Source organism: Mya arenaria, chromosome 12 (assembly GCF_026914265.1).
Source record: "Mya arenaria isolate MELC-2E11 chromosome 12, ASM2691426v1".
In the NCBI taxonomy this organism is placed as follows: Eukaryota; Metazoa; Mollusca; class Bivalvia; order Myida; family Myidae; genus Mya; species Mya arenaria.
In genome coordinates, this window is record NC_069133.1 from 69,198,968 (window position 1) to 69,271,056 (window position 72,089).

The 72,089-nt window shown below is 34.2% G+C and overlaps 3 protein-coding genes and 1 long non-coding RNA gene across 4 annotated transcripts in view; 3 read left to right on the top strand and 1 right to left on the bottom strand.

Annotated features, from left to right (window-relative positions):
* Positions 1–16,486: 16,486 nt before the first annotated feature.
* Positions 16,487–18,253, bottom strand: LOC128211852 (uncharacterized). The gene is made up of 2 exons (XR_008257350.1): positions 17,860–18,253; positions 16,487–17,652 (listed from the first exon to the last, which is right to left on the bottom strand). It is a non-coding gene; the product is annotated as an uncharacterized LOC128211852 (long non-coding RNA).
* Positions 18,254–22,156: 3,903 nt separating this feature from the next.
* LOC128210932 (meiotic recombination protein REC8 homolog) lies at positions 22,157–25,768 on the top strand. Its single transcript, XM_052915277.1, has 4 exons — positions 22,157–22,212; positions 22,955–23,023; positions 24,626–24,765; positions 25,630–25,768. Exons 1-4 carry the CDS (start codon positions 22,157–22,159, stop codon positions 25,740–25,742), a joined length of 378 nt encoding a protein of 125 aa, XP_052771237.1. The 3' UTR covers positions 25,743–25,768.
* Positions 25,769–26,387: 619 nt separating this feature from the next.
* Positions 26,388–41,030, top strand: LOC128210933 (uncharacterized). The gene is made up of 15 exons (XM_052915278.1): positions 26,388–26,395; positions 26,660–26,768; positions 27,130–27,241; positions 27,501–27,622; positions 28,111–28,262; positions 28,955–29,099; positions 29,675–29,830; positions 33,163–33,223; positions 34,230–34,399; positions 35,078–35,204; positions 36,140–36,216; positions 36,745–36,827; positions 37,065–37,259; positions 37,658–37,773; positions 40,169–41,030. Exons 1-15 carry the CDS (start codon positions 26,388–26,390, stop codon positions 40,243–40,245), a joined length of 1,710 nt encoding a protein of 569 aa, XP_052771238.1. The 3' UTR covers positions 40,246–41,030.
* A 10,917-nt stretch (positions 41,031–51,947) lies between these two features.
* Positions 51,948–72,089, top strand: part of LOC128210934 (cytochrome P450 26A1-like) — a 23,020-nt gene continuing 2,878 nt past the window's right edge. Inside the window, exons 1-5 of the mRNA XM_052915279.1 lie at positions 51,948–52,049; positions 54,662–54,901; positions 55,074–55,328; positions 55,508–55,930; positions 56,216–56,527. Of these exons, the coding sequence (XP_052771239.1) occupies positions 51,948–52,049; positions 54,662–54,901; positions 55,074–55,328; positions 55,508–55,930; positions 56,216–56,527 (1,332 nt within the window). The remainder of the gene's footprint in view (positions 52,050–54,661; positions 54,902–55,073; positions 55,329–55,507; positions 55,931–56,215; positions 56,528–72,089) is intronic.

A 72,089-nucleotide genomic window follows, 5' to 3' on the forward strand; every position in this document is an offset into this window, starting at 1 on the left:
GGAAAAGATTTAAACACGACCAAAACCAGCGTCAAGTATTCGAGAATAAATGATGTCGAACAAGATGAAAGTGATAGCAACCTCATATATGTCTTTATTTCAACATATAACCATCGAAACATGCTAAAAACAATTGGAGGTGACGTCTTGATTGTAACAGCCAAACAAACGAAAGGGAACGGAAGATCGAGCAGTCACGTGGTTGATTTCAACAATGGAAGCTACACGGCGTCTCTTCGTATATGGTGGAGTGGATCAACAGAAATAAGTGTGAGGGTAGCATCTTTTATTGAGAATTATTGTCTTCGTGACAAAGCAGTTGAAAAATTTGGTAATCAGGTGTTCACCATGGAAAATGGATGGGGAATCAGAGGTCTGTTTGTGACGTCACAGGGCGAACGTGAATATACACCTTGTGGGCCAACCGCTTATATGTATGGTTACGACAAACTTTGCAATTTTACATTGATAAATGATGGAATGTCCTGGTATTGTGGCAAACCAAAGAGACATGGTATTTATTGTGAGGATATATATTCCTTTGGAACTGGGGTTTTTAAAACAGGTGACGCCAAAGCTTCTGAGAAGGTTTTATTGCCGACTGTTTCATATTTCAATGACCAAGTGTCGATTAACCACACACTCATGGAAACAAATTCCAAAGGGAATATATCATGTTCCGAAAGGTCCTCGTCTCAGTCTTGGACAGAAATAGACGCGTATCCTAGTGGGTACTGGTTGGAAGGTCAGTGGCACTTTGTAAAGTGTTTTTCATCGTGCGTGCCTACAATCAAAAGCTACCGCGAGTGCTTAAAGAATAAAACCGTATACTTCTTTGGAGATTCTACTATAAGAAATTACTTTGAATTCTTTGCTAGATCTATTTTAGAAAACGATTTCAGTAAGAAAAGTCTTCGTGATGGTCTAGGTAAAGGAAGAACGTATCATTCAAGAACAACTTATAGTAACTTTGGTATAACAACAGCCTATTTGAAACATGAAATGCCTTTTCATAATCCAGATTTCCCTCCGAACGGAATTACATCATTTCCATCAGAACTCAAAAAACTGTCAAACAGTGATATTCCAGATGACAAATTAATCATTGTTGTAGGTTACCACACTCACTTTCAAGCATATCCTATTAATGTTTACAAACAGCGAATTCATGAACTTGCAAAGGCCTTGGAACAGTTAATCAAGAGGAAACCTAAAGTTAAACTATTTTACAAAGGGCCGCACGTCTGTCACGATGACACAAGGTGGTTTGATAATAGGTTGAGCTTAATTTATCAAGATATCGTAAAGGAAACATTTCAACATCTTTGGGACAACGTAACGTATTTGGACACGTGGTCTGTAACGGCTACACATGGAAATAGCAATCTCCATCCATCTCATGAAATATTTGATAGTCAGATACAACAACTTATGGCGTTTGTTTGTTGACTGGGAAGGTTTAAAACATGGGTCCAAAAATGGCAGTTTGATTAAGGGGAGACAATTATCGCTTTTAAAAGCGAAGCCTACTTTTTGTGTTACCTAATTTAATTTCCTCGAATATCATTCTTTTCATATTTCAAGTTTAATCATTCATAAGAGATATATGATATAAGGTGCATATTGAATTAGAAATAACGTATAGAATAACACTCGTCTGTTTGATTTTGTTTGTCTTTGCGTAATATACTCATGATGTTTTGATATATTAGTATTTGTTATATTTTTTATATTAATGAACTCGTTTTTATTGAAATGTCATATTTAGCAATACTATTCGTTTCTTGCTATTTATTTAACAGTTATTCATCTATTTGTATATGTCTACGATGACAAACCGTAATGGTTTAAGTCGAATAAACTCTGTTCTGTTCTGTTCATTTACAAGAACTTTCCCACATACAATGCGTAAATAAACATGATATAACATGAATAAAGGTCAATCAGTTAATCAACTGATAAAGGAATGTTGTTGTTTTAATTAATATTTGTTTAGATAACAAGCAAATATTAACTAACTGAGCCAGAGTGAAATGAACAATGATATTTTTATAACAGTAAAAACAATTTATATTAATGGATAGTTTGCTAGTTGTTTATGAAAAAATAGAAAATTTAAAATGCGAAGCTTGCATTTTGAATTATATAATTTAACTTCTAGCGTTCATTTGTTTCATAATTATTTAACTTAATGACATATATCAAAATGATCGAATGTAGAATGAGCCAAGAAACAAAGAATCAATCTAAGAATCAATCTAAGAATCAATCAATCAATCAATCAATCAATTAACTAATTAATAGACCAATGAATCGACCATTGATTCGATCAATCGATCGGTGTAATATGATGTTGGAATTGCACATGCCCTTTAAAGATGCACTTTCCCAAATAAGATTTACTTATATTAATACAATTGTTTTAATATGCCGAAAAGGACGAATAAATGTCGAAAACAATGGTTCGTATGAAGGAAACCGAATTAAAATTGAAAGAAATACGCATACAACACGGTATTTCTACGTAATGAGACTATAGAAAATCACAGTTTATCTTTTAGCATTCACCAATCATTTAATATTTTTGCGCTTTCTGCTATAAAATACACGGCTTTAATATTGTTATCATTACAGAAAAGACTATTTCCTAATGTCACTATTAAGTGATCAATAAACTGTCAGTATGCCCGGATATCCTTAAATGAATTAATTTGATATGTTTTAAATGAACCTATATTAAGTATGAAACCTTTCTCACAGATGTTCAAATTATCTTAATCAGAAATGCGAAGGAAACAACAGAATCAAGCTTAGTATCCAAATCCTAACGATAATTCTGTTAAAATGCACACTGTACAAGGCCAAACAGACGTACACAGTCACAATACAACACATACAAATCGCAAATAAATTAACATTTAAATATCTTTATTAATAAATGTTTGAGTTATCGCCTTTGAACAGTTTTAAACTGTGAAACAGGAGTTACCTGGGGGACTTCAACCTAATTTATGCGTAAAACCAAGCACACTGACAGTCAATGCTTAAAAGCGATATTGTTGTTATTTCGACACCGTTGGTAGTTTTGTTTGTCACTATCTGTTTGAATGTTTGGCGTTAACCGTTGATCCTTGTCATTAAACAAGAGTACGGTTTTGATCCTTGTCATTAAACAAGGGTATGGTTTTGATCATTGTCATTAAACAAGGGTATGGTTTTGATCCTTGTCATTAAACAAGAGTGCGGTTTTGATCCTTGCCATTAAACAAGGGTATGGTTTTGATCATTGTCATTAAACAAGAGTACGGTTTTGATCCTTGTCATTAAACAAGGGTATGGTTTTGATCCTTGTCATTAAACAAGGGATGGTTTTGATCCTTGTCATTAAACAAGAGTGCGGTTTTGACCATTCATCATCGCCTTAAAACAAAGTCAGCAAGGTGGAAATGTCGGTCGTTGATACTTGCCCTTAAACAAATATAGAACAAGGACCCACAATCTTAAGGTAATCTTTTTTAAAATGAGGTTGTCTGTGCTTTATATTACAGTTTGTAAAAGGTATTGTGAAACAGTCATTCGTTACGTCAGTTTTCCACTTGTTTAAAAATCAACAGGTGCGAAAAATAGAAAAAAAGTGACCATCGGGTCATAATATATCGACTCCCAGGTTATAATGTTACGATTCCTCTACACAAAGTAAAATGAGTCCTAACGATACTTTGCGACCCTCACAGAACAATGACATCACTTTATCAAGTTTTGATCAAGGGTACGTATCTTCTCTTGATTTTAAAAATATTTCTTAAAGTTTATATCTTCACGTCTTAGTTTACTGTGAAAATACTATGGTCAAACACATGCATTCACAAATACTATGAAACCAACTTTTTTATGAAACCAACTATTACTTGGCTCTTAGAACTAGTGTGCTTATATATAATATATAAAAATTAATTTTACCGACAGGTAGAGATACATGTATTAGGTTAATTGAATGGTTATCAGCGTTAAATCCCAAGTATGATCAATAAAAATAGCTATTAACCCTGTCTGTTATGTCCAAATGACAAATATAAAAACATGACACGTGTTGTTAAAGTTTAAGAAAGAAAGATAAATACAGCACACACCGTTAACAGTGATTTCAGTAATTCGTCAGAGGGTTACTGAACTTAATTGGTCAGCGAAAGCAAAGCGAAAGTCTATGTAGGAATTGCGGTAATTAAACGGAAATAAAACCTCAAACTTATCCCAAAAGTAATCAGAAAACTTAACTTTAACGAAGGCATCGGAATAAAACAGATAGTGACTTTTCCAAGTTACGTTGCAATCATATACAGTCACAGTACGTAGCCACAGTTATTATTTTCAAACCCTGTCAGACTGATATTAAAGAAGTCCTAAATTGCGGGACTCCAGACTCCACAAAATGCTTTTTCACTAGTTTGTTTATGTTATTTTTTTTTATAGAATGCAATAACAAAAGAAACACATTAATGGATTATCAAAACATTTAATTTGATCCAAAAAACTATATGTATAAATATGAAATAATTTATGATAATACACGTATACTGTTAATTAATTTATTAATTTTACCGACAGGTAGAGATACATGTATTAGGTTAATTGAATGGTTATCAGCGTTAAATCCCAAGTATGATCAATAAAAATAGCTATTAACCCTGTCTGTTATGTCCAAATGACAAATATAAAAACATGACACGTGTTGTTAAAGTTTAAGAAAGAAAGATAAATACAGCACACACCGTTAACAGTGATTTCAGTAATTCGTCAGAGGGTTACTGAACTTAATTGGTCAGCGAAAGCAAAGCGAAAGTCTATGTAGGAATTGCGGTAATTAAACGGAAATAAAACCTCAAACTTATCCCAAAAGTAATCAGAAAACTTAACTTTAACGAAGGCATCGGAATAAAACAGATAGTGACTTTTCCAAGTTACGTTGCAATCATATACAGTCACAGTACGTAGCCACAGTTATTATTTTCAAACCCTGTCAGACTGATATTAAAGAAGTCCTAAATTGCGGGACTCCAGACTCCACAAAATGCTTTTTCACTAGTTTGTTTATGTTATTTTTTTTTATAGAATGCAATAACAAAAGAAACACATTAATGGATTATCAAAACATTTAATTTGATCCAAAAAACTATATGTATAAATATGAAATAATTTATGATAATACACGTATACTGTTGAGCATTCTAAAATAGGATAGGTCAATTAGAAAGGAATGAGCGTCTTAATAAAATATAATGTTATAGAAACGCTGTTTTTTCATTAGTATTTCATTTATTAGTTAAGTAAATTGATAGAAAAATGCAATATCGTCCATATATCGTTCTCAAATTATCTAGTTATTTAAATATACATGCATTGGTGTTCTTTTATTTAAAGAAAACAAAATACATTACAAAATTCAAATTCAATAACAATTTTGAGCTCACAAACAACGTTCGGCTGAAAGGTCATTATAAACGGACTCCATTTCCCTCGCAAGGTCGCCGTTACACCTTGCAAACTGATCACTTCTACATGATATAGCAGCAGAACGGATTGAACAATAGACTTCCTTGCTGAGTCCAAGTCTCAAACCCATCTCAACACCCTGGTTCAGTCCATACATTCCCCCCAACTGACAGGGAATTGAACGACTTCGTACAGTTTCAAGGACACACATGTAATTTTGTTTGATAAGTTCCTTACTGTTACAATAAGTCTTCATTGCCGATCCAAATTTGCTCATATCTATGTACTCAGCAATCTGTTTGTCAATAGCATTGAATTTGAACATTGTTAAAATATTGACGCAAGACACATATGTGTCAAGTTTGTCATTTTCACAAAAAAAGTCCAAACTTCTGTCATGGTATTCTTTAGCTTTAGTTTTATTTATTATGTTGTGCACCGAGATATCCGCTGGAGGGAATAGTGCTAATAGCTCACTCTGATAGACAAGGTCCGCACACAGGAAAACAGCAGCGTTCTGTATACTTGGCTGTGATGAGTTTTCTGCCACTGGTACTGATGATGAAACCACTGGTGTCGGTGATGGTGCTGTTGTTGTCGTTGACGATGTCGTTGATGTGACTGGGTTAGCGCGTGTGCACACTGACACGGCCGCCATTGTGGCCAAAACGATGTATCCGAACATAGTTTGATTGACTAACTGTCAAGAAAGAAAACACATTGAGTATTTGCTTTGAACCATATTTGAACAAAATGTTGAAAATATTCTTGACAGAGTATACATATAGATACAGATAAAATAAAAGGAACGAACGAGCGAAAACACTATTTCTTCGTCATAATCTTTATTAAAAGATTAGAGAAAATAAAGACATTTTATTTACATACCGGAATTTCGATACAATTGGTATTTAACGTATAATCGCCTCTAAACGTTGATATCGTTGAATTGCCTGTAGTTCTTCTTTCCTTTACTACGGTTGCTCTTAGAAGGTCTCTCTCTCTATATATGTATGGATACGGGAGGACATTTCGAAATATACAGGTGTTGGTAAACAGCATGAATGGATGAACAACTGAAGTGAATCTAATAATACACGTTTGCATTTAGTTATGAAATGTTCCGGTGAATCATTTACTTAATTAATGAACTCACTTGTCTGTTTTGGTTATAATGCAGTAAGAGTATAATGTGGAGTTAAGAGTTTATTTTCATCACTGAAGGATGACAAAATATTTCAAAATATAGTAAAGGTGCAGTTTAAACCACATAAGCAAAATCACAACCACTTGATCACAGCAAAAGTATATAATGTCTACAATCATAACGTATCTTAATCATTGTATCATAATTTTCAGGGAAGAAACCGTTTTAAACATAATATGTGCATGATTTTAATGACACTATAGCATAAAAACGATAACAAACTTTTAAGAAATGAGAGTGGTATATTGGTAAATATGTCCGCATCTCACCCGAAAGGCTGTGGGTTGGTCCTCACCAGGGTAAGAGTGGTCTGGTGGAATAGAAGTCTGCCTCTCATTCGAAAGGTTGTGGGTACGAGAGATTGACCATAGTGTCAAGGACGAGTTGGGTAGATGCCCGCCTTTCACCCAAGTGGTTGCTGATACAATCCTCATTAGGTGTACGTACTCATGGCATTCAAAAAAGAAAAACAAAAAATATTTATTGCCGAAGACTTGCCGAAGATATTACCATCCAGGGGCACCGCGCAGCCATTATTGCACTGTTTAATGCACATATATGCCCATTTATTATGAAGATAAAATTTAAAAACTGATGTTTAAACTTTTTGCTACTGAGCTTGTTTCTGTATTTTTTTCATATAAATATCGAGTATTAAAAGTGTGTGTCCCAATAACGTATATTATTCGAATAGATAAGTAACGGGGCAAACATGTGCATATTCAGTCGTTGCAGTAACGTGCAGGTATGATATAGTTTTATGTATGTATGTGTGAATGCATGTGTTTGGCCATGTGTCGTAGATTTAAAAAAGGAGATGACATCGTGTTGATAATGGAATAATGTTGACAATATAATACGAGAAAACCTACAGAAACAAGCTCAGTATCCAAAAGTTTTAACATAAACCACGTTTAATTGCTCAGGGTAAACGCCAAATACATACAACACAAAACCAAAAAAACACAAACAAGAAACATGAAACAACAGCATAAAACTCAACAAACAACACAGGGCATATATACTATATAAAACTAGATTATAAGTATCTTCCATGGTCGAGAGTGTAAGATAGGTTCATTCCGACCCGAGCATAGGGTGTTTTGCGGAAACGAGGTTTACCGACCTGCGCGAGGGTCAGGATGAACCTATCTTACACGAGCGGCTGTGGTAGATGCTTTTTCTCCCAACTCAGTTAAACAAAATTAAGTAAAAAAAAAATTGCTGGAACTCTTTTGTGCTTAGTGAAAATAATTGCGTACGGATATGCAATAATTCGTGGTTGTCATGGATATATGCGCAGTGATTCAGAGTATGTAAATGGTCTGATTGGTCTTTAAATAGTTCTACGAAGAGTGAAGCATTATTTCTTGATGCTTGAAAACTGTTTTCTGGTGACATTTGAAGCGAGAAATAATTAACTCGCGTTCTAAATATTGCCACCAGACAAGGTTTCAATGATGCACTACAGACGACAGTCTTCAACAAGGGAGGTAATTACAATGTGGTGACCATTAAAAGAAGTTCCATACGGGCATTTTATCTTCGCCCGTGGGTAAGATAAGAATTTCTAGCATGGTTAAATTAATGGATCTACTTATCTGAGGTGGGAGAAATGTTTATCAAGGATTGTTAGGTACAGCTTTGGAACGGTCAGTAAAATATAATTTTACTGGGGGTTTAAACCAGTTTACGTGCACAAACCTCACTCTTATCACAAGACACTTTAAGAGTACAAACGAAATGTGGAGACAATTCTTTTTGATAGGAAGACAGATCGGAGTCGTATTATATATATTCCATTAAGGGTTGTTTCTGTGTAGATGATCTGTCTTATAAGCAGTTAAACAGACGTCCATTAAGCATTAGACCACTTAAGTCTTAAAACATCACGTAAACGTGTATAATTATGTATTAACTATTTCAGAGCGTTTGATTTTAATTAATTGATTTGTGTGAGTATTAATTTGCCTTATGACCAAAACACGTCAGCATTTCAAAGCTATATTTATACACACATTTGAATGAAGCAGGCATATATATAGATATATAGACACATTATGATTATGTGGTAAATATATACACTTGATCATTTAGATAAGCAACAGTCGCCGATAAAACCTTCTCAGAAGTTTGGAGTATATTGAGTTAAAAGGCCCAATTAAAAAAAACATATACCTCTTAATAATAAATGTCCTGTTTCTTTTTGCTGACAACAATACCTGGACAAACCATTATTTATCATTAAAATTGCAAACGTATATTCTGCCTGGTGAACTCACGGAGACCTGAAAGTATGATGCAGATCCCAACATTTTATGGGCTGCTTGTCACGCCATGGGACACAATACAACTATTAATCATGATTTGTCGATGATATTTTTAACATTTTATAAAACCTAAAAATCAACTAGGGTTATATAATTGACAATTGATTTTTGCTTTTGGGATTTGCATCATACTTTCAAGTCTCTGTAGGTGAACGGCGCTGTCAAGAAGACAAATGGTCTCAATAGAATTTCCTACCCTTGCAACACTTTGTTGATCCACCATATACGATAAATGGCTGTGTAGCGGCATTTGACAATCAATACTGTGAATGCTCTATCGCTGTCTCTTCGGCTGTTACAATCAAAACGCAAACTCCCATGATTTCAATTTGTTTTACTGGTTTTATGTTAAAATAAATAAAAGGTTACACTTCCTTTTATCCAGTCTTTCACAATCTATTTTGGGGTAAACATTACACTGGTTTTGTTTGTGTACAAGTCCTATCCATCTTAAGTGGGATACAACTGTTGAACAATACATTTTGTCCATGTGTAAGAATAACGGATGATGTATAAACTGTCTTTTTAGCATCGTTTAATGCTCTTTTATCGTTTGACAATACTTGAAAACGTAATATGTCTTAAATAGACAAGGGCCACAGAACATTCACCCGCACAACAGTTTTAGAAATAATTTGCATCGAAATAATTGCATGATAGTCTTATTACAGATCTCATTTAAGATGCGCCTGTAAAAAGGGAGGGAAAAGAAACGTGTTTATGGTAAAAGCATTCCAAGATTGTTACTTATAGCATTTTGGATATTAATGGTTAAAACATGGACTTTTCTTAGAATTTAGTATAAAACCGCTTACCAGTCCAGTAAGTATGAAAAATTACCATTTACCATGCTATAAAACTCGGAGAAGAAAGCAAAGACTTATAAATAATTAATTAATTATTCAAATTATTCTAAATGTATAAAAGACATTTCGCAATTAGTATGCTACACACTCCTAAATGTTATTTCCCCTCTGGATTTTCGCAGAATTAATTGTAGCAACACTTGAATAAGTTTCGAAATTCGTACAAACATGTTGTTGGTTAACAAAATGAGATGCCGCTTAAACTGCAATGACTTAATTGGTATGAATCATGTTAAAACGTGTGCACTTGATATGTCGAGCAATTGGTGTGTTCCCACTTTGCCAATCGATAATTTTTCCTACAGAAATTGTAGGTGGGGTTGGGTGATGTATTGTTTGTGGTAACAATAGAGTTGATAAGTGATAATTGGTGAAAATGCTAGACTGGCCCCATTTTTTATTTATTTTTTTTAAAAACAGTTTAGCCGTAATAGCATTTTGCTACCATATACAGTATCAGAATGCATAATAAATGAGTTTAAATCACAATGTCACAATGAGTGTCCATTCTTTATTTTTAAATAAACAATACTCGATACAATGGACAATTTACATTAGCATATTATTTTATTGGTATCAATATATAAGCACATAGCACATATTGAATATTTTATTCATTAAACATTTGATTTTTTATTCTATTTTAAACATTCTGAAAAACATCACAACATAATAAAACAACACTATATTCATATGTACATGTCAGTAAGGAACATATTGTCCAAGGTATTATTACTAATAGTTATACAGTTTTATACATAAAGCACATTCAATGTAATTTAACTTAGACAGCATCAACATAGGACATAGTGTCCATTTCACCCATACTCAGTTGGTCCTTAAGGCGGACGAGCCTTTCTTCAAGTTGGCAGTATACTCGCTTTCGTGGGCGATGTTTACCACCGTTAGCATGCTGACATATTTTGGCCTCATTTGCTGCCTGTTCCTTCTTGGTGATGTCTAGGAGGATGTAGATGTTGGGATGACAGTGTTTTAGTTGATTGTTAATTTTGTGGTGCCAACCCTCCACATGGTTTGTCGTACTAGGGCCTTCGTTGTTATTATTTATGTTGATATATACTATGTGAATTTGTTTTATTGTTAGAAATTGATCAATTGATAGCATTTGTTCCAACATATACTAGTATATAAAAAGCAAACTATTGGTAATTGTATTGTATTACAATGTATATTATAGTTTGATTGATTCGTGTTTTCTATTCCAGTTCATCCTTAGAAATAGATTAATTATAATATTGATTTAATATTTCACACTACATTGTATAATTGTAATTTATTGAATATGTTTATGAAACACAAAAAATTGTATAGTTTACGTGTAATAAAATTCTGTTCTGTTTCTGTTCTGTTGTTGAAGTGGTTCCAGGCTGGCTGGTCTCCTTCTACCCACTGCTCCTTGAACCTTAGCACTTGTGCTGTTAAACAATGACTTACAGCTAGTAAGCTGTTTGTCTTAGTTTTCATGTGTACATTATCAGGAATGCATTTATCAATTAAATAGGGATGATTAGTGTTGTTTGCATGTTTTTTTTGTTAATTAGCATAACTAAAAACAATGCTATGGAATGGTAATTGTTTATTATAAACATTCCAAGTTTAAAGTGGATAATTGTACAAGCTTATTAATTAAAGTTGTTGATTATTTTAGATTGATTAATGATAAAGATCATTTGGTTTATTGTATGCTACTACTGTTACAATGAACAAGTCAAAATCAACATTGTTTTTTGTTGAAACTGACATTTAAATTTTAATACAATAACATTTTACATCTGATAAGGAAGGATTAGAAGTTAATTTCAACTACAAATAAATTTGGGTGCCAGTCTAATGGTGAAAATACAGGTAAGTTGGAGGTGCGAGGACAAAATTGGTAGTTACTTTAATTGGAGGCATTAACGGTTGGCAAAGTGGGAACAAACCCAAACTATACATTACTTATATAACATCAAAAATCGATATATACAAAAGTAAGAAACTAGAAACCAATGCTAATCTTGTTTTAAAACTGAGTTAAATCAAACAAAATAAAATACTGAAAACATGAACGCGCACAAGCGTGCATACTTATGAAATGGGTGTAAAAAATCGAATATCACCCCGGTCAGACCGTAGATGAACTAGCACTCATTTCTAGCTTAACGTAAAATAACACAATAATTTAAGTTAAAAAAACAACAACAACAAAACAACAACATTACTTACACAAATAATACATCCTATAATTAAGAATATCGTTGCAGGTTTTGGCACTAAGTCTTGACAACATGTTATTTGCTAAAATAAAAGACAATGAGATATGCATATACTCGTACATGCGACACAAAGGTTTGTAGTATTACAAGATACATCTTGTCAATGAAATAATACTGCTTGTAAAACATTTCCAGAATTTGAGGCCTGTTATTTTGATGTTAAAATAATTACGTACTATATCATTTCTTCTAACATTTGTACCTGTCATGAATGCACATATGTTTGAACATGTTTTACTTTCCTTAAATTTATTTCAAATTTGTTCCAACTGATGTACTTTCCCTTAATGTATATCAAAATTGTTCGGCACAGAAAACAGAACAAAGAAAAAAGGGTTGGGAAAGGGCCTTAATTTAAAGTTTTCCATTCATGTACAATTGTCCAATCCTGGAGCGCTTGTTTCATATAAAGCAGTTATGAAAGCCTGTTAGTGGCCACCTTGTTTCACCTATGTTTTATATTGGCAGCGAAGAGTATTATATCGTACGTTGTTTTAATCATGTTCTGTTTCTTCTAGAACTGTCATATGTCTATGTTCAATTGTCATCAGCCGAGTTCGTTTGTTAAGAGGTTAATAAGGTTTGCCCGCTACAATGAGCTGGCTGAATGAAGGCTTAACCCCGCGTGTCCCTTCGCGACATAAAGTGTATTTAATTAAGTATTGCTTCTTATTTGCGATATGAACGCTCGGTCGAATATTTCGAATCCGTGAAGCGCGCTAGCGCATCTTTGAAAATTTGAAAAATCGCGTCCGGGCGTTCCTAAGTTGTAGTTGCATGCACACACGAAAAATGTCAATCCTTTATTTACATTTAATTCGTGTATTATATATGCATGGCCCATGTCTTTGTTGCGAAACTCGGTCTAGAAAGGTCACGAAATGTCGTCCGATTCATGCGGACAACCTTGCGTGACATCTGAAGACGGAGTTTTAAGTGCGATTTTTTCCAATAAGGACAGGAGCTATAAATGACGGCAATCCAAGTCAGATTGAGAATGCTATAAAATAAATTTTGAAATTTTTGTTAAAGTCCTACTGTAGCTATTAACTCAAAATTTAGTCCCTTTAGTTTTCTGGCCATTACACAAACATTTGTTCATTACAACCTTACAATTTATAATTTTGTGAAGGTCTCGAAGGTATGAGTTATTTTTATTTCATGAATGATATTCTCCTTATTCTGTATGGGCTGACTAAGTCAGAGATATTTATGTTACAGAAAAGATAGATGTAGAGGATGTATAAAATTAGTCGCTGTTTTCTAATGGGTTTGCCAAGTCAGTGGACTACAGTATAAACTTGTTTTAATAATATAAGCATAAACCGTATGGCTCAACCACTTACAGCGCCCAGGACGACTCCTAGGGGCTATTACACCGGCCTCGGCACACCTCTTTCAGATGCAAAAACAGATGGTCAGGACGAGACATATAATTTGCTCAGTCTATGACAAAATTTAAACATCTCGATATTTCATTAAGGAATAGTGTTGATAGTGAAATCTATAATTTTGTAAGGTATGGATATTACTAGACATATACGAAGTAGGTATGAAAGCAAATACATCACGTGTAGCGCTGATGTGTCGAATGTCTAGAGTTTCTTCGAATTATGAAATGTCATGTCGGATTTCGTGTTTGATCTGGTTGTGAAGAATCGTAATCCTTCACCAGTATAAGTTTAATTGTGTGTAAACGCTCGTCACAAATGGGATGCACATGAGAGTTAGGGTCAAAATGAGGTAATTTGCTAAAATATGCACATGTGTTAAATGTAAGGAAATAAAGCTCTCGATTTTTTTTATTTTCTGACCAATATATGATGTACTATCCGATATGGGTATAACGAAGAAAATTTATGATATTAATATTTACAAGTAATTATACCCTAACATGTACCGTGTACACTGCTCTAATCATTATACCCCATGAACATGAAGAATGCACATGTAAACGGCACTAGAATAGCGGTTAAGCTTTTTAAAGGTATGATTATTTTCCAAATAATGGCTGACAATTAAATCGAGTAAATATAATCAATGAAAAGTTAAGTAAATTTATTATAAATCCATATGCAATATTTATACAGGACTGATACAGGTATAAACTTACATGTTTGATTAAAATATCAACTTTTGTAAACAATTCTTGGACATGTTCACCCTTTAGCGATATGAAAGTTCACTTGTTGACTCGTTCACTTGCTGACTCATCAGCTTTTAAATCTTTTAAGCGTCGTTCAAGTGAAATGTTTCCATCTCCAGCAGATTAAAAACACATCGTAAACAATTCCATTTACTTGCACTCGAAAACAAAATATTAAAGGCCACTTAAATGTAGTTGGAATATGGAATATAACAACGGAGTAGATAACTGTTATCAGCCTGGCTTAAATCACAAACATGCCTGTCGCCATTTTTTCACGGTTATGGTTAGGTCACAAAGGTTCAGGGACCAAGTGAAGCATTACCCAAGTGAACCATTACCCAAGTCAACCATAAACCAAGAAAATCATTACGCAAGTGCACCATTACCAAAGTGCACCATTACCCAAGTAAACAATTACCTATGTGAACCATTACCCAAGTGAATCATTACCCAAGTCAACCATTACCCAAGTGAACCACTACCCATACCCAAGTGAACCATTACCCAAGTGAACCATTACCCAAGTACCATTACCCAATGACCATTATCCAAGTGAACCATTACCCAAGTGAACCATTACACAAGTGAACAATAACCCAAATGCACAATTATCCAAGTGAACCATTACCTAAGAACCACTACCCAAGTACCATAACCTAAGTGAACCATTACCCAAGTGAACAATTACCCATATGAACCATTACCCAAGTGAACCATTACCACCATTACCCAAGTGAACCATTACCCAACTGAACCATTACCCAAGTGAACCATTACCCAAGTGAACCATTACCCAAGTACCATAACCTAAGTGAACCATTACCCAAGTGAACAATTACCCATGTGAACCATTACCCAAGTGTACCATTACCCAAATGAACCATTACCCAAGTACCATTACCCAAGTGCACCATTACCCAAGTGAACCATTACCTAAGTGAACCATTATCCAAGTGAACAATTACATAAGTAAACCATTACTTAAGTGAACTTTTTCTTTACCGAAATTCGCAACGACCAGAAGTACACCGTACTTACAGGTGATGCACCTACCGTGTTATAACGATCGGATGCACACCGTACGTACCTTTGATACACATTCGAAGTTCCCAAAGACCAGAAGTATACCGTACGTACATATGATACACCTTCCACCTTTTCAAAGACCAGATGTACATCGCACGTGTGATGCACTCTCCAAGTCCCGAACGACCAGAGGTAAACCGCCGGTACATGTGATGCACTCTTCAAGTCCCGAACGACCAGATGTACACCGCACGTACATGTGATGCATTCTCCAAGTCCCGAATGACCAGAGGTAAACCACACGTATATGTGATGCACCTTCTTAGTGCTTTACGACCAAATAAACACCGTACTTACATGTGATGCACATTCCACGTACCCAACGACGAAATATACAACGCACGTACAGGTGATACACTATCCATGTTCCCAACGACCAGAGGTACAACGCACGAACATGTGATGCACCTTCTAAGTGTTCAACGCCCAAAGTTACACCGAACTTACAGGTGATGCACCTTACATGTGTTTAACGACAGAGGTACACCGTACGAACATGTGATGCACCTTTCATGTGTTTAACGAACAGAGGTGCACCGTACGTACAGGTGATGCACTTTTCATGTGTTTAAATACCAGAGGTACACCGTACGTACAGGTGATGCACCTTTCATGTTTAACGAACAGAGGTACACCGTACGTACAGGTGATGCACCTTACATGTGTTTAACGACCAGAGATACACCGTACGTACAGGTGATGCACCTTTCATGTGTTTAACGACCAGAGATACACCGTACGTACAGGTGATGCACCTTACATGTGTTTAACGACCAGAGGTACACCGTCAGGTGATGCACTTTCAAGTTCCCAACGTCCAGCCGGATACCGTATTAAATGTGATGCACATTCAAAGGAATACATCAAACCAAAGCAGTAGATGTTGACTCCTCAAAGGAACGTTTCTATCATAAACAGTCAAAGGTATTTTGTTGTTCATTTTGTTTTCAATCCAAGTCAGACTAATATTTAAGAGTGCTTAAATGCGTGACACCAGACTACACAAAACGCTTTTACACAAGTATGTTATCAAATTGATATGTCTTTTGATATAATTATAAAAGAAACACATGAAGGGATCGTCAAATTGTAGAACTTTTTATTTTTTGCAAACAAAACAGCAATACATCTATATATACGCAACATGTAATGATAATACTGTTTAATATTCGAAGATGAACAGATTACTCAAATAAACCATTCTGGATAATTTTCAATTTTGTACCCTAGTTTCGTAATGCATTGATCCTAATTTATTTGATTAATTATAAGAATGTAATATTGTTTACATTTTGCATTTAATTGATGCTATATTGTTTATATATGTATATGATATATTTTAAACCAAACCATGATTGCACCTTGAAAAATAATGAGTGTTTAAATTGATAAAATAAAACAGCATCGTCCTCATTTCGCTGTCTTATTATCTCGTTAGTTAAATTTACATGCATTGGTGGTCTTTTATTTCAAGAAAACGAAACACATTAAAACATCACAGAATTCAATAACAATTTTGAGCTCACATACAACGTTTGGCTGAAAGGTCATTATAGACGGACTCCATTTCCCTGGCAAGATCGCCATTACACCTTGCAAACTGCGCACTTCTACAAGATATAGCAGCAGAACGGATCGGACAATATACTTCCTTGCTGAGTCCAAGCCTCAAACCCATCCCAACACCCTGCATCAGTCCATACATTCCCCCCAACTGACAGGGAGCTGATCTACTCCGCACTACATCAAGAACACACCCGTAATTTTGTTTGACGAGTTCCTTGTTAATACAGTAAGTCTTCATTGCTGATCCAAATTTGCTCATATCTATGTATTCACCAATTTGTCTGTCAATAGCTTTATTTCTGAATATTGATAGAATGTTGACGCACAGCGTATAGGCGATAAATGTGTCATTTTCACAGAACAAGTCCATACTTCTGTCATGGTATTCTTTCGCTCTAGTTTCATTTATTATGTTGTGTACCGAACTATCCGCAGGGGGGAATATTGCTAATAGCTCACTCTGATAAACGAGGTCTGCACACAGGAAAACAGCAGCGTCTCGTATACTTGGCTGGGATGATTGTTCTGATTCGGGTGCAGATGATGAAACCACTGGTGTCGGCGAGGGTGCTGTTGTTGTCGTTGTTGTTGTCGATGATGTCATTGGAACAGCGCATGCGCACACAAACAAGACTGCCGTGGTTATCAAAACGGTGTTTACGTACATGACTTGATTGGATAACTGTAAAGAAAGAATAATATTCATTTTGAACAAAACGTTGAAAGTGTTAGGTATAAAGTAAAAGTAACAGCTTTAATTACACAAATCGAACGATCACGCGCAATAATTTTATAAGCAATGAAACAGCAAAAAAACTATAACAGACGGTACGAACTTTTTAATCATAACGAAAAGCTATGAGGATTAAACCTAATTTCATTTACTCACTAAAATTTTAAACAAGTGGTAATACGTGAAATCGCCTGTAAAGGTTGATATCACTGATTCGCAATCCTTGTTTCTTTAATACGGTCACAGATAGATCACCTCATATATATAGAGAGATGCGATACAGACATTTCGCAATTAATACGCACGCTGCAAACTTCTTAACGTAAACACTTAGATAAGTTTCGAAATATGAATAAACATACTGTTGATAAAGAAAATGAGAGCAGTTAAAACCACATCAACTGAAGTGGAATGAATCATGTCAAAACATCTCTGCATGTCGAACAATCAACACTTATATTTCTATTTTTGTTCCATTGGTGGGTCTGATATGTAAAATCCACTAGCGTCGGAGAGTTTACCATAACGCGTGCTAACTGTTAAACATGCTTTAATCATCTGATGTTGGGCCTGTACAATTTAATGGTGGGATCATGTGAGCATGCACAATATAAAATAATTATACGACGTGTACATACATGAGACACAATGGTTTGTAGTTAAATAGGATTGTATGATATTTATGAAGGTTGCCCGCGCCCATAGGCTGCGGTATGCCTTGACCCCGCATGACCCCTCACGACTGAACGTGCCGAAAGTGACATGAGTTAAAAGTGACTGCAATAGTCACAATCGGAACACCTCGGCCAGTATCCACCTGGAATTGACGAACGGCTATCTATTGACGAAGTCTATCTCGAAGCTTGCCGGAGATGGCCGAGTTGTTACGATTGTTGACGAAGCTATCTATTGACGAAGTCTATCTCGAAGCTTGCCGGAGATGGCCGAGTTGTTACGATTGCAATAGTCAGTTTCATTGCGACTGACCTAAGATAAATTTTGAAATTTTAGTAATAGTAAACTGGAACTATTAATTCAACTCACGATGTGGTCCTTTCAGTAAACTCACTATAAAAAGTTCAGTAATATATTTTCCGGCCATGGTTAACATTTTTTTATGTGCGTGAAGTTAGTAGCACAGCAGCAAAGAAGCGAGCTGCTAGCACCAACAGCCGCAAAACCAGTAAGCTGCTATGCTGCAGTGCTTGCTGCTTCCTGCTATAATTATTCTCAATCAAATAGTAGCACAATACTGTATATGTATTGTACCCTCGTATAATATTTAAGTATATAGGTAATGAAGTACAAAAAGGTGTTGGTAAAATCGACTCAAAATAGTTGCTTTAAAGGCACTTTTGGGCCAAGCTGACCAATAGAATTCGACTAAGGGGACCATAACGAAAGGAATAGGGTTGAACTTATACACCAGCCTACAATGTGAGCTATTTAGATCGCTGGAGCTTTCGTCCTGAGTAGCCGAAAATAGAGCTCTAAAATATGAATTTGTTGCTGTAAAATACTTTTGGACTAAGCTGACCCGAAACTCCGACTAAGAGGACCATAACGAAAATTAAAGGGTTGAATTATGCCACGAGGCCTAGAATATGAGCTATCTAAAATAGAAGGAGCTTTTTTTCCTGAGTAGCCGAAAATAGAGCAGGAACATAAGTTGCTGCTGTTAACGGACTTTTAGGTTCGAGCTGACCCGAGAATACGAATAAGGGGACACTAGTAGAAATCAAATAAGGCAAAATCACAGGGTCTCTGGTTTGGCAAATGCAAAAGCAATGGTATCAACAGTGTGCATTATATTAAGTTTACCTCAAACAACTTAAACACTTGGTGTATATTTTAGAAATGATAAAGATAATTGTATGGATTTAAGCGGAATGAAAAACAAGAGAAATGTAAACAGTTGATTAATAATTATATTTTAAGAATACTTAACTGTTCGCAAGATAACGGTTACAAAATCGGGAAACATTTTAACGCCAGATTCATTCCATGAGTTTTTAGTTTTCCTTGGAGTTGTAAAAGAAATAAAATTAAACGCACAACGATTATTGGAAACAAATTTTAAGGTGGTTTCGAGATGCTCAATTTTGAAAAATCATTTTAAGACAATAAAATTAAAATGGAGTAACTATCTTCTGTTCGTGAAGTTAGCACCGCTGTACCATATCACCGCGGTGCTATTACCCAGGTCACGCTGCTGGCACCGTGTCACCGGAAAGTGACCGAAACATATTTACCAGTGATAAAATACTTTGTTTTATTGCTCGATGGTTCCAAGCAATCATGGTATGAAGGGATAATCAATTGTGATACCATATGCACATATAAACTCATTAAGGAACAATTTGAAATTGAACTTTATCTAGCTAGATGTTTTACCAAAGAAATTAAGAATGTCTTTGCCTTATAGCTAAGATTGTCATCGCATAAACTTCATATAGAAACCAGTCGATATGGCCGAATAGAAAGAGCTCAACGTTATTGTACTGTTTGTAACTGTAATGATTAAAAAAAACGAATATAATTTTATCATAGTATGTATATAACAACCTCAGGACATTTTTCATTAAATCATATTACATTTATATTAGAAATCCAAGTTTGTACTAGTGTATCGAACTAATATTATCAAAAACGTAAGCTTACTGAGTAGCCTATGTAAATTTATGAAGCAGGCATTTATGTCAAGAAATTCTTATATAAATAACATTGTTTAGATATTTCAAGTATTATGCCATTTGTAAATAGCCTCCATCAATATTTCATCTCTCTAATATTTGTTTATTATATCTCACAACTTGATTTCGATATGCATCTCTTTTTTCTTTCCTTTTTTGATACCTTCTTGTATGTTTTTAAAATAAAAAAAAACTTACTTACTCCTCCTGCTGTCCATGTATTAATTCCATGCATCGTTGTGACCATACACATGATTGTGAGTTATTTTATTACATAAATGTTATTCTCTACATCAAGACATCAATGTTTCAGAAAAGTAGGGTTTTCCTATTGGGTTAGCCGAGTCCGTGAAATATAGACTTTTTGATAATATAAGCATACATCTTTTTACGTGATAAACCAAATAGGGAAGGTCAATTCTTATGAGAATGCTCGTCGTCAATAATACACTTGGAAAAAATATCGTTGCTCAAGCTCAACCACTTCTAGCGGACAAGACTGCTCCCAGGGGCTAAGCTAATACACTGGCTTTGGCATACCTTTTTCAGATGGAAAAATGGATGGTCAGGACGAGAAATACATTTTTCAGCATAAAACAAGTCAGTTACGGATTATTGTTGATAGTTTAATGTATGCTTTTGTAAGGTATGGACATTACTAGACTGATACAAAATAGATCCGAAAACAAATGCATCATGTGTCAACCATGTTTTTTTTTTCGAATTATGAAATGTTAGGTCGGACTTCGTGTTAACATTTAATGTGAATATTCGTGACTCTTGAAGTATAGCCATCGCTAATATATTTCTTTTTTCGTTTAAAAACACTCGTGATTAATAATGTGAAAGAACAGTACATAAGACATTCATCTATTTGTCTTAGTGGCGGCTTCTAGCAAGTGGACACATTATGCAATATCTATAGATGTATGTGAATATGTATGTATATAGATAAGTAATGAAATTATTGACTCCATTTTAAGTAAATCAAGTATTATAGATTAATAATAAAGTACAAAATTTAAGCATTCTTCTGTACCTAAAATGTATTGATGACCAGTGTGCATGTACTTGAGGTTAATAATTTACCCGTAAAATGACCATCTAACAGTACAAATTATATTGTCGCCGTCATTCCGTGTGCACAATAAGGGGATGGAAGTGTGTTTTTTTAAACCCCGCATGGATATATTGATCGAGAAATGAATATAAGACGTCATATAAATATAGCCGGTATATCAGAATCATTAACGGATGCAAGGGGTGGGGTGGGTGGGGATGACTTAAATCGTCCAAATTAACATTTTAAGTTAATATCGGAGAAAACAGTACTAAACCACACTCAAAATGCATTATTTCGGTCTAGGAATTGTTAATAATTATTTGAGGAGTACCCCCCCCCCCGCCATCATTTTGAATTACGGTTCTGAGTGAGGGAAGGGTTGTGCCCGTCAGTAACGCCCCCACTACTGTCAATAACTCAATAACTGGATCCGCCCCTGAGAATGGTCTAGCCTGAGCACCTTAAACATCAAGTGAATACATTTTTTATACAAATGTTTGAATAAAAGTTGATTTAATTTTCAAAATAAGTATAATTGTATTTTTTCCACCCGCTGTCGACATCACATTAAAATTGTGCGATTTGACCATTACATTTCTTTTAGGTAAATTCTTTCTTTCGGTCTTTTTCGCGTGGCTTTAAAAAGAAAAAGTTTCCGATTTTATATTTTGGGCGGGATTTTTAAAAAAAAAATAAAATGTTTTACAGCCGAGACATTCTTCAGAAAAAGGGTGGACAGTTTGGAAAGATATGGTACTTAAAATCGAATTGTGCATCATTAGATTTTTTTTCTTTAATTTAAGTTTTGAGTGCGCATGCAATGTGAATTTTAAGTTATTTTAATGATTTCCATTGTGTTATATTTGTTTTTGGTTTATAGAGGTACGTCAAATATTGCTTGATTTTAATATTTTAGCTTAATCTTGGCTCCTTATTCCTTAGACTCTTAGAGCACTTGTGTTGCAAGAAGTACATGAATGTAAAGCCCCTTAAAGTTGTGTAAAAGTGCAAAGTGCTGTATTTAATTCAAATTTGATGGGACAATGAACCCTTCAAAATAAAGCCCTTCCTTAAAAGCTTAGCTGGGACAAGTTAAAGTCCCAGCTGAATAATTCAAGTATAACCAGTCTACCCAATCACTAATTGGGCAAGCAAGTAAAAGCAATGGTGGAAAATAAGAAAAATCTAAATCCAACATACATGGACGTGCAGCTTTTTCAGTAAACTGTTAAAAAATGGTGACATAGAACACAATTTATTGAAGTTGGTTTATAACTGTCAGATCAGATTACTCGCATCAACATATTTTGTTTCTACTTCAAGTTAATTTGTTTCTTCGTTTTAAATACTTTTTGACCTGTACTTTCGATACTGGTAAAAACAAATAAGGAGTTAGATATTATGATGGTGTTTTGAAGACTGACAAGAGAAACAACCTGCAGGGGTAACCCGGTTTAAATTTTTATTGAAATGTAAAACATTATTCCACTTAAAGGCTAGCTGCAACCAAAGTGTCTAAACTAACCAGAAGAGAAGTGGCAGGCATCAATGTAAAGAAAAGCTGGTAAGTTTCTAGTCTATAAAGCCCAATTGATTATCAAGGCTGAACTACATGGCAGCATAAAAAATGTTTTACCCTTCTGAACCTCCATTCTCCATATTACTTATAAAGCAGTTATGTATCATACTTGGATCTATCTATTGCTGTGGACTTATTTTTCTTAAATGATTTTATAAGAATATTGTACAAAGTTTTCTATCAACATAATTGAGAGAATGCACTTGTAAAAATAATAAAATAAGGTGTTTTTAATCTTTATCTGTGATTATGTTGTAAGTTAGAAATGTCTTAATTATGTTTTCAATATTGTTTTCAATATACCAGGTATTTTTTGTCATACCTTTGATGTTCATTATTGTTGTGCAAAAACTTGACCAAAACACAAACAACATACAAATTTAAAAAAGCAGTGAATATCAAGTAGGAGCTGGTCAGTTACTTAACTATTTGAGATGGTCTAATGAAACTTAATGAGAACCTTGGAAGTAAACAGAATTTACAATGCATAAGTACATAAGATAAAGAAAAATGGAATGTTCATAAAGAAAAATGGTCCTATTTCTTAAGCAACCATTTGGTAAAGATATACTCCTCTTACAGGTTATAAATACATAACAAATAATTGACACAGTATCTCTTGTTTTCAAAGTACTTTACCATGTTTTTATATTGTTTTTTTTGTTTTTGACATCTACTCAGAAAATTTACCACTTTTGAATATTTAAATCAAGGCCATGCCAAATTTAGGGTCAGTTTTGTGAAAATATTGAATATATACAGGATCCAGCATTTCCCATTTTCATATTTTTTGAAAAGGCCTAATTTTCTGTCTTTTTGTTATAAAACTATTATTTGTACATTTTTTGTGTGAATAGATTTCGCTATTTTTTTCACCAATTACCTCTTGAGTCTGAAGTCATATAACTTGGAGTATTGATGTTATTATTCCCAGATACTTGTCAGTTGAATTATTTCTGTCTTGAAATGGCCTGTTAGCTATAAATCTTTCAAAAACTTCAAGCTGTTTTTCATGAATGGGTTTCATCACATATTTGATCAAGAGAATACGACATTCAAAAGTGTTTTTTTAAGATAGAAATTGTTGTAAAATGATCTTAAAGCTGCACTCTCACAGATTGACTGATTTGACAACTTTTTCAATTTTATCTCAGAATCAGCTTATTTTTGCATCAGTGTTTTCAATCAGTCATTTAGAAACATACAATAGAACAACTGTGAGTGTCTCATCATCATCTCAACTGGCTCAATTTTAGCCATAAGACATCAATTTTAAGTGAAACTATTAAAAACTGCAATCTGATCTTTTATCAGCAATCTTATATCACCAGTTTCAGACATTTATGCAAAATTTGGCTCATTCAAAGACAAAAAATAAAAAAGTTGTCAAAAACTGTCAATCTGTGAGAGTGCAGCTTTAAACTGATTAATTCCTTTTTTCTTGCCACTTGTCACCAAAAGAATATAATTTCTCCCATAAAAGTTCCTATTTCATTCCCACTTTTCCATGTTACAGTTGGAGAGCCTGAACATACATGTGTATATATGTCAAAACTTATATTAAAAACAGACTATTTGACATTGCAGCCATGACATTGTACAGTACATCAGGAGAAGAGTTCGACAGGGCACATCTGGGAAGAGATTAGATTTTTCTCTGTACTTGTCAGCTCAGCTCATGTACGGTGTTGTGCTGGTTCATCAAAAGCATGCAGAATTTCTACTTGGTATGAAAAGATCCAGAAACTAGGTCTTAACAATTTTTGTAGATTGTAATTAAAATTATTAGGAAAATTTACTTAACAAAAGTTCATACTTAATTTTCTAATAAAATATGGGTAGACATAACTTCAATAATTGTATTAAGGTATGTTATGTGCCTTTTGACAAAAATTGTCACTAAGTGGTGCATTAAAAATTGAAGTAAATACATGACTGAATCAAGCTCGAGCTAACTGTAGTAATTAATATGTTTAATGTTTGTATGTTAGGGCATTTGAGTGTCTTTTAAAACTATGAACACAATAATAGTATTCAGCTTTATTCTACAATCACAATCATTTTGATCAAACTCCATTTGGCAATAAACAGTGGTCTAAATCCAACTGCTTGAAGATAAAAACCAAGAAAAATTGTCTTCGGCTGGTAAAAAAAATCATTCTTTCAATGAGAAGTATAATTTATGAATGAAATAATAATTTAACAAAAAAGATTTTGACCGTTTGTTAAGACATTTTCTGTTACTGGGAAAATATCAGGTTGTATCAGCCTGGTACTATAGAGTCTGTCTTGCTTACTTTGAGTACTTGCAGTCATCGAAATTAGACTTTCATATGAAAAATTCTTATACTATTGTTTGGCATCGTTTTTTTCAACAAGCCCTGCAAAATAAAATTCATAATTTGAGCAAGCCCGGAATACATTTTACCACTAGTACAGGGCTTGTGGACTTGTGTTAATTTTCATCACTGTACTTGACAAAATTATGAATGTAGAAGTTAAGGCTAATGTCTCAAAATCTGAATTTCTGAAACTGATTTTGAAGACCTTCATTCGAGAATCAGAATGCTAGAGTTTTACATATATTTCAGGTGATGTCACAACCACCTTTATCAGAGTAAGAGGCCATGCTGCCAAGCAAGTACAAGAAATCAACCTTGCAGAACCAAAGTTAGACAAAGTTCAAATTACAACAACAAAATGAGTTACAGTCTCCTACCGCTAGTTTTGTTTAGTTTTTTAGCAATGTTTAATCACATTATTCAAGTTTTATTTGTACAGATTTATAAAATATCTACAATAATTTCTGTCTGTGTCTGTTAATACAAATTCAATTTTAAGTGATAATTGAGAGGTTAGCTTAAAAGGAATTTAAAAGCACACGCTATTTTAAGCATTATCTGTTTTTGTCAGAGCCAGGGTTTTGTTGATGGTGCAATTGTTGTGCATTGTGATCGCCCTGTGTCTGTCGCCAACGTCAATCGTCTGTCGTCAACAATTTGACTGTTAACACTCTAGAGGTCACCCTTCCCTCTTTTGGTGGCACCCGTATGCCCTTATGGAGACCAGCATGTTCACCCACTTGCCTTCATAGAATTAAATGCTGAATACTGTCAAATATCTCATTGTTTTGATTAAAACATATCATAACGTTTTAAATACATACAAATTTTACATGTTTGGCAGTTGAAGCCTAATATTACTTCAAAATACACACAATTCCTAACAGTTTCTGTCAATTTTTTAATGTTCAAGCTCTTCAGAGCTACAATGTGCGCTTTCCCTCCATAGCACCCTGAACCTTTTTAGCATCACCCGGTCCTATTTAAAACCTCGCTAAACCCTGACAATGCATATGTAAATCAAGCCTTAATTAACTGGCTTAAATAATTGTTCAAATTTTCGACCCTTAAAAAAGATGAGCATAAGGCATTCAAGCTGCGCTGCTATATTTTGCCTGTGGACTAATTGATACCTTATAAATTGACCTGAAGGAATCTCTGATTTCAAAACATTTTGTACTCTGTATTTTGCAATAAACACACAAATTCATCTTGGCTATGTAAAACCTAGGGTTGTGAGCCTGTGGTATTTTCTACTGATTGTGTTTGTACTAAACAGTGCAGATCTGGTGACCATTCCGGAGGTTCTGAGTCTAGAGGAAGATAGGTTTGACCAGGGCCTCACAGCTGCTGAAATAGACGCCCTTCTTGCTGTCCCTGTCAAAGATGTAATTTTAAGTTTGTTGTAACAGCACAATGGTTTATTAAAGGACCATCATTATTGTGATTTCAAAATAATAAACTGTAATTGTGCAGTTTGTTGAAATTGCAGAACTATTTCATGCAATTGTCATGTAAAATGTAAAGTATTCATTCTGCTTTATCTTCACCAATTGTATTGTTACTGAATCTAAGCTTCAGAAAATAACTTAAAATTGTATTCTACATACATATATTCTCATTGGTTTCAATAAGCATGAAAAGTTCAAGACATTACAGATTTACAGACAAGAAAAACACTGTGATTTAGTAATGTGTTAAACGATAACATATAAAAACCATAAAATTAAAGATCAGTTATAATTTTAGACTGACTTCTGGAAGCTTGACAGTTCTGTGGAAATTGTACCAGGCACTCCACCATCAGCAGATCCAAAGCGCACTAAACCTACAAGAAAACGCAAGCACAAGGATGAAATAAGTAAAGCTGTGCCAAATAGCTCTTGAATGATACTGGCAAGAACTAAACCAAAAAAATTGTGAATTTCCCAAGGATTATGGTTATTGCTCTTCAGTTTAATATCTCGGTTTTCCACTCACCAGTATCATGTCTTGAATATATGATTCAGAATAGCTTTCATTTCTTTGGGCATTGTTTACAGATATAAAATTAATGGAACAATCTTGATTATTCAGTAATCATTCACTTACATTTGTTTTGGCAACTCAATTGTTTACAGGGGATGATATGGTTGGCAGTCAGGGGGTGGGGGAGGGACCCCAAGTGTCCAGCATTGAGGACATTACCATGAAGGAGGTGCCCTCCTTTGTAACAGACCCTCTTCTCTCCCCACAAAGACAGGTAAAAACAAGTCTTGAATACTTAACAGTTTTAAGCCATTATGAAAAGAAATCCTTGAAACCTTAAGTGTTCATTTAATTTGAACTTAAACAAGGATATTTCACTTCATTAGTTTGTCTGTTTTTCAAAGATTAAAAACAAGGTATTGTCATCGTCTTGCACTAGGTTATATCATGGCTGTTGGCTGTTTCCTTTGAAGTAATATTTAATGTTGATCATAACTGCGAGTGTGTAGGTATTCAAATATTACACTTTTAAACCTTCCATTCCTTAAAGGGTCCATCTGTTAACATTTTACATGTAAACGAGAATACTTCTTTAGGAGTAACTTTCAAAATTTTCACAGAAGACTTGGTACTAATGGCAGTCCCACCACTCTTGCTAACAATGTGTCTTGCTTCACTGAGCTAAAATGGAAAATGGCATTTTTGCATAGGCTATTGTGTCCTTTGAATTCTTACAATAATTTCAGTACATTAACTTGTCAGATACCAGAAGAGCAGGACCTGCCCATGATGACAGGTGAAGACCTTGCCCAGCTGTTGGGTGTCCCGGAGGAGCCCCTCCCCCCAGGGCCAGACCAGATGCCCACGAGCACCCCTGCACATGGCGGTCCTCATCCCAGGACTAACATTGAGAGGTATGTGTACCTTACCAGACCATCCCCTAGCTACTGGTGCCACTGGACAGGAGGAGACCATTCTCAGCTTCTGGTGTCACTGGACAGGTCTGAAAAGCCTTTCCCCCCAAGGGCAGGAACATATACCGACCAGCATCCCAACACATGGGGGGCCCAACCCCTAGACTAACAGTGCTATATGTATCTTTCTAGATCATCCCCAGAAACTAAGTGCCACTGGACAGGAAGAACCCCTTGCCCAAGGGACAAAATAGATACCCACTAAGAACCCGGCACACTCCATTATTAAGCGTTAAAAGCACCCCTAAGGAAGGGCTTTTATCTCTATGTTTATGTATGCTCATAATTTGTTACTTGTTGGGTAAAGATGGAAATACCCGGTACTATATAATCAGATGATTTTTGTGGATCAATTCAATGAGGTCGAAAAATTTGAATGTTAATTTTTGTTTACTAATGCGACAAGTTTTTGCCGTTGTGTTGTAATAGCAAGCCGCACTAACCAATTGTATGAGGTCAGCGGTCCATATTACGCTTTTGGCGAGGTCCGGGCCGGCCAAAAATATAATATGGACCGCTGACATCATAAAACTGGATTTTCATCAAAATACGGTGATATACAGACCGATCAAATTTATATATACAAAGAAGGGACAAATTTATGTGAGGTATAATATATCAAAATATTTCAGCCCGATTCTGTCACAGACTTTAGCCAACCTTACCCCAGAGCGTGTTATAGTTCCTGGAATTCCTGAGGTCCCGGAGATGAGAAATGCTCCTCCTTCACCTGGTGTCACACAGTTAGGCAGCCCGCAACAAAATCAAGTCAGGCCGGTAAACAGGGAAAATATATTTTATGAATTATTACCTAATGTACGCATAGATGTTATATGAACCATTTGGTTTAATGTGTTTATTCAGTGCAGGGGTTGGGGGTGGGATGATCCTTACCAGTCAAATTTGGAAGTTTGTGGATCATAAAATTGAGAAAAAACCTTAAAGCTGTCACTGGTGAATTAATTAATGCCTTTTTTCAATGCCTGTAGGAGAAAAAAAACCTCTTACCCTGTCAATTTGTTTATCAAATTTGTCTCCCTTCTTCTATTGGGATTTTTTTTCCTTTAAATTTTGAAGAAAAATAAAATGATCATGGCTCAAGCTAATAATTCAAGCATTTACATACACTTGGGTCAGTCTACTCACTGTTTTGTGAAGAAATTCTTTTTTATACAGATTTCAGACTAAATCAATGATTAATTGTTATCTGTTATTTAGAGGTTTACAGGGTAGTTCCTAATTATAACCATTATTTAAGCACATATTAAAGTAGTTTTAAAATTGAATCCAAATGTCCTGAAATCAACTACATCTTCATATTGTAATAGCTAAATTTAAACATTTTCTTACAGCGTGAATCATTACAGCTAGAACTAGCTCCTGTCACCCCTAGTCCAGGCAGTAAAAGACGCCGCAAACAGCTTACATTTGCCGATACAGAGACACAAATCTCCCGAGCCAAGATGAGAGAAAACATGGAAACCACCTCTAACATTATAGAACCATTCGTAAGCTCTAACTAGAGGTGCAACGATTCACTTAAAGCTCGATTCGATTCTGATATCAAACATGTCAATTCGATTATTTTTCGATTTGATCCATGTTTTACATGTACTTATTGCTGTATTTGATATTAATTTATATCGTATATTTAAAGCATATTTAAGCATTGCAATGATGAAAAACTAGGACGGTGTTTCATCAAGAACAAATTTTAATTAACAGCAGCACACACTCAAAACAGAAACAATCTATTGATACATGAAAAACAAAACATGATTTGTTATTCATTTAGATTTAATTCACAAATAGTTTCTGTTATCAGTGTGTGCTGTTTTTTCACTTTCTTTAAGTTTGAACACATAGATGGCCTGATTCCTTTTCAAATGCTGCATGAGCTTAGTCGAGCTGCCAGATTTTGGATAACTAACGTCATCAAAATAAATTTTAAATGTTGCTTTTTGTACCATTCCCTCGCGGGCCCAAAATGTGCCCACTCTCTTGATTTTAGTATTTTAGGTGCATCTTTCAATGAGGGCGGCGCCATGTGACTAGGCTAGTAAGAATGAAACTCTATTACTGATTGAAGCCAGATTAACTATTAACCAATTGCACGCCATGTAACAAAAGTCTGTTTAGAATGCAGATACCATTATGTGTCACTTTGTACATGCATAATATTATTTAACATGAAGATCGATTTGAATTATGGGGTTTCTGTATTGAATCGAATGGGCGAGTTAAAAACTGGTTTTCGATGCATCAGAGCGAAACATTGTACCTTTAGCTCTAACATTATAGAACCATTTGTAAGCTCTAACATTATAGAACCATTTGTAAGCTCTAACATTTAAGAACCATTTGTAAGCTCTAACATAGGACCATTTGTAAGCTCTAACATTATAGAACCATTTGTAAGCCCTAACATTATAAAACCATTTGTAAGCCCAAACATTATTGAACCATTTGTAAGCTCTAACATTATAGAACCATTTGTAAGCTCTAACATTATAGAACCATTTGTAAGCTCTAACATTATAGAACCATTTGTAAGCTCTAACATTATAGAACCATTTGTAAGCTCTAACATTATAGAACCATTTGTAAGCCCTAACATTATAAAACCATTTGTAAGCCCAAACATTATTGAACCATTTGTAAGCCCTCACATTATAAAACCATTTGTAAGCTCTAACATTATAGAACCTTTGTAAGCCCTAACATTATAGAACCATTTGTAAGCTCTAACATTATAGAACCATTTGTAAGCTCTAACATTTAAGAACCATTTGTAAGCCCTAACATTAAAGAACCATTTGTAAGCTCTAACATTTAAGAACCATTTGTAAGCTCTAACATTATAGGACCATTTGTAAGCCCTAACATTATAGAACCATTTATAAGCCCTAACACTATAGAACCATTTGTAAGCCCTAACATTATATAACCATTTGTAAGCTCTAACATTATAGAACCATTTGTAAGCCCTAACACTATAGAACCATTTGTAAGCCCTCACATTTATGATAGAACCATTTGTAAGAACCATTTGTAAGCTCTAACATTATAGAACCATTTGTAAGCCCTAACATTATAGAACCATTTGTAAGCCCTAACATTATAGAACCATTTGTAAGCTCTAACATTATAGAACCATTTGTAAGCCCTAACATTATAGAACCATTTGTAAGCTCTAACATTATAGAACCATTTGTAAGCCCTAACATTATAGAACCATTTGTAAGCTCTAACATTATAGAACCATTTGTAAGCCCTAATGTTATTGAACCATGTATATAAGCTCTAACATTATAGAACCATTTGTAAGCTCTAACATTATAGGACCATTTGTAAGCTCTAACATTATAGAACCATTTGTAAGCCCTAACATTATAGGACCATTTGTAAGCTCTAACATTATAGAACCATTTGTAAGCCCTAACATTATAGAACCATTTGTAAGCTCTAACATTATAGAACCATTTGTAAGCTCTAACATTATAGAACCATTTGTAAGCTCTAACATTATAGAACCATTTGTAAGCCCTAACATTATAGAACCATTTGTAAGCTCTAACATTATAGAACCATTTGTAAGCCCTAACATTATAGAACCATTTGTAAGCCCTAACATTATAGGACCATTTGTAAGCTCTAACATTATAGAACCATTTGTAAGCCCTAACATTATAGAACCATTTGTAAGCCCTAACATTATAGAACCATTTGTAAGCCCTAACATTATAGAACCATTTGTAAGCCCTAATGTTATTGAACCATGTATATAAGCTCTAACATTATAGAACCATTTGTAAGCTCTAACATTATAGAACCATTTGTAAGCTCTAACATTATAGAACCATTTGTAAGCCCTAACATTATAGAACCATTTGTAAGCTCTAACATTATAGAACCATTTGTAAGCCCTAACATTATAGAACCATTTGTAAGCCCTAACATTATAGAACCATTTGTAAGCCCTAACATTATAGAACCATTTGTAAGCCCTAACATTATAGAACCATTTGTAAGCCCTAATGTTATTGAACCATGTATATAAGCTCTAACATTATAGAACCAGTTGTTTTGTCAGAGCTTATGAGTTGTAAGAACTAATATTGTAAAGCCATTCATAAGCTCTGACAAAACAGAACCAATTATAAGCTCTCAAATTATAGAACCATTTGTAGGTAAGCTCTAATACAGAACCATTTGTAAGCTCTCACATTATAAAATCATTTGTTAGCTCTAACATCATAGAGCCATCTGTAAGCTCTAACATTATAGAACCATACATGAGCTGTCTTGAAGTGTTTACACTTGACTTGAAATTCTTTTTGTTTGAAATTATATACTTGAAAAATACTCAAAAGAAAATTCATCCAATTACACATGAACACATCCATACTTATTTGTTTCTCTATTTGTCAAAGAAAAGCATCAAGGAGTTATCCAAACTAAAATAATGTTGAAGCTATTCATATGATGAAACATAGTGTTACAAGTGACATAACACATAATATGTAGCAAAGTAAAAACTGTTGAGTTGTGCCCCTTTATTAACAACTTACTTTTATATAAAGTATTGTTTTCTTTAGAGGATTGTTTAAATAATTATTATGTGCCTTCTACAAAGCATGTATGTGTATATTACATTGTAAAGATTTGTAAATATTGTGTTTGTCCTCAGGGGCTGTATGGGTTTTTGGATATGATTTAATAAACCATCTTTTTCTTATTAACTAATAAAAGTGAATGATCCTATGCGCCGTCCTCTTGCGGCACATTTGTAAGATAGTTACAGTTTAATTAGTAGTCGATGGAATCCTTTTTGTTCAAGGTGTTGAAGGATTTCAAAGGAACAGATGCAAATGAGCTGCTGGCCAAATCTGCAGATAAAGGTATGGTGCTCACATTTCTAGCAGTGGACAAACTGTTTTGTTAGATATACTTAATGGGTGGCTGTATGATTATGCCATTGGTCGATTATATAATACATTTGTACAACTAATTACTTATAAAAAGCTATTTCACTTTAAAATAGCATTTTGGTATGCTGCAAATTACAAACACCCCATAGATATTATCATTGGCATATCTTCATCATCAACATGGCCACAGGCAAGTTCTGAAGCATCACGAGTCAGTTCCTAACTTAATTAATTTCCTTAAGTAAAGCATCTCACTTATCATATGATAACTAATGAACTTTATGTTATAGATCTGAAGTATTTGCAATACCTTTAATGAAAATTCACATTTTTATGTAAATTGGACTTTTCCTTAAAGCTGCACTCTTGTTTTTTGTCTTGGAAAGAGCATTTTTTGCATAAATATCTGCAAACCAATGATAAAAGATTGCGGACAAAAAATCAGATCATAGATTTTCATATTTCCGTTTGAAAATTAATGTTTTATGGCTTAAACTGTTACTAACGGTTTAAGAAAAATGCACAAAACATCAATTTTTGAACTTAAATATAAAAATCTGCGATCTAATTTTTGTCAGCATTCTTATATAACTGGTTTCCATGGATTTTCGCAAAAATTGGCTCGTTAAAGACAAAAAAATTTTTTTTAAAAGTTGTCAAAACGTTCAATCTGTGAGAGTGCAGCTTAAAATCAGTTATTTGGAAGTGTAGTATATTGACTGAAGAAATGACTTCTAGATGTTTCATGAATGCTGGCCCAGGTCTTTCCACTTGCTAATTTTGTTTCATTGTTTTGGGAATGGATATCTTCTGTTAACTGCCCGTCACTGTTTTGTTTATTTTTTCAAGCATTAAATACAAGTTATTACGTTAAGTATAAATTGACATCATTTTGGGCTTGATTCCCAGGTGTTTTGTTACTGCTGGTGTAAGAAATAATATTTGAAAGTAATGAGAAAATTGGTCCACTTCTCAGCCCTTCACAAAGAGCCATGGCTGTCAATGTGGAAAAAGATGGCTGTGTTTCGACGCAACATCCCGGAGAATCTGTTGTCTCATGCTGTGACCCCCCCACATGAGATCCCCGAAATCCAACTTGAGATTGAACAAATGCAGCAGGCAGGGATACCCCAGGAAACACTACAGGTACTGATTACAGTAAATAGATACTTCAAGACAATTATATTTCGGAGCTTGGTAGTCAGTTATACTGCAAGTTCAGGCAAAGAATGACATTAAATTTAAAAAAAGAACATGCTGAATCCAAATTCGTGACCTATTTTAAGTATTTTCAAAAGTTTCTGAAACTTCAAGCTCTCTTACAAGTAGTTTTGAGTATGCAATAATCTTTTATTTACATACTTCTCATGATATTATCCATGCATTGGACACCTTGATTCAGTTAGATTCCTAAAATTTGTAAGTGGGTTGTCCAATGGACACCAGTGCAAAAACTGTATGTGTCTTACACAGCATACTTGAGACTTTTACTTCTAATTCATACAGCTAGGAGAAATGATACTTCATAAACTCTTTTGTTCAGTATTTTACAGGCTAGTATTAACTTTTCCTCAAATGTTCTATATTAAACCAAAGAAGTCACAAGACACAATGAGAAATTCAAAAGACTTAAATATAGTATTTTTTTACCAATATCAAAACAGATCTTTTTATGACAAAGACTAGTTTCTATGATCTACTCTAGTATCTGATTCATTTGACTTCATTGACTTCATAATCAGAGGGACCATGTCTCTATAGTCACAGACAAGTCATCTGACTGCATGTGATGATTATTATATAATATATAGTCTTTCTTGACAGCCGCCTGAGCAGCACTCCCTGGTTGAAGGCTTGTCACTTGTTGATGAGAACAGTCGACTGTTGAGAGTGGATGAGACAAGCTTACTGCAGGCGCAGCTATCTCCAGTCATGGCCCCACCTCCACATGGTAAAATTGTGTCTCATTTTGTCACTTACATGTAATGTTTCAATGTGCACTGTTTTTAGTTTGTCTTTTTGTTGTCGTTGTTTGATGGTTTTTTTCATAAAAAAGAATTAAAGGTAGATACATTGATAGTAGATGTCTTTGACAGAGGCAGTGTGGTCATAAACTCTTAACTCTCTGCCATTACTAAAAAAAATGTCTTTTTCACTCGAAAAGCAGCAACAGAAAACCGTTAACATCCTTTTGAGGCATTTGTATTAGAATATCTTTCTATTGAAATGAGATTATGTGTGCTGTGCATGTATGAATCAGTATGCTAGTGCTTCCAGTCTTTGCCTAATTTTTTTTCAGTACTTGTCCATTCGGCAAGTGATTAAAGAAAACCACTTGCCCAGAAGCAGTTTTACTTGCCCAAATTAATTTAAAAAACAACAACAATAAAAATCAAATTGTAGTGTTCATTTATTCACTCAAGGATAACAGCAAATTGAAAACAAGGTCTTGAGTCATCTCTCAGTCATCATCTTCATCATAAGCCTCAAAGTACTTTAAATTCAGACGCTTAGACGCGGAATACTGTGACGTCACCAATTCATGCGTAAATATATGAACGTTCATGCAGGATTAGTGAATTGTTGCTGAAGAAATTATTAAAACGGAGGAATTTCGGAAAAATGCCCTTGCCGGTTCGGGCAACCACCTGGTTATTTTGACTTGTCCGAAACAGTATTTACTTGTCCCGGGCTTCGGGCAACCCAGTTACGACGAAGACTGTGCTTCTGGTGGATCCATGTTGATGATAAAACCTGAATAGGTTTTCTTGTCTATTTCTAGTGCCAAAAGTGAATGTTATTTAGTTATGATAAAGTTAACTTTATTGCTCATTAGTTCTTATTAGATCTTTCCATGGATATTGTAAGGCATTCTTATTCTTGCAGAGCCAAAACGTGGCAGGAAACGATCAAGTGTTGACAAGTCCATTGAGGAAATGAGAAAGATCGCATCATTGTCCGAGGTAGTTTCGTTAAATTGGTTCATGTTATTACACATCTGATACATGGCATTTCATATTGTTCAGCATTGCAAAAAAGGTAAAATTAAAAATAGAGGGATTGATTAAAACCGTTCATGTTATGAGTAGTAGATCTATTTCTTATCATGCAATCATTTACCATCAATTCTCATCATCATGATTTCCAGTGACAATTGCTTGCCAGAAGTTACTACACAGGTATAATTTTGCGTTTTGGGCAAGTTCATTGTAAACAGAAGTTTTTAAAAAGGTGCACAATATTGGTTGATGCATAAAAAATTATATTTTTTTCATGCATTATCATCTTTAACAAATCATAAACCAAATGAGTTAAACTGATGATTTATATAATGCGCTTTATAAAAATATAAATAATTTTTGCATCAGCCTATATTGTGCACCTTTAAGGATGACTCTGTTTGATAATCAAATTTAAAAAACAACAACTTTGTATGTAAGTATAACTTAGTAATGTAATTTTTCTCATATTACACTTCACCTTTTTGCCAGTCTGGGGCGAGGATAGGAGACATTTCCCTGACAGACATGGAAAAGTCCACACAGGAAGGAGAGCGGACAAGGACCTCCACAAAGTGAGTGTATTGTGAACAATCACAAGTAATTCTCATTTTATTGCTTTCTAAGTTATTTTTTTACTCATGACTCCCAAAGCACTCTTTGTGATTTTTCCCTAATGTGCACTTGAATGTCCAGACAATTCTTGAGAAAAGTTGATGCCTAGATCACTGAGTTGAGTCACCTCAGTTGGATACAGTTTGTCTCCTCGATCTGTCCTAGTACTAAATATGCTCCAATATTCTTGTCCCCAGGCGTAGGACACTCTCCACTTCCCAGCCGATTTTTGAGGATGTTCCCACCCAAACCCCCTCTGTCAGTTCTTTCCACACATCTTCGACGGGCAGTCGGGTGCTGTTTGATGTCGTTGAAGAGCCACTGTTTCCTTTCATTGCGGTGCCCATACGGGAGGAGGTTGCAGATACGGGCTTCCTGATGGACATGATCAGGTAAACTGAGTTGTTAATCACAGACCATCAGAAAATATTAAATCTTATACACATCTTGTCATTCTGTTGTTTTCTCAGCCTTGATTTTGAAACATCAGATATTTTTAATCATTTTGATGCCTGCATTGAGGATGATGGAATAGTTTCTTTATCCAGCATAATTTCCGACTTGAAAATAGTGTAACATTTTATACAACATTGTAACGCACAATAAATGAGTTCAAAATAATGCATGACCTTCTACATGTAAGTGACGTAACAACAAAAATCTTTACCCTACTTTTATAACCCAGATGCATGCACACATATTCTCATCTTTTATTCATGGTTTTGATAATGGTGAAACTCTATGGTGATTTGTCTATCTTAATCTTAATCCATGCATGTGCCTCTGACAGCTCCATAGAGCAACAACTTGGTGTGGAGCAAGAGGACTACACAACGTTTGCTGACATCTGTCCGCCAGAAGAGGTGGACAGGAAAACTGCAGCCACCAAATTCCATGGCCTCCTTGGTAAGTGGTTTTATGCTCACTGAATGGTAAACATATTTTAATAGTATATCGTTTTATTTGCTGCTTAAATAAGTAAATTGTAACCTTGTATGTCCTTGGTAAATGACTGTTTCAAAAATAAAAAAAACTATGGGGTTCTTGAAAATTGCCATTTTAGAGCTTAGTCCTTAATTTGTTTAACTCAATTTTGCGAAACTTGCATACTTTTTAAAATGAATAGCCTTTTGAAAAAGTAACCAACACTTAAAGCACACTGATTCATTGGCGGATAACTGTTTCAGTTTAAAGCGATAGATTTCACCGAGTGAGCACCAAAAGAAATATTCAACGAGTGGCTTTATATTTTGTGTTCACGAGGGGATATAAATTGCAATCTTACACTGACATAAACAAAATATAATTAATATTATATAGAAAAAAACACGTGAGTTTTCAAGCAATTGACGTCATACTGGAAATGAAATTTAATAACTATGTCATTGCATTTTATCTGGCATGTTACTTTTTAAACAATGAAACTGGTTAAATATGAGAAAACAGTAAAATTATATTCCAATAAACTTGCTGTTTCAAACAGTGCGTTTATTGTGATATAATCAAATGTATATTTCAATATACATATCGCTGGAAAGCATGAAATAAAATGAAATTATATTTTTATAAAAACATTGATGTTAAAACATCTCCATAGCAAGTAAAAAAATATATTTTAGAAATATATCACTAACAACTGTACAAAACTGAATTTGAGATGTACAGATTTTGCTATTGGCACATATATTCCATGCAGTCTGTCAAACTGTGCATAAAACCTGGGACCAATAATAATCTTACTCCCAGCTAATACAGATCACTTTCTTACTTGGTCTGTAAGGGCATCTTCTTCAGTAAACTGTCTCCACTTCCGGGTTTGTATCTCAGTAACTTTGTCTTAGTATATTGATGATATGTCAAAGCGGTTGGGTCGCCAAAGCTTATCGAGATTTGTTTTAAATGTAAGCAATGTTGTGCTATTAACCAGTTCTCCTGGTAAATTATTCCAAGTAGAAACTGTTCTTATTCCAAATGCATTCATTCTTCTTCCTTTCTTGGCTTGTCTCTGATTCAGTTTTAGATTATGTCCTCTGGTCCCAACATTTTCAGCAAATGTGAAGAAATTATTTATATCAATGTTGTCAATATTGTGCACTATTTTGTAAACCTGGATTATATCATATCTTTTACGTCGGTATTCGAGAGTTGTAAGATTTAATTCACACAAACGTTCCTCATACGTCAACCCTTTTAGCTCAGGAACAAGTCTTGTAGCTATGCGTTGGACATTCTCTATGATCTGCTTACACTTCTTTGTTGTAGGGTAATAAACTAAATTTCCATAATCCAAATGTGATCTTATCAGTGCCTTGTACAGAGTTAAGAATAGGTCCTTGTTCATGTACGTAAACTTTCTTCTAACTAAACCAATTATACTATTTGCTTTGTTAGCTATATTGTTTATGTGTTGATCAAAGTTCAAATTTGATGTGAATAATATTCCCAAGTCTCTCTCTTGATTATCTCTAGTCAGTTCGTGAGTCTCACCATTTGTATCACTCATTGTATAAGTATTTATCAATTTTTCATTACCATATGTCACTACTTTACACTTATCTATGTTGAATTTAAGCAGCCACTTGCTACTCCACTCACACAAATTGTCAATGTCATTTTGAAGTTGGTCTTGATCCTCTTTAGATCTTATCTCACTATAAACCTTGCAATCATCTGCAAAAAGCTTACACAGTCCTCTTAAAACTTCTGGTTTATCATTAACGAAGATAATAAACAATATCGGACCTAAAATAGATCCTTGTGGAATACCAGATAGTACTTTACTCCATTTTGAGGTACATCCATTTACATTGACACGCTGCAGTCTATTTGATAGAAAATTTCCTAGCCACTTCAATAGATTTCCTGATATACCGTAAGCTTCAACTTTCTGTAACAGTCTTCTGTGTGGTACTGAATCGAAGACTTTCTGGAAGTCTAAATATATTGTATCAACTTGAATATCATTGTCTATTGCTTCTGTCTACTCTTCAAGCACCGACAAGAGCTGCAACACTGTATTTCTATTCTTCCTAAAACCGAACTGACAGTCAGACAGCAAGTTATTATAATCCAAATGCGCAACAAGCTTTTCTCTTACAAGCCTTTCTAAAATTTTACAGATACAGGATGTCAATGAAACTGGTCTATAATTTCCAGGGATAGACTTATCTCCTTTTTTAAATATACAAGTAACGTTTGCCTTCAAAACGTTTGTTTTCAAAACATCATTCTAGTCAATGGCGAAATCTTCTTGATCTAGTTTCAAAATTGTTTAGAAACGACTATTTCATCTTTTTTACAGAGTTGTGTGCCCGTAGACGAATCAAAGCCACTCAGGATGAGAGCTATGGGGAAATCCAAATACGCCTTGCAGAATAGAAAGCAAACATATAAACAAGCTGCAATATGGGGCTATTCAAACAGCTTTGCAGGAGAGACAGTCAAAATACGCCTTACAGAATAAAAAGTCAAAATAGCCTTGCAGAAGAGAGAAAAAATACTCCTTGTAGAATTGAATGTCAGAAAACGCCTTTTAGAGTTGACACATTCCATATATGATTCTGACCATCAGCTGATATATTAGACATAGCCCCTTTATCTTCACAAGATGTTTTAGATTATACTTTTTATATTTGATAATTATTTCTCATGTATAAATGTCTTATTCTTGAAGTATTCTTTTATTTTATTATATAATATTTTTAATGAGCACCAATAAGCAATGTTGACATGGTTATACATGTGTCATTTAATTTAAACAGAGAGGAGTTCATATATATTTGTTCATTTACTGAAGTAACAGTCAGATTCTGTACCTGTACCCGGCAAGTAAGTGCCTTGCTGAAGAATTGTGTGTTAAACAGTTCATTAACAGAAACTAGATGTAACTATATTTTTAACATTGTTTTTATTGTTTGCTGTTTTAAATGTTTGAATGTTAAGTTTGTTGATTTACTCTTGTTAGTTTGTTATTTAGGCCACAATCATCAAATCTGTTGTTTGGCATTCCCCCGAGCCACATTTAGGTGGAAGCTAGGTTGGCGTGGGTTTTTTTTTACATCCAAAACCCTTTAAATCTGTATTAAAGAAAAAAAGAAGAGAAAATAACCTCTGCTAATAAAAATAATTGTGTAGGGAAACGCCAAACTATATAGTTGTTGATTGCGGCCTTATTTGTATTAAATTATATATGAAAATGTTTTAGCCTTGTTAGTATATTTTTCATACACATTGATCATGATGGCAAAACAGGTTCTAAATTTCAGGACTAATCTTGAAATCAGGGTTGAGAGCTTTTAGCTTTAACTATTGTACAGTTGTAAAAGTAGTTTTTGCTCAGACATTTGAATCAAAAGCAGTACCTTGAAAATAAATATAAATTGAAAATGCCTTTATGTGTCATTTTATAATTTTAAACTGAGTCTAACCACTTTAACCCTGCTTTGGGCATATGAATCATGGCAATTTTTTAAGATTTACAATTATCAGCTGTAAGAGCCCCTGCATAATGAATATTTAATGTTAACTTGTTTAAAATGTGTTTATAGTTAATTGTTCTGTTATGTGCCATGTTGACGTTTTACTGCTGTCAGATGCAATCCAGACTATTCATGTTTTATTTACATTTTAATGCACAATTACATCGTTATTCTACATACATAATGCATGATATGCTTTAAAAATAACACTAATGAAAATATATATGGCATTTTTCCACAATTTTGTGTTCAAGCAAATATTTATACCAATATTTGAAAACATGACCTCTACATTAAACCACTTTTTTGTATATGAGATTTGGCTCATAGAAAATAACTCATTTCAATCCCTGTTTCATAGTTTACATGATTTTCACTGTATAAATGTGAAGTGTTTTGTTGATACTGTTTACATTGTTAACACTCACTAAGCCTTGTTAATTTTTACATTTTAATATGTTCAAGTTTGTGCTTTAGCCTAGAAAAAATACTGTTATTGTGTAAGTTAGTATATTCATTTGATCATGTTTCTTCCAATGTAAATATTCACTTGATCATGTTAAGTTTCATATCTGCTTTTTCGTTGTGACTAAAATGTATTAAGCATAGAAAGAGTGTTAAAGTATTAATTGATATACACATTTTATCATCATTATACATGTGCAATTTTATAGTTATTTTTGTTGAATAAAATGAAGAAAAAAAGGTTTAATAAGTTGTCCATCACCACGGCTTGTATTCAATATTTTGGATCAAAGATAGATGTAGCTAATCAGATTACTTGTAATTGATAACTGACCAGTATAGTGGATGAAGTCAATGATGTATGAACATAAGATTAACCTTAGTTGCATATATATGGAATATCACTGCATGTTTTTTTAACTATAAAGGTAGGTTGTACTGTACAAATAACAGACAGTTTAAAAAAGATCTAACATTCGTTCATGTGTAAAAGGGTCAGGCATCGAATGGTTTTAATTTCGTGTGAAATGTGAAAAAAATGCTTATTACAAATTAGACCTTTAATGTTAATCATTATCATTTTTAAATGTCAGAATATGGTCTATTTCGCCACGAAAAGTTATCAAAACTGAATTATTTTAGACTTGGATTTACCAAATCCGTCTCAAATGCGTATGTTCCAGTTGCTGTCCGGTCTTTGTTCATAAAAGTAAGTGAAATAACTCAATATCAATAAAAAAACTATATAGTTTTGTTGCCAACGTTAACCCTGTGAACGAGTCCCTCAAACAGTGGTTTGCAAAATTTGAGCTGTATTATCTCAGTTTCCTTCGATTTAAGATTACCCCAGATTTCACAAACATGAATCAAAAATTGGCATAATGGACCAGTTACTATCGAGACTTCTTGTACGAGAAAGTGGACGAATGCTGGCCCTTTGTAAAACGTTTGCTGGAATACCATCTTGGAGAAATGGTTCTGGTTACAACAAGAAGGAACTGGTCACGTGCTTTGTTCTATTCGGTTTATTTTCTAATAGTGTTGAAATGACAAAAATGGCCAAGAACACAAGAAATACCATATCTTACCTATCTTTTACTGATCGCATTATAGGTAAGCGTGATTTTTTTCTGTTTTCGTTTTGCTTTTAATTTTTCGACTTGACATATTAATTAAGTGACAAAAGTCTAAAATTTGGAAGTTGTGACAAATAATATACTTATTTCATGAATTTTAAAACATTTAATGTAAAACATGATAAATGTCCGTTCGTATTTGAAAAAAAGAATCTCGAAGAGAAAGAAAAGAATACATGCTGTTTTCAACTCTGCGGTATAATTGACTAAAATTTATGACACATATGCAATTTTTAGACAGGTAGGCGTTCGATTTCCACAATCAGTGCTCTTATATTCCTACCCTGGATGCTGTAATGAATGTTTAGCTTTTGCTTCATTTAGTATTTTCCTCCACCGTTTGTGAACGAGGTGGGCGTTGGCGTCCGCAGATGGGTCTTTTGGGGAACATAAGGTTATCCGTAAGACTGTTTTCAGGGCAACAACCGATGTAAATTGTGATTAATCTCGTTTTCATATCTCGAAGAATATTCGACAGCATATCTTTTATTGTTGTTTTACTCTTATCTATTTTTTTTCTGGTTGATGCAAAGCTGCATTCATTATAAGACAATATGAGGGCATACTTCAACCTTGAACTTACTATGTCAAGTGGCTGTCTTTTAATAGTCAAGAAGTGGCACTGTTGCTCCGACTTGATTCACTCGTTTGCAGATGATGTTTGTATTCGGTCATTGGGTACTTCAATAATCAGTTTACATGTTAGTTTTACTTTATTCATCATTGTTTTGTCTTTGATGTTGGCTCTAATGAGGTTTATATTTTGATTGTGTGATAATTGATAAACGTTGGAACAAGTGTGAATGGATGTGCGTATAAACTCATGAAAAACACAAAAACAGTCAACCACTAATCCAGTGAAATCGTGTTTCACTAACCATTCCAAGGCTGTAATACCATAATTTATTGAAAAAGCTACTTTGATTGCGTGTTTAGTCTGTTTGTTGTGTGAATACGTTGGTGTCTCTCGTCCGTGTCGTTTGGGCCTTTAAATTAAATTGTGCCCCTGATCAGGGTTTAAATTCCATAAGAAATAAAAAGCGAAAATATAAATATAAGTATTGATTCTTATTTTTCGTGCGTTCATACTGCCGTGCGTTCATGCAGTATGAACGCTCGGTCGCTATTTTGCAAATATTCCAAGAAGCACTAACGCGCTTCATAGACTTGCAAAATCGCGGGCGAGCGTTTATATTGCATGAACGCACGAAAAATAAGAAACAATCCTTAAATAGGGCTTGTCCCTGGAGTGTTCATTGCATTTACCTTTTCATTTCATTTTCTTTATTTTAAGATATAAACAACTGTATTCAATTTGTGTTCGACTTCTGTTGTTGATATTTTATTAACATGATATATAAAAATGTTTAAGTAATGTCACAGGAGGGTAAATGGCATCACACTTCTAAATGATTCCCAAACTGTAACTAAGCACTTCAAAATTGGTTATTTTCGTGATGCAAAAAAAACACACCGATAGTTGAGGTCATTTATCCTTTCAAGCATGTTGCAAATGAAGCGATGATGTATGGCTAACTAATTCGCTTTGCCAGCTAACAAGGTTGACAGGAGTTCATAGCTGTGTCAAGAAACTTGAAAACATTAGACTAGTCCAGGGGCGTACCTAGGCATACTCCAGTTCGCCCGGGCGTACACGCGAATTTAAACTTCATCGAAATGGCAAATGGTTAAAACTCGAAACCAAAACTTATTAATAAAGTCTAAGGGGGTATTTACTGTTAATGCATAATAATTATTTTACATTCTTTACATTGGTTAAAGTTTGACTAAATGTTAGCGTACATAATACTTGAAAATGGTTCCTGTGTTCTTCAAAAACAAATCAGGGGACACCCTCGCGTACACCAATATAACACAATGTGACCGAAGTAAAGAAAGCCCATCATATGTCGACACCTAGCACAGAGTGTACGGGCGTACAATTAAAAATACCCTGGGTACGTCCCTGACTACTACATACACTGTAAGAAAGCTAGCATGCTTCTAAACCTGCTTTTCTCATTCAGGCTTTTCACATTTGAACCAGCCTGACATTTGAACCCACCACTGACTTTTGACTCTTGAACCCGTGTTTCGTTCATCATCGATTGAGAAAGCTTGTACGTTGCCTTCTAGCAGAGCGGACTGCTTTATTGTATTCACCGCTTTGAACTCACATTAATCCTCACTAACGTATACATTTATTTATTACCGATCAAAAAAAAATCAAGGATGTTTGTGTCAACAAAGTTCAGATACAATGTATGTTCTAAACATTAATTCCAGAATTCTAGAGAGGTTAAACTCTATGAATGAAATTAATGAATTAATCAAATGAACATATTCATATTACAATTAATAGTTCATTTTGAGGTCAGAATATAACTGTTTTCCTGATATAAAGCAATCAATATTTTCTCAAAGTGACTAATACTTCTTCTTCCGTTCTTGTCGGTGGTCCGTTCTGAGATAAAGGTTCAAACACGCACAAGAAGATTGAGTTGTAGTTTTTTTTTAAATACCACTTTTTTATTAAGGTTCATTCAGGTGTTTTTTCTCTAGACGTGCATGAATACATGTATGGATGTTTTGTTTTTGTTTCATCATATCATGGGATGCTTATGAGAAAAAACTGTGACTTGAAATGAAATGCACTGAGTGCAAACAAGTACGAGAAAACTATTCCTTATTGCACATATTTCACTTTGGTTATTAAATTTGTTTTCACTAATTTCAAATCTATTATTCAACAACAATTTGTTCATGATTAGCTTAATATGCTTAAAAAGTCCATGCACAATAATAGTCAATTGGTTAAAACTTGTATATGTAAGAAAGGAGTTTGTATGTATATTCGAGGGTGTTAAAGCTGCACTCTCACAGATTGAACGTTTTGACAACTTTTTTATTTTTTGTCTTGGAACGAGCCAAATTTTGCAAAAATCCATATATATATAACTGCTGACAAAAAATTAGATCGCAGATATTTTATAATTAAGTTCAAAAAAGGATGTTTTATGCATTTTGATTAAACCTTTAATAACGGTTTAAGCCATAAAACATTAATTTTCGAACGGAAATATGAAAATCTACGATTTGATTTTTTGTCAGCAATCTTTTATCATTGGTTTGCAGATATTTACGCAAAAATGTGCTCTTTCCAAGAACAAAAAAATAAAAAAAGTTGTAAAAATGGTATATCTGTGGGAGTGCAGCTTTAACACAGATTCGGGCAAATTTGGGCGGTATTCCGGATGGCGATATTTGGTACGCCTGGTTTTACTTGTACTGTATAGCAAACTGCATTCGGATTTTATCAGTTTACGACAATCTTTAACTTTGCTACTTGTATATTTCTGGGTTAAAGAAGGACATGATAAATGACCAGCTTGAAATGCATCTAAAATGAATTTACGTGCGATATATATCGTTATGCTATAGAGGTTAATATGAAATTCGCACCCCGGGTTCTGTTCCGTACGTATAAAGCATATTTTTTTGTTTCACTCCGTTCGCTCTTTCGCCATTTACAAAATCGTTATTTAATATTATCATACCGGTATATGTATTCTTTCTTTTACTCGGCTAGTTTAACTGAGGCGGGACTTAAATATGTTAATTCTTGTAGTAATAGTATACACCAACAAAGAATACACCAGGGTCGGTATTCATAAAACAGTGTCTTCCTATCTTAAGTCATTATCCTAAGTTGAGCATATCACTGGTTATATTATAAAATGACATTATAATGACTGAAAATCTTTATTTTCGTAAATTTTATTGAATACTGAAATAATTTCTCAAAGCTAAAATCGCTTATACATTTCTTTAAATATGACTTCACACATGGAAGTAGTAGTAGTAGTAGTAGTAGTAGTAGTAGTAGTAGTAGTAGTAGTATAGTAGTAGTAGTAGTAGTAGTAGTAGTAGTAGTAGTAAGTAGTAGTAGTAGTAGTAGTAGTAGTAGTAGTAGCAGCAGCAGCAATAGCAGTAGCAGTAGCAGCAGCAGCAGCAGTAGTAGTAGTAGCAGCAACAGCAGCAGCAGTTGCAGTAGCAGTAGTAGTAGTAGTAGTAGTAACATTCAGCTTTAAGCATCTAGCATCTAGCTAGAAACCACTTGATCGAACATACGATTATTTTACTTATAATTTTGTTCGTAAGGCCCTACCAAGTACGATTCAGTCGCGGATATCATAACTTAAAATATGATATTGTCAGCTACCCTCGGCCACGATACAGAAATGTTAAGGTGGCTTTCTTCTGTATCTGTTCAACAATGCCAGTTGTAGACGTTTGATAAATTGTAAGATTATTTTAAGACTAGTTTGCGCAATTAAATAGTTTTATTTGCCAAAAGCTTTACTTGGTTAATATTCACAAACCACACTGTTTGGGCTTTTTCGACCAAGCCAAAGACCACTTTAGTTCAACTGGTTGCTGCGGAGACATGATGGGTTTCTGTTTGACTATATTGTTAACTGTCGTTAACCTATACCCCAGTTCGGCTCATTCAATTTGCATGTTCCCTAGATAAATTCATATCTAGCAAAGTTTACATGTACCGAGCATAGATTAGTTTACATGTACCGAACATATACTAGTTTACATGTACCGAGCATAGACTAGTTTACATTTACCGAGCATAGACTAGTTTACATGTACCGAGCATAGATTAGTTTACATGTAGCGAGCATTGACTAGTTTACATGTACCGAGCATAGACTAGTTTACATGTACCGAGCATAGACTCTATATTTAAGAAAAAAATATTTTTCAATATTTTTTCAAATATTCGGTATTATAAATTTTAGTGAGGAATTATAAGAATTTTTTTTTGATTTAAAAAAAAAAAATGTTTGAGTTTGAAAATCCGGTGCCAGTGGAATAGACAGCATATAAATTCGATCACTTTGCATTATTAAACGGAGCTCCGTCACAGATAAGAATACTGTATGGCTATATACGAGTATATGCTATAACCGGATGAAATCAAGTGTATACCTATACCTATAAAGATACAGGTGATGATATGATGTGAACTGGGTCCTGGTGGCAATGGGTCCCAGGTTTGAGCCCCGATCGGGCTGCCCATTTTTCTCACACAGTGACACTCATATCAACATCAGATAGTTTGTTAATCAGCACTTAACAAAATGAGATTTGAAATTACAACTTCGCAGCAGGACATTGACCATGCTTGATATGGCTCTCAAGCCATTTTCAGGCCTATCCTTACTTCATTCATGAAAAGTGTCATCACATAATGGGTAGAGTTACATTCACACAATGTTATACAATCATTTAAAAGTACAATAGACAATGTGTCAAATGAAGAGTGCTTAGTTCGAATGAATGCCCATGGCCACAATACAAAGGTAGACGACCTAAACTCAAGCAAACTGTCCATTATTCTGATAACTAATATCTGTAAGACAAATTGATACAGTGTATTGATGACACTCTTTCAACCACGTTACAAGTCATTAAACTTTTACATTTTGTTTGAAAATTCATTACGAAGAGGGCGAACACGATACTTGACATGATTACTAAGAATTTGCTTGCGATCCAACCAACACATTCTCAACAAAACTTGGCTCTATGATCAACCAATGGCATCTCATATTTGCAGCAAATTCCGTAGTGGCTTGAATGTTTTTTTCTTAAATCAGTCGAATATGAATCACTCCTAAGCTTATTCCACCCTCTCAATCGGAACACCTTAGCCAGTATCCAACAGGAATCTCGAAGCTTGCTGGAGATGGCCGAGTTGTTACGATTGTCGCCCTCTAACTTAACAGGTTATGTATATTTAACGTCAATCGAAATTAGACGAAGTTCAAAAGAGCCATTGTTCTAATCTGCCAAATAAGACGGAAACCTGTCAAGCTTCTATTTTCTATATGATGGGTTTAAATTTAATCATACAGTGCACATGTCAACAATTTAAGTATAACAATTATTAATTAGCAGGTAAAAACGGTCTGTGTGCAGAATAACTATATTTTAACATCATATTATTTTAATTAGATATAAAATACTTACTTCCAAAACATCGTATACTAGTACTCTACGTAACTATTTCGATTTGAATTAAATAAAACAAGATTGTCTTTGATATATTGTCTTAGTCTTACCAAAATGCAGGTTTCTTTCTTTCGGTGTTAGGTACTTAAGTTTTAATTTCTTTAATTTAAAGGTACAATGGCCATTGCGATTTTCGTAACATTTTCGCATCTTTTTCAATTTGTACAGTACTTTATACAGTTAAACCGCTAGGTGGTGAATGAAAAAGATGCGCCAATGCAACAATACATATAACGTTGTTTTTCTCCAGACTGACTTATTAAAACAGATGCACAGAAGTAATTGTCAAATTTCAGTTCTATTTTCAATTTCACAGTATTTTATACAGTACCTATAGCTTGTAAATGAATGAAATGCGCCGATCCAACCAGACTTATTAAAAAGGATGTACTGAAGTAAATGTCTTGCATTTTTTTATTGAATTTCAAATGAAAACTCAAAAGCTTTCCTAAAAGAAATACAACAAATTTGATTTTATAAATGCTGAAAAGTCATCATATTGAATGCGATATACATGATTGTGTTCCACGTACAAATTGTGTTCCGTTGAGGTACACAAAGTTGAAATATATGTTCATCTATAAATGATATAGTTGATCTATTTTTCTTTGAAATGCTTATATATATATGCGTGTTGTTTGTTTTAGGGTTTTTTCTCCAACACGATTGCTTTACTTACTCTTTGGCACGTGGTGAATGTCTCTAAACTCGTCGATATAGAAAAAATGTACTTCGGTCTGACAGACGAAACGTTTCTTTCAGTCTGACTTAAGATGATTGACGCAGAGAAGAACAATATTTATAATTTGGAGTATAGACTTGTTCAGTAATATGTTCTAATTAAGACATTTATTTCACCGGCAGAATGTTCAGAGATCTACCATTACGTAGATTTACTTTTTCCTAACTCATGAACGCCATGTTAAGGATAAAAAGCAGCCAACTATATATGAACTGTCACCTTGCAGATTCATAGTACGGTCATTGACTCTTCCTTGGCATTACCAGCCAATACCGATAGACCTTTGAACCCTACTTTATTTCTCGCGCACGTATACAACCTTTTCCCTCAAGTTATGGGGTCAAATTTTGCTCCAGTAACCTAAGGTGACTCGGGCAAGAAACGAGATAAAAGCTTATTTTTTATCAATGGATGATTGGTAATGTATCCATTACGTAGCAGTTTTACGTAGGAGTTGTATACTGAGAGTTCATTAGTTCAACGTTCGAGGTCCGAGTAGTACAATTCACAGAAAAGGATCCCTGGCGAAGAGGCGAGTGTTCAGTTATATATTGACTAAGGAAAAAAACAAACACGTAGATTAAATGAAAAAAAGGGCATTTATTCAAAATGCCATAAGAGTGTTATAAACTATTATAAACACAATGTACATGTATTTTTTCCGAGAGCTCATATATTGGTGGATTACATAATGCAAAATAGGTGTTGTAATCATAATATATTTTGCAATAAAAATGGAATGAGTTCTGCTAGGACCGTAGGGCTTATGATGTATTTATTATTGATGGAACTATTCCTGAAAGTAGTTGCTAGGCAACCCGGGATTTTATGCGCTATATAAGAACTAAACTACAGAACATTGCCAATATCTATTAAGCCATCTGAAAAAACAACAACTGTATATACATGTACTAAAATACTGATTTAATGCAACCTCTCAACTAAAATTTCGTTAGTAAATCGAGAGTAAATCTGTTTTAAAGAAATATAACTCTACCTGATTGATTATAATCGGGAGATTTCTTACCATAAGATAATGTACCATCATTGAGGGTTTAAATGACAGAGCGTTGGCCCCTGAAAGAGGTAATCTTATTTAGAATTAAGTTTCAGCGGATAAAATCACTCATTATGCCCGACTTTATTTCTAAAATTAACGTTGCTATTCACTCAAGCCGTTATGAAACATATCTGTATCGTTTTTAACGGATTTTAATCGTTAACGGAGAGCAGTGGAAAGCCAACGAGCCATTAAAAGTGAAAAAAAAAACACCCACATACAAGGACAAGCAATATGGTCTCCATGATTCTCATTTTGATACATAGAACATTATTTTCTTATTACATTTGTAGATCAGTTCAATTCTTAATACTCTTGACACACACTACTGCACTAGATTTGCCATGTTAACATTTAGTTTAATACGTTTAAACATTTTTATTTCAATTATTGTGAAGAAATTTATTACAACATTATATAAATCACTCTCGGTGACACGATGTTACGCGAAGTTGTGGTCTTGATTGTGCTGTGAGGGAAACCCGGGTACCCGGAAGAAACCCACTTGTCCGGCTTGGTGACCACAAACTCTCATGTGCCTTGAACGGGAAAACGAACCTAGGACTGCTTGATGAGAAGCGAGTGGACTAATCACTCCGCTTCCCCTTTACATTTCTGTTATAGTTTTGCCATTTTGCATTTAATCCGCATTTCATTAGTACCTTACGAGTTCTCTTGAATTAATGTAAATTAAATGGGTTAAGAATAATGACGGTCTTAACTTCAATATTCTAAAGACATTTACATTCATGTTAAAGGATTATATCTCATCGGACGTATTCCAATACTTTGCTGTGAAGTATACTACAGCCCATTGAGAAAACAAGCTAAGACCTTGACACATATTACCAAAGGAAGATAGGATAGAGGAGAAGGTTAACTTGTTCTTTTCAATGAACTTACGACCTAAAACCATAACATAACGACGTCATCACGATAGCTCGGTGTTCTATAAAAACGGGCTAAATCTCTGAACGTTTGCATATTCCACTTTGTATTCGGGAGAGACAATTGGGATAGTTTGCATATTAGACATTTTAAATAATTTAAACATAAAAATGGAAATAATAACGGGGAGTTTAATTGCAATCACGGTTCTGATGGTCATCTATATGTGGAAACAGAGGAGCCCAGAAGCAGAAGCCAACAACTTGCCACCAGGGTCGCTGGGACTTCCGGTCATCGGCGAGTCCATCAGCTTCGCCATCAAAAAGGTTAGTGATATTTGTGGTTAAAACTGGACATGGATTTGCACTTATGCATTTAATATACATAGGGGTTCTAAAAACTACCAAAAACGTAAAGTGTCGCTCTTATTCAAAATCAATACATACACATGTATAGCAAACATAAATTTTGAGTGATAAACCATTAACTGCTTACTAAATAATGCATTTATGGAAAATAATAATTACTGATAACAAGAAAGTAACCGTGAATTTAATAGCTGAAAACGCAAAAAAAAACATTAAATGATTGGTGAGTGATAAAATATTTACTGTGATTTTCTATCGTCTCACCAGGTAGAATACCGTGTATTCTGTACCTTTCTTTGAAATTCAACACGGTATCCTTCATAAAAACCATTGTTTTCGACATTTATTCATCCTTGTTTTCAACTTAAATCAATTGTACTAATGGTGGTAGATCTTATTTGTAAAAGTGCATCTTTAAATTAATACCCAAAATCATTTGTGAAAACTATACTGTTTTATAAAATAAGTTAATGAAGGAATTAATTGGTGAAACATCCGAATATAAAACATATGTAAGTACAATGATTAAATATAATAATTCATTCGAAAAAAGGAAATGGTATCGGATTTTATTATCATTGTATTGAAAGAATAAGGACAAGCAGACAATGCCATTACCCTCATTGTGCCATACAGTCGGAACGGCTGGGTCAATGACCGTCTCCTGTCAAAAGTTTTAATAATCATAAATATATTTAAATACCCTCTCATTTGATATTTGATTGATTAACTGACATTTTTTTGTGGCCGACTGACAGTATTTTACTGTCATGCTAAGTGAGTCAACACACTTTTTATAGATCTCTTTGTTCGCTATTTTGTTCTAGAATGCTTTTAAATTAGTCCTAAGTTAAAGAGTAAAGTTTAAAAACAAATGCGACCCAACAATTAATATAAATGTTTTAATATACCAAAAAAGATGATTAAAAATAGTTATTATGACGGATATCTAGTTTATTTTGAAAGAAATGTGCAGAAAACACGGTATTTTTACCTTATAAGACGATAGTAGATCGCAGTAAATCTTTTATCACCCACCAATCATTTAATATGTTTGCTTTTTCAGCTATTAAATAAACGGTTACAATCTTGTTATCAGTACTTGATATTTTCCAGTATATCAGTCAAAATGTATGTTTATTATACATTCATATGTATTGATTTTGAGTAAGAGTGTCACTTTAAACTGAATATTAATTTTTGAAGCCTGGTGACCCCATGTTATCTTGGTATCATTTTAAAGCTGTTTGTTTGCTGATTACTGATATGTAGATAAATCACCGAAAGTACATCACACATAAAGTTATTTCAGTTACTACATTTGCTCTTTATTTCAACTAAAACCAAACGTAAATGAAATTGTTTAGGTCACTAAACTTCTTTACTATATTATTTCGTTTTTCCTGCAAACATATTTCTTTCAATGATGCGAAAATAATAATGGGTCACCAAGCATGCAGACTTCACAACTGTGTGGGCCGGACCCCTTAATGGCATCCATCATATCATGATTCGTACATAAAACGCATGACGAAGCCATTTTTTTGATGAAGGAAATATATTTTTTCCAAAATTTCTTTCACCAGAGAAGGATTGTGTGACTATGTGATGAACCCCTCTGATGGAAATGTCTCTGGCTGCATCGTGTGTGTAACAATGAAACGGTTTCATGTGTGGTTCGTAACTGTATAAGTATGACTTCAAAATCGAGATAAAATAATTAAGTAGTAACATTGCTCATTCTCGATGGACGAAGGTTCATTGACCGATAGAAAACTGTCCTTTCCGCCTTGTATCACATATAAAAGTTGGTCTCTTTATTCTGACACTCATTATATTACTTGGGATCATGTATGCTAACAGGACAACTTTATTGTAAATGTAAAAAAATCTTATTTAAAAAGGATGGACTTAATACCAGCGTGAGCCTTTGAGGTATCTGTTTCTTTCTTCAATTATTACATACATACGTCCAATTTATTAAATTCAAATGCCTTTTTTGTATATGAGTTGTACTTAAAAATGTTAGAGGACAAAGTCAGCTCAGTGAGCTGGGTGTTTTCGAAACCCAAAATAGCAATAACGTATCTTTTCATATCAAATCACGCTCTCTGACAATTCAAAATTGGTAGATAAATTTGTAACAGCATTTTGTGAACAGATAATGAAGATATTAATACAAGTAACCTGCCATATGTCAGTAGAGCGAAGACATACTTTAAATTTTTCAAGTCAAATTATTGTATCCTTGATACAAAATGCCCTACATGTGTTTGCTGCATCTTCCGATTAAGCGGACCATTTATACCCATCATATCTGTTTAATACCTGCGCGGTGTGGTGAAACGAGCGTCGTTAAATATTTAAATTGAAAAATGAATTTAGAAAGTCAATAATATTTTGGTCAATCTGTTCTTAGCTAAAAGACTAACACATTGAGGTTAAACGAGCCTTACTCGAAGACTTTAATGAAAAAAAATATAATTTTGCATCTGCTAAATATTATAACACATACGTCAATTATCTATTGTCGAAATGAGAACACAACTTATTTGGTTGTTCTTTTACAGGTAGCTTTCTTCAAGGAGCGACATGAGCGCTTTGGACGCATCTTTAAAACAAATCTGTTTGGAAAACGAACGGTCCGTGTATACGGGGCCGACAATATCCGGAAACTGGTTAGCGGAGAAGGCCAAATAGTTAGATCTAGTTATCCGACGTCCGTCCGCAAATTACTCGGGGACCAGGCGCTATCAATGAGCCATGGCGACGTGCACAAGGAGAAGAAAACTCAACTCATGAAATATCTGGTGAGAGTTCTTTTCGTAAAATTGATTATATAAATGCTGAATATGAATTATATAAATGCTGAATATGAATTATATAAATGCTGAATATGAATGATGAACAAAGGACATCCTTAAGTTTGTTGAAGTTTTTTTATGAAGTTTAATTAAAGACGTCGTTTTTTACTTTTTCCAGAGTCCAGAGTTTTTCCACAATCACTGTCCAATTCTTGCCAATACCATCGCTGAACGTGTTCAAAAATGGCAACACCAGTCGCCCATTGATATTCACTTCGAGACTAGGAAGCTGTTTATGGAGCTAGCGGCAAGGTTCCTCATCAACATTGATATTACCGGAGAGGTCATTGAACAGTTAATGAAAGAGTTGGAAATCTTCACTGATAACGTCTTTTGTCTTCCGTTCAACATTCCAGGATTTGGCTTCCATAAGGTGAGCCTTGCATCTTGCTCAGTCTCAATTATCGTATGCAACACCATCAAACAAAAGTTGGTCTGAGAGTTAGTTTTTCAAGTCGTAGCATTTGAAGTTACGGGATTCAGATTTTTTTGATTTTTTTTCTTCTTTTATTGAACGATGTTCTTAATGATTATGCCTTATCTATATTACAGGCAACAAAAGCAAAACTACGAATGCGAGAAATCATCGCTTCGTCTCTGACCGAGTCCGTCAACAATAACGACACCGACGGCCTGAGTTCTGTCTTACAAGGATTGAAGGCTGAGACTAACGATGTCCCGATCCATGAAAACTATGCCTTGCTGGACTCCATCATCGACCTACTTTTCTCCGGAAGTGAAACAGTGAGCTCGGCCGGCTTTTCCCTCCTCCACCAACTGTCAAAACATGAGAATGTTTCTGAACGTCTTCGCCAGGAGGCTCACTCACATGGTCTCGTGAAATTAGAGGAACCAGTCTGTGCACGTGACGTTCAGGATATGCCGTTTGTGGATGCGGTTGTCAAGGAAACGCTCAGAATATTGCCACCAGTTGGGGGTGCGTTTAGAGAGGTCCTGCAATCGTTTGAACTAGAGGTAAATTTCATTAGATTTTAAGAAGTCGATAAATTAGACGGGAACCCTATTAGTCACTTATTGCTAAAAATCCTAACGGCTCTTTTTGGAGAAGATAATGAGGGTACCAGTATATGGATAAATTTGAACATCAAACATTATGCATGTAGTAATAAATGTATACGTGAATTCCTCCATGCGTTAAGGGACAAACAAACCAGTAATATATCAATATTGAAATAAAAGCATGGTAAACATCCTATTTCCTATCTAATTAGTGTTTTAATATGTTTAATTCGGTTTCAGGGATATACAATACCGAAGGGATGGACTGTTGTCTTTGGCATTCGTGAAACCCATGAAAGAGATTCAACTGTAACCAGTACATCTACATTCCTCCCAGAGCGCTGGCTCCATGACAAAAACAGCTCAAGCAGTAGCCCAACCATGTTCCCGTTTGGTGGAGGCGCAAGGGTGTGTCCGGGACAAGCGTATGCCAAAATGATTCTGAAACTGTTCACCGTAGAGTTGTCTCGATCCTCTGCATTAGAACTTGTACAAGACAGTCCCCTGTGTTTTTGGCCAAGCCCCAAACCTGTGAACAAAGTGCTAGTCAATGTAACACGTCTGTGATACTCAAAGCTATGTTAAATTGCGCTTTTGTGATCTCATTTTGTTAAATATTTGTTATATTTGTGGACGCACTGTCAACTAAACATGTATGTCCATGCATTACATGATATTGATAGGATCTGATTTAACCAGATGAGGGATATACCAAAGACATTTACAATATATTTGACAAGTGAATGCAAGCATAATTTTTATGTATATAGTATCACCTCTAAATGAAGACCATTATATAATTATTTAAACATAGTTTGCATATTTTCAGAATTTATACGAAACTTGCACGTGTATTATATCCTCACGCTAATATTCAACATGATTTTACGTTTCATTTTAATGTTTCCATTCAATATTCATTCATGTAATTGTTTATTGATTTTCTAGTGATGATCTTTAACTAATGGTAAAACGATTAATGTATTTGATTACTCATTATTTATATGGAAAAGGTTTGATATTGAGTTATAGAGTATTAACCGACCAAATCTCATTAAAATAATATCGTGACGCTCGCTTCATTTCATTACGCTGTGAACGCCCACAGCGTTACGTCTTGAAGCGATAAGCGTTACGTCGTGAGAAGAGTATTGGGAATCTTGTTTTAATGAGATTGTGACAGACCTTTTGTTGCCTTCTTGTCATTTCATTTGGTGGCACAGGCTTAGTTCCCGGTGATATCTCTTGGTTTGCGTTTTTGAAATACATCTCTTTTTATATACTTTTATATCAGTTGCTGATTTACTTCATGTCTTAATCAGTTGATGCTAAAAACAACGCTGCAATTTAGTCTTACATTATAAGCGAAAAACAAAATGAAATCAAACATAACTTTAACAAATCATATAAACGAAATACAAGTATCAGTGAGCGGATACTTTAATTATGTACCTTAAGTTTTTGACATACATTTTTACAGTTCATTACCCACATTCTATTTAAAGTATAAGATAAACTATTTATATGCTATGTGAATTCTTTGTGCCATGACATAATAAATTATTTATTTAAACACAACTCGGGTATTAATTTTGTTTCCACAGCGTTAAACACGCCCCTGGGTATAAATCTAGATGAGCCACATTGTAACCCATATATATGAGCTATATGGTTGAATAATTTTCATAAAAGCATATATGCTTCGTTTGCGGTGTTAAAGTCAGACATGCTTTGACTTCTGGACTGATGATCAACCCAACACGTTAAATGATGTATTTAATTTGATTATAATTGTAAATTAGTTTATTCCATGAATATATTACAATGAAATAATAAATACATCATAAACAGGTTTATATAGCATTTGAAACAATAATCTATTATCAATTTTGCAAAGGGATTGGACCACGAGAAATGCCAACAACACGTTCGGCTCCTCCTAAAACACGCGGCAAACGTCTACAAGTGACAAACAATGGTCGGAGAAAAGACTTGACTTTTCGGCTGATGCTCAAACCAACGCGTGTAAAAGGTCGTCCACAAAGGGACAAACGTCTACAATTGACCTACAATGGTCTGTGAACGAATCACATATAACATGCCAACAGAAGTAGACCTTTTGACTTGTATCTTTGCCGAGAGATGACAAAGTTACAATATTTTTTATATATGTATGAATAAATACGATATTACCTAACCCCCTCCCAAATACAAGTTGATGATGACGATAAATGATTATAAATTGAAGATACCCAATCTAAACGAAGTGTAAACCACACTTAGAGTATTTGATAGAGATTGTGGACCATACTAATATAAGAACAAAGCAAATGGGAACGCACTTTATTGAAGCGAATGAACATATGATAACTATATTGGGTTGGACTTTTCAATACGAAAACTATCCGAAGTGTTCTTTACCCACGGTACGGTTAAGTAACGAGATAAAGCACACAATTCATCAATCTCCTACGCAGTGTTCTCCCGTAACGAGCAGAGAAGATCTCTGTCACCGCGTACATATATCTACACCTACATTTTATTTGAGGACATTTCTTTCATTTCATCTCCTTGTCGTATTCATGTATTTGTACAATCTTTTAAACGAATAAAGAGTTCACATCTGACGATTAACAAAAAGATATTTGCCGTATTTCCCTTTAGCACCGCTTTGTTAGACGCATGTGAAATAGATTAGACAAAGGTGTTTGGAAAAGAAATGCATTGCTTATGAGTCCTTGCACAGTGTTCAGAACAAGAAAACAAACTAGACTAAAATATTTCATTTCAATTCCATACCGAGTCATCTACTGATCTAGTGCATTTCTATTTACATTAGCTTAAACCGTACACTATACTATTTTGCAAGTACTGCCAAGTCAAACTTTCCACAGCATATCGTATCTTTGATCTTGACAATTTGATCTACTGACCTCAGAGGTAAAAATACGTATACTGGTTATGAGGACAACCTTTTTGTCTAGTTTTATCTACCTAAGTCAAACATTAGTCGAGTTGTTGTGCAGACATTTTCATAAGAATCGGATCTAAGTACCTCATAAGCAATTGGGAACATATACCTGTCAACCCCAGCCTTCACGAGTTCCACGACCATAGGACAACCCATTCTCGAGTTATTGTATTTATTTAATTTGCAATGAAATTAAGAAATGAAATTTTACCAACAACTTAATATATTAAGTTAAATATTGAACCTGAAATTATACTTTCATCTGACTTTTTGTACTGTTATATTGGAATAATATACATGTATGTAAAAACATCTCATGCATATGTTTTTTATACACAACATCCCTTTGTTAAGTTCTGTTCACCACTTTTCATATGTGATTTCTCACTGCTATAAACTTTGTAAGTTTAAAGCCGAAACAAACGTTTTGTATTGTATTGACAAGGTTTCCATAAGAGTGTATTATAGCTTTTACTTTTGACCTACAAACTCCAAAACAATATGGGTCTTCAACTGCTCAAGGGAAACCTACCACTGAAGTTTCATGGCCGTACGTCAAACCATTCTGAAGTATGTGTGCGGACAAAGTTCCAATAAGCATGTTAATTGTAACCTTGGCCTTTGAATTTTGACCTTTAAACAATAGTTATGTACTTGTCGAGGGCAATTTACCAATGTAAATGTATGCCTTAAGCCAATCCGTTCAAAAGTTGTTGACAACGGTTTCAGAAGAATAGTGACCGTGCACGTTGACCATCTGTCTTCCAAGAAAAATTGGGCAATCTACTGGACAAGGGCAAGCTACTACAGAAGTTGCATGGTCAAACCATTTACTGACCTACCGCGTAATTGTTCGAAAAAAGCCTTCATAAGACTTTTTATTATGAACTTGAGCTTTAACCTTCCGACCCAAACAATAAAATTGGTAAAAATTTGGTCAAAGCTAACATACCACTGAGATATCATGGTCCTATGCCAAACCGTTTCGACTTATGGAAATATTTGATCTACAGACTGACCGACGGACCATCCAACCGACCCACCCGCCTACCAACATTTTCAAACCTATATGCCTAATGACTTCTTCAAGGGGGCATGAATATATTTTGAATAACAAATAAATGTTTATTGGAACATGGTCATGTGATTTTGATCATTATTATGAACTATGCGTCACGGTAGAAATTACTATACGGCAAAGGGCAGTTATCGATGCGTATGTAAATATATTTCAAATTTATTCTGGTAGAAAAAATCATCTGACGTACAAAATACATCCAAAGTATGAAATTATCAGTCCCGATTCGGGAACCAGTCTAAAATAATATATATATTAAAGTCGTTTTGTTTTCATTTATATAACATTATGTCTACCTGAAATTAAATGGCCGCATAAGCAACGGTTTGTCTTAACAAAAAACTTGCTCTATTCAAAATTATCGACATGTAACTCTTTATATGCATACGATACATGTTGAGCAATTATTATTGTTTATCTAAAATCATATAACACAACTAAATTTCAATTAAAGAAAAAAAAGATAGCGAGTAAAAAGGTTAATATAAAATAAAAATAATAATAATAATAATAATAATAATAATAATATATAATAAATAAATATCTTAAGTAATTTAGCTAAAAATTTGATCATAAAAGAAAAATAGTCATAACGAGGGCAACATTCATAATTTTAAACTTTTCAAACCATCCTCGTATAGATGGATGGGTCAATGACAGTCTAGTGTCAACATTATTAATCATCATCGATGTACTAAAAAGGTTATCTGGTTTAAACATTGGTGACTAATTGATATATTTGTAGCCATGATGTCTGACTGTATTTTGCAAAACTTATTTAGTCCCCTCTTATTTGTCCCAAATGTCTTCAGATAAATTCGAAGCCAAAATACTCTGCTATATGGCACCAACCATATAACCCCGAGTGCAATCAAGTTGTTTAATTTTGATCCATGCATACAATGAGAATGTCTCTTTTGTACCCATACATAAAAGTGTTCCTTACGTGGATCGTGTAATACTTATCTCCACCAAATTGTGAGAAAACGAATAAGCACTAGCGAATCTAGGGGTCGGGTAGCGCACACCGGTTTCAACATAAGCCATTTCTTTTTAAATAAGCCAATTTTTCTTGGGGAAGAAGACCCAATTTTGCCATATTTAGTGCGTACTCCAGGTGAAGGGGTCGCGCGCACAAAGGTACGTCCCTTAAGTGCGCCCCCTCTTACGTCAAACATGGATCCTCCTGATATCAGTACTAGTATAGCTTACTCACCCCTCACCCCCCCCCCCCCCCCCCCCTCCGGCAACGCCTAATACAGAGAGTTATTGTGTACGAAAGACGAAAGTTCATTGACCGATAGCAAACTTTTCTTTCCGCATTGTATCACGTTTCAAAGTTGGTCTCTTTAATCTTATACGCTCATTATGTGAAATAGTTTCATTTAAGCTGTTATGCTGTGCTATGAGAATAATAATATTGTGGTTGTAGACAATAACTGAAATTTATACTGTTTATACCAGAATGAGGTAGAATATGGTTTTGGAACTTGCATTACTTGCATAAAAACAAGTGAGAAGTAATTTTTCTTATGAACTGTTTGGTTATACATAACTAACACTACCCGTCAGAAGATATTCAAAAATGAATAAATAATAAAGCGCAATACGATACAAACAGGCGTCTAAATGACCGAATTCAAGCTACTTTCTCATTGTGTGATACGACTACTGTTTAAAATGAATTGTCAGAAGACAAAGTCAGATCAGTAGGTGAGGGTTCAGAAAATAATAACAACCGACATTTTTTTTTCAAATGGGATGTAATTATCATGCTCACTCGGTCTATTCTACACGGGTGAACAAGTTTGTAACCGCATTTTGTGGCCGAATTATGAAATTATTAATACGCGTAACCCTACTCGTGTCAGTAAGCCAGCGACCCACTTTAATCATTGTCAAACAGTAAAGCTAAAAATAGTTGTAATATAGAAAGGTCGAATTGTACTCTTGATAAAAAATGACATAGTTTTCTTGATCCTAGATGTGTTTGTATAATCAAGCTACCTGTCCAATGATGTTTTAAAGCTGCACTCTCACAGATTGAACTTATTTTTTTTGTCGAACGAGTCAAATTTTGCGAAAATCCATTGAATCCAGTTGAATTATATTGCTAACAAAAAATAGATCGCAGATTTTTATATTTAAGTTAAAAAATTGATGTTTTGTGCATTTTTCTTAAACCGTTAGTACATTAATTTTCGAAAGGAAATATGAAAATCTACGATCTGATTTTTAGTCAGCAACCTTAAATCATTCGTTTGTAGATATTTACGCAAAAATATGCCCATTCCAAGACAAGAAAATAAATAAAAAAAAGTTGTAAAAATGGTAGATCTGTGAGAGTGTAGCTTTAAAGACTCATTTATAAAAAAATATATCAATCATATTTCGATAAATAATCTAATCTTAAGCCCTACTCTAACTGACCCGGACAGTACCTGATTGCAATTTGGCCGATTCTAAATCCGATTCGTGTTTGATCCGTTTTGTGTCCGGGACAACCCTGGACAGTTATTTCTTGTAAAAAAAACATTTAAAACTAGTGACTTGAATAGTTTAGCTTTGCCTTCATGGTTATACAATGGCCATGAAAGAGATTCATCTGTATAAACCAGTTCATCTTCATTTCTCCCAGAGCGCTGGCGCCATGACGAAACGGTGCCAAAATGTTTCTGAAACTGTTCATTGTTTTATGACGTAAAAAGAACGTGCTAGTCAATATAATAAGTCTGTGATGTTCAAAACAATTAAACATTGTGGTTTGTTATCCCATTTAGCAAATTATTGTTATATTTGAGAAAGTTCACAGAAAAATATTTTTCATGCATTGTATGCATTAGTTTATAAGATCTGATGTAACCAGATTATGAGTACTTACAGTACATAATAATAGTGAATGCAAGCATAGTTATTTTGTTAATGAAGTATCATTTTTAAAGGAAGACCTTTATCAAACGAAATAGCTAAATATAATTCGAACATTTTGATGAGTTATACGAAACTCGCACATGTCTTAATTTGTCATGCTTATATTTTACATGATTACGTTTCATTTTTTTTGTATCCATTCAATAATCATGCATTTGATTATTGATTATCCCGTGGTAAGTGTTACTGGAGTACATGCCTTTTTATGTAATTTAAACTCAAATGCATTGTATCTGCATTCTTTAATCTGTATGAATTGATGTAAAAAATCAGGTTAATATGCACCAGTCAATTGTAACCACGGACTCCTCAGGTCCGGTGAATAGCGGTGACTTTGACTTTCGGTCCAGCCAAGCCCGGGTAATATTACCGCCCTGCGGGCACGAACTGCTTGTAAAATCCCCGCCAAATGCGCCCGCACCCCAGGACCCTAAGTAATGTCCATTTCCCGTTGTGTTTGACGTGAGGACAAAACCACCGCATTCACTCGTCACTGCGGGGCTATCCGAAAGGTATAACACGGCCAACTTCTCCGGCTATCCCCGGTATACCCCCGGACCTGGGGGTGGGGGGTGGGGGGTGGGGGCGTGGTTACAATTGACTGGTGTAATATACTACAACAGTCCTATATAATAATGGAATACAGTAATCAGTGAGCGTTTATTGTCTGCCTTTAGTTGTTAATATATATTTTACAGAGTTCATTACATTATCTTTATTTATTCCTTATAGAGGATATGTATTTTATATACGAATATGATACGAGACTCAAAATTCTCGTGAAGCATAACAAATATGTACACCACGTTTCAAATTAGGGTGATTAGTCTACCTTATCTACTCTTCAATACTTTTGTTCAATGTTATCCATACTCCATTTATAGTATCATACTTACATATATATGTTGTACAGAATTCAAACCCATGCTCCATTTATAGTATCATACTTACATTTCTTTTACAGAATGCATAATCCATGCTCCATTTATAGTATCATACTTACATTTATTTTACAGAATGCATAATCCATGCTCTATTTATAGTATCATGCTTACATTTTTTTACAGAATGCATAATCCATGCTCTATTTATAGTATCATGCTTACATTTATTTTACAGAATGCATAATCCATACTCTATTTATAGTATCATACTTACATTTATTTTACAGAATGCATAATCCATGCTCTATTTATAGTATCATGCTTACATTTATTTTACAAAATGGATAATCCATGCTCCATTTATAGTAACATACTTACATTTATTTTACAGAATGCATGCTTACATTTATTTTACAGAATGCATAATCCATGCTCCATTTATAGTATCATACTTACATTTATTTTACAGAATGCATAATCCATGCTCTATTTATAGTATCATGCTTACATTTTTTTTACAGAATGCATAATCCATGCTCTATTTATAGTATCATGCTTACATTTATTTTACAGAATGCATAATCCATGCTCTATGTATAGTATCATACTTACTTATATTTTACAGAGTTCAAAACCCATGCTCTATTTATAGTATCATACTTACTTATATTTTACAGAGTTCATTACCCAAACTTCATTTATAGTCTCATACTAACATATGTACTTATTTACATGGTCGGTGAATTCTGAGATAATTAAATATCTATTTAAACACAACTGACATACACCCCAAAATCGTTATGTTGTGGAAAATATTTCGGAATAACGAACATTATGTTGCCATGGCGTCGGCTTATGAGCCTACATACTCCATTTACAGTTTTGAAGTCAGAAGAGGTTTGACCTCTGGACTGATTCTCAAACCAACAAGTGTGAACAACAATGCAAACTGATACAGACTTCTAAAACTGGCTTACAATGGTCTGTGAAGGAATCACGTGCATATCTAAAAATAGGCACATAGAAGACTGTACACCCTAGTCCATATTACCTTACTAGCATGAACCCATGGTTACGATGTATTTCGCGTACGTTCTCATGTGCCATAAAAAAAAACGTCGGTCGTTAGATTGAAAACGTTGGCGTTTTATATATTTAGACTTTGACCACCTCCTTCAAGTGTATGACAAGATTAATATAAATATGAAAACAAAGACAAATATTAATTTCTAGCATATGTTTCTAAATATGAGAGCGAAAAAAGGAAGATACTTGATGAACGAGGTTACTATACATTTTTGAACGAGGTAACTATACATTTTTGAACGAGGTAACTATACATTTTTGAACGAGGTAACTATACATTTTTGAACGAGGTTACTATACATTTTTGAACGAGGTAACTATACATTTTTGAACGAGGTAACTATACATTTTTGAACGAGGTAACTATACATTTTTGAACGAGGTAACTATACATTTTTGAACGTGGTAACTATACATTTTTGAACGAGGTTACTATACATTTTTGAACGAGGTAACTATACATTTTTGAACGAGGTAACTATACATTTTTGAACGAGGTTACTATACATTTTTGAACGAGGTAACTATACATTTTTGAACGAGGTTACTATACATTTTTGAACGAGGTAACTATACATTTTTGAACGAGGTAACTATACATTTTTGAACGAGGTAACTATACATTTTTGAACGAGGTTACTATACATTTTTGAACGAGGTAACTATACATTTTTGAACGAGGTAACTATACACTTTTGAACGAGGTTACAATACATTTTTGAACGAGGTTACTATACATTTTTGAACGAGGTAACTATATGGTCAATGTATTTTGTGAAAAAGGAAAAGGGTAATAGACTTTTTCAAAAAGAGATTTAGCTATATGGTCATTAAAATAGAACGAAGGGTAGATCGCTCCCGGAAGAGAGCGGACCAAGTAAACAAGAATCTGAAAGGTTTGATCTTTCAAAAGCTTTGGCTTTGAATGATACAGTTGTAGTCGGTACGTGGTCAGAGTCAGAACGGCAAAAAAGTTATACATGGAAAGAAATTGAGGCTGTCAGACGGGTAATGGCAAGTCAAGTGGACATAATAAGGGATAAAACTGTAAAAGTTTATTCAAATAATAAGAACGTACAGTCTATTTTGCAAAATGGTAGCAAAAAAGAGGATTTACATTTAATCGCATCTGATATTTTTCATTTTTGTGAGAAAAATTATGTTTCGATAAAACCAGAATGGATTCCAAGGAATGATAATTGTCAAGCAGATTTTTAAGCAGATGTGGAGACTGTGACGATTGTTTTTTTTTTATCAAAAACGAAGTAGATAGATTTGCTTCTTCCTACAATAAACAATGTAAGCGATTCAATTTAAGATGGTGGGTTCCTGGAACAGAAGGTATTGATGCTTTCAGTCAATCTTGGAAAGGATATAACAACTGGCTTGTGCCTCCACCAAGGTTGGTCGTAAAATGTATTTCAAAGATTGAAAAAGAGAATGCGGAATGTACGCTGGTGGTGCCGCTTTGGGTGTCGGCACCATTTTGGCCTTGTCTTATACAAAAAGAAGGTATATTTAAAGGTTATATACGAGAATACGAAGTTTTACCAAAACATGGAGTGATAAGCATCGGAAAGGGTAATAACGGAAGTTTCAGTAAGAAACCGGTACCTTTTCATATGATAGCTCTAAAGACAAAGTTTGTAGAAGATAGATGTTCATACATTGATTATTTGGAAAGGTCCTGGTCTGAGAGCAACAATTCAGCAACAGATAAAAGAGGTTGGCATAGACATTAACAAATCGGATGATTTCGCTGGAAAGATGGCACGCTATGTTTTACAATCGAGGGCGCCGTCTACAACGGAGAAGTATAGAGGTTGTTTCAAAAGTTTTGTGATTCAATGCATCTGTCATGCCGACCAGCGAATGCTATGTCAATGACAATGTACATTTCAATGTACAGTGTCATTTCTTCGGCAATTTATGCCATTAAATAGATTCATTCTATACACGGATTGGCAGATCCTACGGATAGCGGTTTTGTGAAACATTTATGTGATGCCGCAAAGAACTACGTTCTAAACCTAAGAATAAGAAAGATGTTGTAGATTCCACAATGCTCATAGATTTGTGTACTTCAATGGAGAAAAACATGTCACTTACAAATGTAAGAGATTTAGCTATGATATTACTGTGCATGCTGGATTTTTGCGTTATAACGAAATGAGCAACCTCCGTTGTTCGGACGTGAATTTTCAAACTGATCATTTAGTGCTCAAGAAAAGATTAAGAAACACTGACATTTATAGGGAGGGAAGGGAGGTTTTGATTGCTAAAGGTAGCACAATCGCTTGTCCATATATCATGTTACAACGTTATATGAATTTGGCAGGACTTATTGAAACTTCAGATGAATTTTTATTCAAACCCGTCTTAAAATCAAAGGGTTCATTTCGATTAATAACTAAAAACCAAAAGATCAGTTACACTAGGGCCAGGGAATGTATTGTATCAAAATTATCAATGGTAGCACCAAATCTCAAGCTGGGTACGCATACTTTACGAGCTAGCGGTGCTACATCCGCAGCAAACGCGGATGGTATATCTGATAGATGTATAAAGAGGCACGGTAAATGGAAAACTGACCAGGCAAAGGACGGTTATATAAAGGATTCGTTAGACAAGAAATTATTGATAACAAAATCATTAAAGTTACTAAATGGTAATAATGCGTAATGGGGAATCACGAAAATATAAAATACTCGTCTAAATTTGCTAATAGATATATATAGCTCCCTGGCTTTTGGCTCCAGCTCAACCCAGAAAAAGATTATAAACATGCTTATTCTGGTAAACAGGCGGTCATTTTTATTCCCGACAAAATAAAAGCACTCGATAATACTAGTTTTATCTTAAATGTGAGCTTCTTGTCAATGAGTAAAAATCAGCTGAAAATTGGTGAAAGTGTTCTACTTTCGTTTGTAAACATGCATTTGTTTGATGGGAGAATCGGTTTTATAACTCCATAAACAATATGTTTACAAAATAAACGAAATACGTGTGAAAATTAAACATATTTATATGGCACTGCATTCCCCGATTTCACAAATAGGCCCTCATAGTTATGATATTAGATAAAATAACGAGTCATACTAACGTTTTATGATGTTATCCTTTCGTTTGCTCTAGCTCGGAAGTGCCATTGGCTATTTTTTATACACAGCACCTAAAAGAGCTGGAGCCACTGTTTCGCAGGCGTGTCTTGGTAGAATAATAAATCACTTTCGATAATAGTGAAACTAACTAGTGTTTACCCTCCTACTGACAAAGTCTATTTGGGAATGCTACTTGAGAGTATTATCAATATAAATCCCATGTTGCTTTTTAGCATTTACAAATTCTAATAAAGTTTCAACTGTTTAAAGACTGTTCTAATAAAAATGCATTTTGATTTAACTGGATCTAATGACATACTATTTTCGTTGCACCATTGTTCTATGCAGTTTAGATTTATTTCTAACAAACACTTGTCCGCCTCATGCAAAGTCGAATCATCTGCAAACAGAATTATATTCATTTTATCATTGCATAAAGAAATGTCATTGATATAGATTATTAATAATAAATTAATAATGGACCCAGTATGGAACCTTGAGGTACACCAGAAATAACAGATGTTAATTAATTTTTTTTTATTCTCGACTTTAACTATCTGTTTTCTGAAAGTTAAGTATGACAAAAGACAAATGCACAATTTCAAATTGTGCAGACGGATTTTGTGATCAACTTAAATCAAATGCTTTCCTGAGAAGTAAATGGCGTGCAAGTATGGGAGATAAACCACTCGAATTTTTAGTCTTGTTTTAGGAAGGTGCAACATCGTTTAATCATTATATCAAAGTTGTTTCTTTTTATTGTATGTTACGTGTTTTTATTATAACCTTATATATTTATATATTTTCATTTGTTAATTACTGATATTTCAATCACTATGCATTTTATGAACTGCAATGATGGGCCATTTTTACCTAATTCATTCAGTGTATGCCATGTGTTTTATAAAAAATAAACGTCTGTTCTGTTCTGATCCATGTTATTTATACCAAAACTATATGGCATAAAACGCAATGTTATGATCTAACAAAATAGTTCCTCGCCAAGTAACTCCCTGACCCACCTCATATGTTGTTAAACATGCCTCTGCACGGAAGCAAATATTTCGTCTTTCTCACTTTTACTATGAAGACGTTTTCGTTTTTTTCTAAATTTCTTCTCGAATATATTATTTCTTTTCCAATAAAATTTCAAAGAAACATAATTATTTATAAGAGTTTTTGAATAAGTTCAGATTTTTATTGTTGTTTTTTTTCATGCAAAATTTAAGTTTAATAATAAAATGCCATGAATCATTATCAATGCGCTTACTATGTTCTATCTAAGTCTAAGGGATCCTGAGAGAAAATAAATCATTTGAAAAACCCTTCGCAATAAATCTGACTTAATACCATGATTCCAGCCACTTTAGATAATATTTGAAGGATACTCAATTTTTATCGCCAAAAAACCTACATTTTCCAGTATATAAAACATACACTATTTATATTAAATCCTAACTGAATGCAACAAAGGCAAAACTATTTTATTTAGACCCACGTTGATTTTTTTTTAAATATTTCAAAACCAGTTGGACAAAACAATCCAACTGATAAAACCTTATTTGATTCAAATACCTTCCGTCATTATTGGTAACTTCAAAAATCATACATATATATACAAAATATCAGCAAAAAACAAATTAGTTCTTGCGTTTATAAGGGACAAAATAAACAACCTGACAATGGACTCTGATTCCGTAAGATCTGTGTCGAAAGGCTGCAAATGGAGCTACTGAGTAGAACTGCAACTCTAGGGGTGAATGTGAAAAAGTTCTAAGTGACATTAAACAAAGAAAATAAAACCATTCCGCTTTCACCCCTCGAAATTCAATCCACTATGTCACGACCACGTATATGACACACGATACTGCCATTTGACATGCATCGAACATCATGTATTCACTGTCTGTTCACACTCAGTTCAATCCGGTTCATATTAAATATAGACTGAAAAAATTAGCCTTTTTGAATCAAGAGATGTTTGTCGTAGCAGAGCACCCATTATTTTTTGGTTATCTTTATAGTTATTGACACAGTGAGGTATAGTTAATACCAGTATCCACAGATTTACTCACTTTTAAAGAAGAGATTACTGTTGTCTTTGAGCTGACTTCTGAAATCCCTCTAATCCCTTATCATATTTAACTTTTAAAGCGATGAGAGGCATCATCCCTTTGAAATGTCTGAAACATGGGTTGATCATGAAGACTAGAAATGTACCGTCAACCATCAATCAATTGAGTGCTCTTAAAGGGACTCGCTCACATATTTTACTTGGGCGATTTTCGTTTTCATATGTGTTGAAGAAATGATTTTAATAAATTATTTAAAAACAAACAAACATGCACGCACACACGCACGCGCGCCTTACTGGCGCGGTTCTTCAACAAAACATGTTTCGCCGTGTGCCGTTCATATTTTTAAATTTTCCATCGTTACATTACCTGTCCACACGAGCAAATGAATGTTTGATGTCTTGTTCTGTGTGAAACAGTCTCTTAAATGGCATGCAATTTCCATCATGTTGACATTAAGTGATAACATGCATTTGGCATGATTTTTGATACTTTTGAATTCCGAGTTTTGAACGTCTGTCCTTATACTTAATGAGTTAATCTTTAAAAAGAAACTATCCCAAGTGCTACATTATTTAATTTCACTTACGACATTCTCGCTTTCATTCTTCAAAATGCCCACTGAAGGTTAGGAAACGACAACGACTGATCATCAATATGACCAAAGTCCGTAGACACTTTGACGCCATGGACTTTGAGCTCGATTGACAATATTGGTGGAACCTTCAGATCGTCTTCTTAACTGAATGGCATTTACTGGTATCGCTAGGTAGAAACAAAGTGTTTTCATAGTTTGTAGACTGTTATTCTGAAATTCTGAAAAGGCACGGACTATTCAAAGCAACGATGAATTTTGCTCATTGTATTTTTGCAATATTATTGAACGCTGCTAGTGTAACTATGGTAACGTTTTCTTTTTGTCTTTTAAGGTTTGTAGCAATAGAAGATTGAATAATTTAGAAAATTACGTCTTGTCTTAAAACTTAAACAGACAAAAAACTATTAGTGAATCGAAAACAGTATCATCCGTTTGTGCTCGTTTTTTTTTTATCCGATTTTACGTGGATTAAATAAAATAATGTAAAAACATAAACATTAATGGTGTCCTGTAATATAAATTTCTAAATATGTGCAGACGGAAACAGGGCCCACTTTCTCGAACAAGTTGTAAGTCCCTTATAACAGGATAAATCAAATATCGCTATTTAATTTGGTATAATTTGTGTAAATTCTTATATTAAAGAGTTCTAAGACTTCTAGAGGAAATTGTTTTGATTTTCATGATAAACTATTTTTTATTTTGTAAAATAAACTTCAAAAAGTATTTCACCTGAATGAAATAAGAGATTTACGCTCGTTACACTTAAACTATTTTGAGAAAGTGGACACAGATGACCAAACGGTCGGGTCAAATATGATGCATATATTATAATGCTTTGTTTTTATACCTGGTGTCCCCATGCAGTTTTGATATTGCTTATTACCAGTATATTAATTAAATTACCAAAACTATATTATACATGAAAGTATTGATGTTTGTATTATTGTTAGAATTTTGAGGTGAAGTGACCTATATAGCAATTTTCAAGGCCCCAAAAAAACTTGTTTGGTTTATCATTTTCTGAAAAAAATATATTTTTCTTTTTATTCACTGCCCCGTTTCAAATGATACCAAAAAATACGGGGTCGACAGGTATCCATAAATTCCCTTATTTGCTGGCCGGATATCATCAATATAATATCTAAAAACAAAAAAGTTCTTTCTTTCCAAAAACATCTCAATTTTTTAGGGTAGGTAGGCATTATTTTTTTCTATTATGATTTTTTTTTTATTGCGAATCGGGATTCTGTACCAAACCGACCTTTTCCAGGGTATATCACTATTTAAAAAATAAATAAAAAAAATGGTCAAATCATAACATGCTCACTCACAAAAGGCACATTTTTATGAAAATACGGGAAAACAATATTAACACTTCCGCCAAAAA

Bases quoted from the DNA above. Each gene is read 5' to 3' on its own strand.
- LOC128210932 (XM_052915277.1), top strand. From the start codon at position 22,157: ATGTTTTACAGCCGAGACATTCTTCAGAAAAAGGGTGGACAGTTTGGA. The intron at 22,213-22,954 runs GTACTTAAAATC...TTCCACTTAAAG, and splicing joins GGACAGTTTGGAAAGATATG to GCTAGCTGCAACCAAAGTGT. The intron at 23,024-24,625 runs GTAAGTTTCTAG...TTGACATTGCAG, and splicing joins ATCAATGTAAAGAAAAGCTG to CCATGACATTGTACAGTACA.
- LOC128210933 (XM_052915278.1), top strand. The intron at 29,831-33,162 runs GTAAGCTCTAAC...TTTTTGTTCAAG, and splicing joins CTAACATTATAGAACCATTC to GTGTTGAAGGATTTCAAAGG. The intron at 35,205-36,139 runs GTAAAATTGTGT...TTATTCTTGCAG, and splicing joins CATGGCCCCACCTCCACATG to AGCCAAAACGTGGCAGGAAA.